Source organism: Antechinus flavipes, chromosome 1, assembly GCF_016432865.1.
Source record: "Antechinus flavipes isolate AdamAnt ecotype Samford, QLD, Australia chromosome 1, AdamAnt_v2, whole genome shotgun sequence".
NCBI classification, from domain to species: domain Eukaryota; kingdom Metazoa; phylum Chordata; class Mammalia; order Dasyuromorphia; family Dasyuridae; genus Antechinus; species Antechinus flavipes.
The window spans coordinates 621,291,479-621,363,567 of record NC_067398.1 but is presented as its reverse complement, the minus strand read 5'-3'; the positions used below and the strand labels follow the sequence as shown (position 1 = coordinate 621,363,567).

The window sequence follows — 72,089 nt, the reverse complement described above, 5'->3', positions numbered from 1 at the left end:
CATTTGACCTCTGTCTCAAATTTCTTCATATTTAAACAAGATCATAATTCATACCATAACCTATTCTTAAAATTTTTTGTCAAAGCATATTCATATATGATCAATCAATAATTTTTTTATTAAGTACTTAGAATGTTTTCAGGCATTGTATCATGCTCTGAATGTACTAAGGAAAGCAAAAACAGCTCTTGTCAAGTAGCTCCCATTCTAATGGGGAAAAAGGAATGGAAAGAAGCATTTATTAAAGACCCATTATATGCCAGGCACTTTACAAATATTATCTCATTTAATCTTCACAACAAACTTGAAAGGTAGATGATATTATTCCCCACTTTATTTTTGAAGAAACTGAGGAAGAAAAAGGTTATATAATTTCCTCAGGATCCCATAACCAGTTAGTCAAGTATCTGAGGCTGAATTTGAGCTTGGTTTTTGACTGCAGGCTCAGGGCTTTATGTACTCCATCTCTCAGCCATCTTTAATGAAGGAAAATATATAAGTAACTTTTGGTTGACTATATACAGTAGAAAGAAGGTGAGCTCGGAAGGAAAATCAATCACTAGTAACTGGGAGATGGTAGAGATGCTTTATTTTGTTCTTACAGCAATCTTAATAGGCAGGTAGGGCAAATGGGCAATTCATTTCTATTTCTGGGCCTCAGTTTTCCCTTCTGTAAATGGAAAGTCTTAGACTAGATGATCTTCTCTTCTGTCTCTAAATCTATAGTCCTTTGCTTCTTAATTTTATTATCATTTTGTTATTTTCCTCACAAGGTTATTAAGGACAAAAAGGAGATCATAAATAGGTAAGAAGGTACCTTGAAGAAATGAAAATTTGATGAAATTCAGCACATCATTATTCATCTACTGTATGCAAGATCCTGTGCTATATACCAGGGATGGGGACTAGAACTATTATTTCCCTGGTGTAGGGAACTCCCAAGTGATGAAACTTTCCTCACTGATGAGGATTGGCACCTTTTCTGAAAATTACAGACTTATAATAGAGAGTTGTGTAGAGCACTGAGAGATCTACAGTCAAGTTGTCAGTGTCTCACAGGAAGGACTTTCTGGTCCCCAAATCAACTCTCTATCTAGTATACCACACTGCCTTATACATGTGTTGGGGATATGAAAAAAAACCAGTGCTCTTCAGATTCATGGAATTATTACATTATTTAGATCAAAGATTATTAACTTTTGGGGTAGAGGAGAGAGAGAGGGGAGGATCAGTAAATTTGAATGAGAAAAAAATTGCATTTTTATTTTCACTAGCTTTGAGATGAAATTTAGCATTTCATTCAATTATTTAAAAACAGTATCCTAAGAAGAGGTTCATAAGTTTGTCCAGACTGCTGAAGGGGGCCAAGTCACAAATAAGGCTAAGAATCTTTCCTCTAGAAAGTATGTGACAGATGTTGGAACTGAGACCCTTTGGAGCTTTAGGAATGGTCTGGAACAAAAGTGATAGAGATGCTTGGGGGATTTATGAATTGGAGTTATGCTATAGAGCTGCCTAAATACCCTGGTCTTTATTTGGAATATTGTTTTCATATTGGGGGGAGACAAAACTTAGGGTGGATAAGAAGGACTGTGTCTCGGATGAGCAATTTGATTTACTCCATTTGGTGTCAGAGATCAGAATGGTATGTTGTTGTGGAGGTACAGAGTGTTCCAAAAGTCTTAATGAAGATATGGGAACTATTGAAGTGGGAAGTTTTAAAAGTTTCTAGCTGCTCTATGATTTTTGGTACACCTCGTATGTTGTTTTTAAAAAGTTAAACCTTTGGATTTTATTCAAGTTAGAGTACTCCTGTGGATCTGTGGCTCTGTGATCTCAATATGGATATTCCGTCTAGTAATGAAGATCATAACCCATCCATGATTGACCACCCTATGCAATTGTCATTCAATTTTCTCTTAAATTCACCATGAAGGACATCTACCCATCCTGTTGGAGGCCTTTCTTGTATTCTCCTGATATAGCACAGGTGCCAGAGGGACACACAGACTCTCCATCTCTTGTTCCCATTATCTTACTCATCTCTTTTTTCATGTTCTACCTTTCTCCCACGACATCCTTTACACTACTCCTCTTACATAACTCCTTACTTGTAATATGTTGCAGCCTGTTCACACCCACCATATACCTCGCCCTTGCCCTTTGGGTGATCCTCAGCTTTAATTCTTTGGAATTTGGTATTTCATGGTTCACAGCCATATAAGATCACAGGAATAATACTGGTATTAATAAATCAGTCAGTTAAAAGCATTTATTAAATGCCTATTATGTCCTAGATCTTTGCTAAGTGCCAGGGAATACAAAGAAAGGCAACAATAGCACACTCAACAAAAATACAATTTCCTCCCCATCCCCCAACAACAATAGTACTCCAGACAGAAGAAATGGTTAGTAAACAACTGTGTACAAAAAAGATATAGACAGTCTCAATTGGGGGGTGTTCTCATCTTTTCCCTTATCCTCCTACATCTTAATCTATATACTCTAAATGTACCTTTCCCAGCTAGAAGTATTCACAGAATAATTTTACAAATATATCTATGTATATATATGTGTGTGTATGTATGTGTATGTGCACGTGTGTATATGTGCATATGTGTGTGTGTATGGCAGCTGTTTCTACAGTGGGATAAAATGAGGGGGAAGAAAAAGAGGGGAAAAAAGAAGAAATAAATTACAGAATAACTTTATTATATATTTAAAAGGAATAGCAAGTTGTATACAATAAACTTGTAGTTTCATAAGCAATCATCATTTTTATTATACAATGTTATTATACAATTATACAAGGTACTTGTTTTAATCCATAAATTAAAAATAAATTAAAAAATAAAAAATTGGGGGCGGTGGTCTCAGAAGGAAGCCACTAAGATTGAGTAATATGGAAAAAGGCTTCTTGAAGAAGGCATAACTTTTTTTAATGTTAAACATGGTAGAGATATATGCTAAATCCAATATGTGCATACATATCTATACAATTATTGTGCTGCATAAGAAAAATCAAATCAAACCAGCAAAAAATAGAGAAGCAAAACAAAATGCAAGCAAACAACAACAGAAAGAGTGAGAATGCTATGTTATGGTCCATACTCATTTCCCATAGTTTTCCCTCTGGTTGTATAGTTGGCTCTCTTCATCACTGAACAATTGGAACTGATTTGAATCATCTCGCTGTTGAAGAGGGCCATGTCCATCAAAATTGATCATCTTATAATCCTGTTGTTGCTATGTATAATGATCTCCTAGTCCTGCTCACTTCACTTAGCATAAGTTTATATAAGTCTCTCCAGGCCTTTCTGAAATCATCCTGCTGGTCATTTCTTACAGAACAATAATATTCCATAACATTCGTGTACCATAGTTTAGTCAGCCATTCTCCAGTTGATGGGCATCCACTCAGTTTCCAGTTTCTTGACACTACAAACAGGGCTGCCACAAACATTTTTGCACATGTGGGTTCCCTTTCCTCCTTTAAGATCTCTTTGGGGTACAAGCCCAGTAGAAACACTGCTGGGTCAAAGGGTATGCACAGTTTGATAACTTTTTGAGTATAGTTCCAAATTGCTCTCCAGAATGGTTGGATTCTTCACAACTCCACCAACAATGTATCAGTGTCCCTGTTCCCCCCCCCCCCCCCCCCCAGCATTCTGCATTATCTTTCCTTGTCATTCTAGCCAATCTGACAGGTGTGTAATGGTATCTCAGAGTTGCCTTAATTTATATTTCTCTGATCAATAGTGATTTAGAGCAGGAGGTGCAACTTTTGATGAGACTTGAGGGAAACCTGGGAAGCTGGAAGTGAGGAGGAAGAAAGTCCAAGGGATGAAGGTCAGTCAATGAAAATGAATAGTCAAGAAATGAAATGTATGTAAAGAACAGCAAAGAGGCTGGATTATGTCATAGAGAAGCTCAAAGTGTAGAAATGTAAGTTGTCCTTTTGTTTGCTAATTAACATGTGGACAATGGGCATTCTTTATCCACTTAATTCGAGCTTAATAAATATTTATTTCTTTGAATTAGTAACTGTGTAGAAACTGGAGTGAAGTACATTTAGGTTTGCTATAAGGATAATCTTTCTAAAAATTAGAGATTTTCAAAAGTGGAATGGATTGGCTTGGGAAAGAGTAAGTATCCCATAACAAAGTGGGTATCCTCAAGTCAAGTCTGGATGACCATTTCTTGGTTATGTTGAGGAAGGGATTTGTGTTGAAGTATAGGTGAATTACTTGGCTTCTGATGTTCCTCTCAGATCAGAGATTTTATGAAGTAGTTATCAACATCCAATGGTACCTGAAGACTCATTTCCTACGAGGAAATATACCGACTGTGAAATAGAGAATAGAGAGTGGCAGTTTGTTTTGAGGGTAGGGAGAATTTGCCTAAGGTTCACAAAACTTATGCTGGAACTGAGACTAGAATGCAGGCCTCCAATGCTTCCATTCTGGAAATCCCATAGTAGATTTCACAAATTATTAGAGGGTAGATGAGCCTTCGAATACAATGTAATGTCACCTGACACTCCTCATTTAACAGGAGGGAACCTTGAGATGAAGAAATTTGTCCCATACCACCCAGCTAATGTGTAAGGGAGCTGGAATTCAAACTTAGCTCTTCAGCTGATCCACAGAAGTCCACTGATTTCTTTATTAAAAGGCTCTCAGAAAAGATAATTTTACCCCAATCTCTTCACCAACTGATTCTGATACTTAACATTTATTCTTGTCATGAACATTTCTAGATAATGGAGTTGTAGAATTTTAAAGCTGAAAGGGAATTTCAAGGGCATTTAGACTAAATTTTTCCTTTACGGAGGGGGAAACAGAAGGACCACCTATATAATTACTGTCAAGTTTAGAGCTTTAGTTTCCTAATCAGAAGTCTGAGTCCAACTATGAACCTATGTTCTTTTTTCTCTAATGATGGCTAGAGAATCCAATCCAAATGTTCTTAGGGCCTATTTGTGTACAACCTATGGCAGAGCATTTTGAGCTCATATTGATCTCAACAGCTGTACTAACTTGACTCATTTTGGTTCTCTTTCAGAATGAAGGACAACAACCAACCGAAGATGGACTAAATATATAAGATGATTCATAAATTTCTGGATGTAGCAATGTGAGAATATGTTTAACTATGCATATTTGTTATAAGGATTTACTTTTTCTTTTTAGTAATGGGGGAGAGAAAATAAATGCTTATCAACTGAAAAATAAAATTTAATCAAAATAGTAGAGGAAAAATGCTTTGGTACTCACCTCACAGTTGAAGTTTAAATGGGACATCTGTGCTAAGTTATTTTCAGTCACTCTAATCTCTTTGTGATCTTATTTGGGATTTTCTTGGTAAAGATACTAGACTGGTTTGCCATTTCCTTCTCCAGCTCATTTGACACATGAGGAAACTGAGGCAAACAGGGATAAGTGACTTGCTCAGAGCCACACAACTAGTAAGTGTTTGAGGCCAATTTTGAACTCAGAAAGATGAGTCTTCCTGCCTCTATGGCTGACATTCTATCTATTGTACCATCTAGGGCTATGTAAAAATTCTCTTTTTCTCTCCCTTCCTCCCTTTCTTCCTCCTTCCCTCCTTCCTTTAATCCCTCCCTCCTTCCTTCCCTTCCTCTGTTTATCTGTCTTCTTTCTCTGTCTCTCTCCACTCTTTCTCTCCACTTTCTTTCTCCTTATTCTACTAAACTATAACAGTAGCAAGTTTTTTTTAATAGATGTATTCAATAAGAATTGACATTTAAATATGACTTTATAATTTGTAAAATGCTTTATATACATGATCTAACTTGAATCTTATAACATTACCAGGAAGTAAACACTATAGTTAGTATTATTCCCATTTTACAGATGAGGAAACATAGAATCAGAGAAACTCAGTAACTTGTCTGTGTTTACAGTTAATGAATGTTGCAGACAAGCCCTGAATCTAGATCTTCCTGACTCTAAGCCCAGCAGTACACTTCTCCAAAGTTGGAGAGGCTACCTCTCCAAATATGAATGATCAGTAAGACTTTTTTCTTTCTTAGATTCCTGTCTTTGCTTTGAATTTTTCAGTCATTTTGGTAGACATTTAGGGCATGTGGAAAAGTCATTTTTATTAGACAACAAAAAAGTCCTTTTTTGGTTGGTCCTTTTCATATCAGATTACTGAGAAAACCTGCTTAAAACAAAAGACCAGTCGGTATCCTAAATGAATTCCTGAATTCATATATATTCGGAAATGGTTAAACACACACACACACACACACACACACAAATTAGCATGCATTCTATACTTTTTACTGCTTCAAGAGCAAGTGGGAGCTTAGTAAAGACAAAATGCAAGGGGGTTCTGACAAAGCTGAATAAGAAAATCCCAACATATTAGGAACTATGTTGTTTCAAAAGTTGGCTGTGTCTTAGCCTTCTAGTTCCTTCTCTTTTCAAGTAGTGCTTACTCTTTTCTCCCCTCTATCTTTTCTTCATTTCATGTGGAGAAGAAAGCCTTCCAGATGAGACCATCACTGGCTAAGTTCAAGGAAGGAGTGAGCTTCATGATGGGTGGAACCTTCCTTAGCCTTTGAATGGAAAGGAGGTCAGGACTGAGGCAAAGTTTCCAAGTCTTAGGGGTTGGAAGAGAAGACTCATGATCTAGAGAACAAAGGAAACAGTCAGACTGACAAGCCTAGGCAGAAAGAAAGGAAGAAGAAGGGAGAATCGGAAGGAATGAGGGCAGAGGTTTTCTTTGGAGGACACCCATCCAATATGCTTTCATTTCCATTTGCATCTTTAGACCAAGCAAACTCACCTGTCACTACAAGGCAATAGCAACCCACTCCATGTTTATGTTCAGATATTAGCTTTGTCAGCCTTTACATTCACTTCCTTCTTTCTTGTCTGAGATATCAAAACCCTGGGGCCATTTTTCCTAGGTAATCATCACCTGGCTTCCCACATAGTCCTGGAATGAAATCCATCTACCCTGGATATAACTCTTCATTCTAATGCTTTATCTCTGTTAGTTATTTACTATTTCTCCTGAATATACCTTGCTTTGTATATATTTATTGTTTCTCTTAGAGATTGTGATCTCCTTGAAGGTAAGGATTGTTTTTTGTCCCTTTTTGTCTCCCCAGAAGTGCCTGGCACATAGTTGGTACTTAAAAAAAAATTGATTGATACTGATTGATTCATTGTTTTTAGACTATCTCCTAAGAAATTATGGACATAGTAAGAATTTGTAATAGAGAAGATGAAGAAATTTAGGTAATTTTAGATAAATTTAGGTAATTTACTAAATTTTAGTAAATTTAGAAATTTAGGTAAAATTTAGGTAATCTCCTAGATTTGGGGAAAATAGATTTCAAAAGATTCAGAGAAGAATACTTCAGGTTAATTTAGTCCAGGAGAGGTGAGAGATGCTAAAAAATGAAACTATGAAGACAAAAAAGAAAACAAATCCAGGGAGGAGGAAAAATAGGATTTGTCTAAGGAGATTGCTGTTGATGTATAGATAACTTATCAACCAATTAAAATTTTAAAAAGAAATGTGTAGAAGATGGTATCTGGGTCTCACAACAGAGGATAGAAATGGGAGGATCATACATTTCTGTTAAAATCATTTCAGAAATGGTGAAACTTAGAATGAATTGAGACTAATGAGGAAAAGTCAAGATTTTTTTTGACTTGCCCAGAGTCACACAGCTAGGAAGTGTTAACTATCTGAGGCCATATTTGAACTCAGGTACTCCTGACTTCAGGGCTGGTGCTCTTCCTACTGAGGCACCTAGATTCCCCCAGTGTCAACACTTTAAAAAAAATTAAAGTATGTTAGGGTTAGAAAGGTTCAAAGAAAGGATAGCACCCTTTAAGATAGGGCAATGAGAGAGAAAGAAGTTAGAGCTTCATTTTTATTTTATATCTGTTTTCTTGGCAAAAGAGAATGACTTCTACACAGGAAATGATAGGATATCCAAAATAAAAAAGGAGATAATACAAGAACTCTAGTAATCTACACACCATACTATGCATAATTCTATTTATCAGTTCTTTCTCTAGAAGTGAATAGTATCTTCCTTCATAGGTCTTGTGGAGTTGATTTGAATATTTAGTTTAGTTGTTCTTAGCTATGCTTTGAACAATATTGTGGTTCTACTCATTTTATTCCTCATTGTTTTATGCAAATCTTTCCATGTTTTTCTCAAATCAAACTGCTCTTTGTTTCTTATACTACAGTAGTTTCCATCACAATCATATACCACAATTTGTTTTGCTATTCCCCAGCTGATGGGTAACCCTTCAATTTCCATTATTTTCAAAAAAGACAAATGAATGGAATCTGTAATCTCTAGCCTAATGAGCTTGACTTTAGTTCCTGGGAAAATTTCAGAATGCAACATTAAAGAGATGGTTGGGGAATGTCCAGAAAGAGAAGCAGTTCATACAAAGATCTAGTATGACTTTATCTAGCATAGTGCATATCAGGCTAGCCCCATTTCCTTTATTTTTGGACAGGATTATTAAACTAGTAGATGAAGAGAATGCTGTGGATACAATTTGCATAGATAAAACATCTCATGATATTATCACTGGAAAGGGAAAAGAAATATTGATGAGATAATGATACAATCAGATGACTTTAAGAGGGAGTTGGATCACTGGACTCAAAGGGTTAGTGGCTTAATATTAGCATGGTGGGAAATCTCCAGTGGAGTTACCCAGGGATTTGTGTTTGGCTTTATGCTGTTTAACATTTATTAATGACTTGGATAAAAGCATAGATGGGATGCTGATCTCATTTGTAGGTGAGGCAGAGCTGGAAGGGACAGTTAACAGTGCATGATAGACCCAGAATCTAAAAGAATCTTGACAACTTTGAACTGAATCTAATGAGATAATTCAATAAATATAAATTTAAAAAATCTTGTATATGTGTATAGAAAATCAATTTCATAATTATGAGATGGGAATGCATAGATAGCACTTGTTTTGAAAAAAAAAGCTCTGATGGTTTTAGAGGTTTACAATTTCACTGAGTGATGTGGGACAAATTTGGGTTACATCAGAAGAAACATAACTTTCAGGGAATGGAGGGGATGATTTCACTATATTCTGCTCTTGTCAGATTTCATGTAGAGTTATCATGTTCAGTTCTCAGCACCAAGAATCTTGATAAACTAAAGAACGTCCTGAAGAGGCAACCAGATTGTTGAAGTATCTTGTGTCCATAACATATGAGTATCCATTAAAGAAACTGGATACACATGGTGAAGAGAAGACCAGGAAATCTAAGGATCTTCAAATATATGAAACTTTCTTGAAGAGACATCTAACCTTTTCTGTTTCACACCAAAGGATAGCAGTGGCTGCAATAGGTAGGAATTGCAAAGAGATCAAATTAATGTCTGTCTCTTTCTCCCTCCCCCCAAACAAAACAAAACAAAACAAACCCTTTAGCACTAATGGAGCTGTCCTAGAGTGGAATGAGCAGCTTAGAGAATTAGTGGAGAGGAACTAGAGACTGGACCACTGTTTGGTAGTTATGGGGACTTATGGGGAGGATTTTTTATGTAGATTGTATGAAAAACTGAGGTTCCTTCCATTTTCAAATTTTGTTATTCTATTATCAGTTCTAACACTCTCTCCAAAGTGTCTAGCAACCACTCACCCTCACACACAGAGACACACACACACACAAAGAGAGAGACAGAGACAGAGACAGACAGAGAGAGAGAGAGAGAGAGAGAGAGAGAGAGAGAGAGAGAGAGAGAGAGCGCTCTGAAAGATGACCTTAGTTCATTGTAAGAAGGGAGGAGATCTGAAATGACATTAAGCGTCTCCTACTATGGGCATCCTCTTCTTCCATTCTGGGCTGCTGACCTAAAGAAATTGTGAAATGCAAACTATGCCGGGTGTTCTTTTATATCTTCCCTCCCGCAACCTGAATCCTTTTCGTCCCATTTCAAACAGGGTTTTCCTTTCTCTTTCCAAGCTCATGCGGCTTTTAAAAATATCACTTCTCGAAGGTTGTTCCAGAAAGGCACGCGCTTTGAATAGTAAAGGCAAGGTGGCCTTAGGGAGAACCGCAGTTTGCGAGGCAGCTCCCGCGGGATCGCATTTGCGGGGGCGCGGGCATCCCTGGACCCGTCTAGGGTGCTTCCTCAATGCTGCCCCTCCCATCCCCCCATGCCCTAACTTCTCCTCCACCTTTTTTCCCTGGGAACAGAACCCGCGGATGGGAGGGGTGGAAGGGAGAAAAAGAGAGAAAGGAAAGGAGAGTTCATTTTTATTCATGTTGCATTATTGGCTGCTGCGATAAAACACAGACTAGGGGGAAAAAGCCCCTCAAGCTTCCCTTCCCCCCCAACCTTGCAGTTCCCCCCTCCCCAACAAATCCCACCCAAGCTGGAAAGTTCGCTTTGGCTCAGGAATCATTTGCATCTCAAACGTTTGCTTTTTATGGGCGCCCCTGTAAAGGGAGTGGGGGTACCGAGCCCCGGCTCTGTGCCCGAGACGCTGCAACCCTCGGCGGGCTTGTATATAAAGAACCACCCCCCCCCCCCACACAAAGCCATAATACACATAAAACCCTAATGTTCCTTCAAAATTACCTCATCTTTTATTTAGAGGTTATTCCGCCCTTGTCTTTCTTTATCGCTCTTTTATATGCCTGAAGTGGGGAAGCAAGGACCAAATGAGACAATCTCGACTGCTGAGCCAGGCTGGGGTTTCTGGCCCGAGTTAGGGTGCTCTCTTTGCCTCCCTCCATCAAGCTCTCCCCGCCTCTCCTTTTAGTCAACTCTATTTTGATGTTCTTTCTTCTCAGCCAGGTCTTTTTCCAAAGGGGAGACAAAAATAAAGCAGGCGTGTGTTCAGAAGAGCTCCCGAGGCACTACTGTGAATAGGATACAAATGCAGCTTGCTGGGCCTCCACTTCGGGCCTTTTTACACTAGCAGGACGAAGGTGTGGGCTCCACATTTCCAGCAAAGGCCCTTGTTCTCTGGGCTCGGGATGGCTGACATTTAAAGGCCAAGAAGAGGAGTGATTTATTTTTAAACTCAAATTGGAGATTGGAGGGAGGGAAGAAGGGAAGGAAGACAGAATAGATGGGTTGCTTTTAGTAGGAGAGAGAAATCATTGCTTTAAAATCAGGTGAGAGAGAGAGAGAGAGAGAGAGAGAGAGAGAGAGAGAGAGAACGAGAGAGAGAGAATGTGTGTGTGAGAGAGAGTATGTGTGTGTGAGAGAGAGAGAGAGAGAGAGAGAGAGAGAGAGGAGAGAGAGAGAGAGAGAGAGAGAGAGAGAGAGAGAAAGAGAGAGACAGAGACAGAGACAGAGACAGAAAGAAGAGAAAAGGGAGGGAGGGAGACAGAGAAGAAGGAGAAGGAGAAGAAGAAGAAGAAGATGAGGGTGATGAAGAAGAAAGAAAAAAGAGAGAGAAGAAGAGGGAGGAAAACAGAGAGGAAGAGAGAGCTAATAGGGAGAGAGAAAGAGAGGAAGGAGACAGAGACCAGATAGAGACAGAGATACAGAGAGAGAGAGAGAAGAGAGGCAGAAAGAGGAGAAGAGGGGAGGGAGGGAGAGAGAGACACAGATAAGAGAGGAGAGAGAGAGAGAGAGAGAGAGAAAGAGAGAGAGAGAAAGAGAGAGAGAGAGAAGAAGAGAGAGAGAGAGAGAAGAGAGAGAGAGAGAGAAAGAGAGAGAGAGAGAAGAGAGGAGAGAGAGAGAGAAGAGAGAGAGAGAGGAGAGACAAAGAGAGAGAAGAGAGACAGAGAGAGAGAGAGAGAGAGAGAGAGAGAGAGAGAGAGAGAGAGAGGAGAGACAAAGAGAGAGAGAGAGAGAGAGAGAGAGAGGAGAGAGAGAGAGAGAGAGAGAGAGAGAGAGAGAGAGAGAGAGAGAGAGAGAGAGAGGAGAGACAGACAGAAACAGAGAAAGAGAGAGAGAGAGAGAGAGAGAGAGAGAGAGAGAGAGAGAGAGAGAGAGAGAGAAAGAGAGATTGGATATGAAATTTACTCTTAAGAGAAAGAAGTTGGGTTGAAATTATAGCAAGTAGGATTATGGTTCCACAGCAGAAATGTGAAACCCTGGAGCACAGTGCCAAGGAAGATGATAGAATCTCATTCTCTAGGGATTTTTAAAGAAGATGATATATTTCTATTTTTAGAGATAGCTATTTTTGGTGTAGCCCGGACTGAAAGTAGAGGAATAGACTCCTTGACCTTTTAAAAGTAGAAAGTTTTAATTAAATGTCTTAAAGATCACCTAAATCAGCCTCTTCATTTTATAGATAGGGAAACTGAGGCTCTGAGTAGGGAAGAGAAGTACCTAAAGTCACATAAGCAAATGAGTAACACATCTGTGACTAGAATTCAATTCTCTTATAATCCACTGCTATTTTTGATACATCATCCTGGTCCTTTTAGATTGAAATTGATTGCAACTCAACCCATTCCTCAAAACATTAGAGAATAATTTTTCTTTCTTTCTTTCTTTTTTTTTTTTGATGTCCCAAAGTGCCCTATCTCTAAAGATGTTGCCATTTTCTAAATTTTGAGCAGATTAAGTAGACAAATTCGGATGTAGATAGATTGCTTTCTGGCAATCAAGCAGTAAGAGATGAGAGTTTATAGAATTCCTTCCCATCACCCTACCGGCACTCTTGTCTCTAAGAAGACCAGGGATTTTGTCTGCTGCATAAAAGGATGCTGAAACAAAGCCCCATATCCCTACTCTTACTCTTCTTCCCCTCACCACACACGCAAAAAATCTCTTTTGAGACCTTGCCAGATTTGAGCCCTGGAGGCCCCCTTTTCCTGTTCCTTCCCTTGTTCAAAAATTCGAAGCTGAAATAATTCTTCCCAGCTGAGTTGTAGTGACATCTGTGGAGGCTTGAAACTCAAGTTACAGGCCCCCATTTTTTGCTTCTTTGTCATCTTCTTTTTTCTGTCAAAATGGGTCACACCCCTCACCACCCATGTTGGACTTTCTTGGGCTGGATGTTATTAAAATCAGTAAAGTTTACAAGGCATCCTCTAGTTTTGGGACATTAGTCCCTGATTTCATTCCTTTTTTTTTTTTTTTTTTTTTTTTGGCTGTAGTGGTGCCCCTGGAATGGTCTTAGTTTGAAGAATGCAGCCTGGGAAATTTCATGTTGTGAATTCCATTGGTCAAACCTAGAAAGAGGGTGGAGTAACTCAGTAATAATAATAGTAATAGCAGTCAGTTAAACAATACTTTGAGGTAAACAAAGACATTTAAATATATATTGTCTTATTTGACTTAGCCTATGAAGTAGGTAAGTGGTATTGTTCCCATATTACAAATGAGGAAACTGGGACCTCTACAACTTCACAAAACAATACTGTTGAAATTATCAGGAACATCTAGTTCAGTCACTTCATTTACAGAGCAGGAAACTGAGGACCATAGAGTTGAGGTGATTGGCCTAGTCAGTGGCAAAACTGGGTTTGCAATACAGATTTTCTCTTGCTGAGTTCAGTGTTGCCTTCTAGTCTAAGACTCAGTTTGAAAGCCTTCCTTGATCTTATCGACTGGAAGTGATCTTCATGTCTATGATCTCCATGTCTTATGACCTTCACTAGTTTGGAAACAAGCCTCCTATTTATTTCTACCTTATATACTTAGGTTCTACCTTTTTTTTTTCTTTGTATAGTAACAGCTAACATGTATATAGTGTTTTAAAGTTTGCAAAGCACTTTACATATGTTTTCTCATTTAATCCTCATAATCCTATGAATGGAGCATACTATTATTATTCTCATTTTACAGTTGAAGAAATTGAGGCTGAGGGCAAATAATGTGCCCAAAGTTATTCAGCTGGTAAGTGTTATGTCTTCTTGACTTCAAAGTCTAGTGCTTTATCCATTAAGCCATTTATTCATCCTCTCTCTTTTAACTGGAGAGGATAGCAGCCTTCTTGAAAGCAGGGATAAAATTTAATTTATCCTTGTTATCTTCTCAACTCCTTGCATTGTGCTTAGTTTGTTCACAATACCCACTTACTGAATTGAATGGAATTCTGTTATTCCTTGCTCTGGGAAGGGATGGGAGAAAGTCACAAAACTCCTCACATGTTGTGACTCTGAAAGCATATTTGCAAATCATCATTAAGCAAAGTCATGACTACTATTTTTATGGGAGAGTCTAGTATGTCTAAAGTGACTAAGAGGGGGAAAGACATCAAGTTCATCTCACAAAAGGATGAAACGAGACACTTTTAATTGAAGAACATACATCTGGCTGGGAAGAAAGAAAAGGGATATGATGGTGTTATTCAAGGATGGGAAGGACTATCACTTTGAAAAGGAATGATGCTTTTGCTGTTTGGCTCCTGATAGTTAAACTAAGAATAATCCCTAGAAACTGCACAGAGACAAATTTAGGTTTGATAAGAGGAAATGCATCTTCCTGATTAGAGCTACTGCAAAGTAGTAACAAGAAGGAGGACTGCTCTGAATTTTCTTTTATTAGAGGTCTTCAAACAAATTCTGGATGACCACATGATCAAGTATGTTGCAGAGAGGATTCTTATTCAGGTGTAGATCAAATAGATGGCCTCTGAGAACCATTTCAACTCAAAGTTTTTTGTGTCTTGGGTCTTTATATGTTTTCTTTATACATGTTTATATATGTTTTCATCTACAACATATCTTAGGTTCCTTCTAGCTCTAGCATCTTATGATTCTGTAAATCTTCCATCAGACAGCAGAGATCTGAAAGAATTGCAGTTTCTTTGAGAAGAAGGCACATGAAACTCTATAACCACTACTTTAGTATCATTGATGTTCCTTGAATTCTGATAATGCTCATCTAAACATAATTTTGTCCACTCCCTCCTTCAAGAGTATAACTAGTGAAATGAAGGCTATATTTTCCTTGGGTGGAGCCCTGAAGAAGAGATACAGGTCTGGGCTAGAGAAATCTCATGAATATTTTCTCTTCCACATTTTCATGACACTGTTTTCTCCTAGTTTTCTTCCCATCTATTTCACTGATCCTTTCATCTAGGTCAAATCCCATGGTATGTCCCCATGGTTCTATGTGAGATTCTCTTCCTTCTTTTCTATACTATTTGCTGATCTCATCTACTCTGATGGATTCAATTATCTTTAATCATATAATTCTTATATAATATTTGTATGTATGCATGTATATTTATATCTATGCCTCTCCAGCCCCAATCTCTTTCCTGAATTCCATTCTCACATCATCATCCGCCTTCTGGGCACCTCAAAATGGATGCTCCATAAACTTCTCAAACTCAGTCTATCCACAATTGAACTCATTATTCTCCCACCCCCCCAATACTATTCCCATTTTCCAATTTATCTATTACAGGTGAGAGTAGCACCATCTCCCAATCACCTAGATTGACTCCTTACTCTTATTCTCCCCACATATATAATCTATTGTTTCATTGTGTTGTTTCTAGCTTCACATCATCTCTGAATTCTCTATTCACAAATCTACCCTTTTTATTCTTATTTCAACTAAGTGTCTCCCTATTCTGTCTACTCTCAACTCAGTTATCAAATTGTTTTTTCTTACCACAGGTCTGTCCTTTTCCTTGCTGTTCTATAATGAATTTTATGTTTTATGATTATTTGATGGGATAGCAGCCACATACTTGGGAAGACCCATACCCCAAGTCAGTTGGGCCAAGTGAGAATAAGTTCTGACTTATCCTTGTCACAGGTGGTACCACTTAATCAAAATCTGTTGAGCACCTGCTGTGTAACCAGTGAAGTGATAGGTGCTTACTTGCTTAATTTTATTTTATCACTTTGCATTCTTGGAGTAAGGGTCTTTTGAATTCAACATGAAAATGTATGAAAAGTATATGCAAATGAAGCAGTCTGTATAATGACTTAAAAAATCTTTTTAGGAAGAAGTATCAAATGGTAAGTTAATTATTGCCAAGATCCTGACAGTCAGCACTCACATATGTGCCAATAAGTAAAACTCATTGAAGTTTAAGTTTATTGAAAAAAAATTAAAGTGTCCTACCTTATGCATAATTCACAGAATCAGAACTTCAAATTTGGAACTCTGGTGCTAGAAAGTGGAAAGGTGGCTCAGGTTTGAAAACTATTAGATGAAGTGAAATAATACTAGACAGAAAGTATGTTCTAATTGGTTGAGAGATTTCATCATGATTTGTGTGGGAGGTGAGATGGGAAGAGTATCCTATATAAAAACAACAGATTGATTAAAATCAGAGTTCCAGTGAAGGTCAAAACAGGAGAAAATGTTTGAACAAACTTTTGAGAAGGAACTGTTTGGAGGGGAGGGTGACTGAGCATTGGTTTGGGTCTGTCCCTTTCTCTTTCTCCTCCTATCCATCCTTGGATAGAAGAGAATCTATTGAATTTTAAGGGGTCTGAAGTTTTTGGATTTCTTGCCTTCTCATAAGTATTTTAGCTTCCTCATCCCTGGGATAGCAGCATCTGTTGACAGTATCTGTTAAGGGCAAATTTGATGTCGATTCCCAATTCTACGAAGGCTCAGAAGTTAATCTATTTCAAAGAAGAATTTCTTGAGTACCCCAAGAAAAGGAGATACACAAGCTCTAAGTTATCCATTTGCCATGTGTGGTCTTCTATAGAATGTATTGGGATGGGAAAGACAGTTTCTTAATTTTGTTCAGACCGAAAATACAATGACTATTCATGGGTTGATTCTATTATTAATTGGTGATGGAAACTTTGACCTCCTCTATTTTTGACTTGAGTCAAGTTGCTTCTCTTTAGGTAGCCTAGTTGGCCTTCCTGTCTATGGGGTCATCATACTGGTACCAGATCTTGTGTAGACACTCAAGTGACGTTAGCTGCAGTGTAGCTCAGAATTATTGAGTTCATGTTTCACATCTCACACTGAACCCACTTTCCTCTGTGCTCGCTCTCTCTATATATGAGAAATGATGAGAGAGTGTCATAGACTTTTGGGAGATATTTTGTACCAATAATAGCATCTTAGTAAATTTTTTTCTAAATACCTATTTTAGTCTGGTCGTCAAAATGCTGTTCAACTGAAAGATAACTTTATAAAGCATTCTGGTAGGAATTATGATTTGTAGCACTAAAAAAGATATTCTCAATCTCTCAGTCCCAAAGGCATAATGTCTGGCTCTGGGAACCCAGCTTGCCAGTACAAGTAGATGTCGGAATAAGAACACCTTCAAAGTGTATATTGTAAATACTCAACAGGGAGTTATCCAGTTTTTCAGCCCACTTTACTTCTGAACAACTCTCTGGGCAGTCAGGTGGCACAATGGATAGAGAGCTAGAACTGAAGTCTGGAAGAGACTTATTAGATGTGTGATCCTGGGCAGGTCACTTAATTCTGTTGGTCTTAATTTTCTTACCTATAAAATGAGCTGAAGAAGGAAATGAAAAAATATTCTGTCATTCCAGACAGAACCACAAATAAGGTCACAAATAGTTGGACCCGAGTGAAAACTGAAATTTTATATCAAATCAAACTTCTCTCTGCAATTTCTACTGATTGTTCCTAGTTCTGCCCTTTGGGGACAAGAAGAACATAGCTTGTCTCTTTAGGTATTTGAACATAGTTGTCCTGATCCTCCTTAAATCTTTTCTTTAGATTAAATATACTCAATTCTTCTGATTGGCCTTATAGGGCACCACCTTCCCTCTTCTATGGGCATATTCTCATTTATTAATTTTTTTCTGAAACATGATGTCCTGAATTGAATACAGAACTTGAGATGTGTTCTGAGTGAGCAGAATTGCCTCCCTCATCCTGAATTCTATGCTTCTTTTAAAATTGCATTACTTACTTCTGAAGTTTAAGCTTTCTGGATTTCTTTATCCCATTGTTCACTCATATTGAACATGCAGTAAACAAAAATGCTGTCTAACCATGTACTCCTATCTTAGACAGATGAAATTGATTTTGTGAATCCAAGAGTAAGACTTTTCATTTATACCAACAAAATTTTCTTGTTAGACTTCACCCAGTATTCTCGTCTGCCAACAACCTTTTTGATGGAGAATAGGAACAAAAATATTTAAAACCATCAGATAATTCCAAAACATTTATATATGCATCTTTAGAATCAATAATTATTTTCTCCAAATGATCTGCCATATATAAATAGTGTAATTCAAACTATCTGCTAGTTGAAGACTTTATTATATGACTGTTGGTCCCAGAAGTCTTACTTTTCTAGTTTTATTTTGTTTTGTTTTTTATTTAGGCACCTAATAAATATAATCTCTGTTTCCTTAGGATATGCCAGCTGGCAACAATAGGTGCTCAGATAGAAGGAGACAGATAGAAGGCAGAGATTTGGAATGAATTTTTCCCATAGATAATCCACAAAAATGTATTATTATGATACAAATTATTGATTCACAGGCTCAAAGGACTAGAAAGGATTTTGATTTTCTAGATCTAGGGAACCAATCAACAGAGGACATTTGGTCTTTGAATCAAGAAGGCTCAAGTTTGGAGACAACTTGAACAAATCCCTTTACTTTTCTAAACCTCAGTTTCCTCACTTGTGAAATAGGGATTAAAATAAATGTAACATTTATCTCACAGGAGTTTTGTGATAATTCAATGAGAATGTATATGTAGAATTCTTTGAAATCCTTAAAGCATCACACCAATGTTGTATAAATTAGTATGGTGGCTGGAACATAGTAAATCCTAAGTAAATTTTTTTTTCTATATATTTGTCTACTTATCTATCTTCTATCTACTTATTCATTCAGCTATTATCTGTCTATCCATCTACCATCTATATAATAATTATCCATCATTTATCTACATAGTCATTCATCTGTTTTATCTTTCTATTTCTCTACCTATCTATCCAATATTGATCTACCACCTAAGTCAGTTGTTATTATAATTCCTCCCTTTATGATAAGGAAACAGTAGTCCAGGGAATTGAGATGACATCTCAGGTTGGCATGATAGTGAGTTAGTATCAATATTGTGACTGAAATCTAAATTTCCTGACTTCTAGTCTAGTGTCCTTTTTACTTCCTCATACCACCTTAGGGGTCAGTTGTGAAGTATTCATGCTATATTTTCTGACCAGACATCAAATACTATCAAAGTTTAGTTGATGCTTTGGATGACATAGATGGGGAACATGGTTAATTCAGCCTCCAAGAATCTACTCAAACCCCACCAAAATGATTTTCTGTGTAATATAAGGATTATTTTTGGAGTAGGGAAAGGACATTGCTCAGATGCTCTTCCTCCCTCCTCTTCCTTCTCCTCTTCTTTCTCCTCCAATTCAAGAGTCTTTCAAAGAATTGAATTGTATTCAAAGAATTTCAGGAGGAATAGAGTCTAATCCCTATCTGAACAAGAATCCTCCTATAACATACTTGAGGGGAAGCCTTTCCCAATCTCCCTTAGTTCTAGTGCCTTCCCTCTGTTGATTAACTCCAATTTATGCTGTCTATAGTTTCTTTGTACATAATTGTTTGTATAGTATCTCTCTCATTAAATTTTGAGCTCCTTGAAAGCAGGGACACTTCCCCCCTGTGCATTGTTGCTCAGCACAATGCCTAGCATACAGTAGCTACTCACCTAGTCTTTGCTTGAAGGGGGAGCCTGTCATATCCCAATGAGGCTAACTCCTCCTTGGGATTGTTTTAAATTAAATTAAATGTATTTGGATTGTTTAATTAATTAATTAATTATAATTAATTTAATTGTTATGTGCACATCAGGACAAGATTTCTCTCTGTACAATTTTGACACATCATTTCCTAGTTCTACCTTCTGGAGTCAGGCATAACAAGTTGAATCTTCCTTTCATATATTATCATTGTTTGCTTGTTTCAGCTATGTCTGACTTTTCCTGACCAAATTTGGGGTTTTGTGGCAAAGATGATGGAATGGTTTGACATTTCTTTTTTCAGCTCATTTTACAAATGAAGAAACTGAGGCTATTAGATTTGGTAACTTGCCCAGGGTCACACAGCTAATAAGTGACTGAAGTCAGATTTGAATTCATTTCTTCTTGACTCCAGGCTTGGGGTTCTCTCCACTGGGCCATCTATCAGCCACTCTTTCACGCAACAATTCTTCAAGTATTTGAAGATGTGGCCTCTTGAAGTTTTTCCTTCTTTGGACTAAAATATCTTCATTTCCTCCAACTGATGCTAGAATGGCCTTCACTCAAAGACCCTCAGTCTCTTGGCCAAACCTGGATACTCTCTACCTTATCAAGGTCATTCTGAAAATATAGTGCTTCAGACTGAGCTCAGAACTTCAGATCTGACTTCAGCAGGGCAGAGTGCCCTGGGAATATTGCCCCTTGCCAGGGCCTCTCTTCATACATCCTAAGATCACATTAGCTTTCTTGGCTGCCACAGCACACTGTTGAGTCATATTTAGATAATACCTGACATACATGATTAAATTCCCTACAACTCCCAGTGAAGTAGGTCGGGCGAGTGTCACCCTTCACTTTATAAAGGACTTTGAACTTCAAATGTTTAAAGGGCTTGTCCAAGGAGACTCTGCTATGAAGTAGCATGGCTGGGATTTGAATTTGAGCTTTCTGACTTCAAATCCAAGTGTTCTCTCTATTTCACTTTCTCTGTGCTCTCTCAGTCATTGATTTTCTGGGAACCGGTTTCAAGAATGACTTGTGCCAAAGCATTGTGCAAATCTTGTTTGTATGTACACTCATCATGACTGGTAGTTTAATTGGGGCAGATAGTGAGAGATTCTTGGACTCTACTTTCTCCTGGTAAAGTTTTGTTGCTGAACAAGTGAAATTATTTGAGTGAATGGAGCATTTAGATAAAAAATGTGGAGAGAAGGTTAACCAACTTTAGCCACAGTGGTATTGGCAACTGAGGCAAAATCATTTGCAATGAAATGATCAATGCGCCTCCATTTTCCAAGGGTTGATCCAGGACAAGTCTTTTAATGATAAGGCAATTTTATATGTCTGGAATGTGCTCCTCCCTCCATCGTCACCTGTTGAAATGCTACCTACCTTATAAGGGCCTACAAGGCCCAGCTCAAATATCACCTCTTCCAGGAAGCCTTCCCTAATCCGATCATAAAGAGGGATCACAGACTTAAACTTGGAAGGAAACTCAGAAATTAATTTGTCTACCTGCTCTTCCTAACCCCTTTTAAATTAGGACATTGCAACTCAGAGGTAAAGAGTCTTGATTAAAGTCATTTAACTAGCAGGTCAGGATTTGAATCCAGACCCTCTGACTCTGCATTGGGCCTTCTTAACCTCATATTCCTTCATTATTGTCACTCTAATAAAGTCTTCTGTTTTATATTGTATACATGTATATATCTTACTTCTTTCACTAATTTGTAAATTATTGTATCTCTCCAGTAGCTAATTAGATGTCATAACATTCAGTAATTTTAAAAAAATCTAATGGATAAATGAATGAAATAGAAAAGCATATCCCTATTTGGCATAGGTCTGGGGAATTTTGATTCTGAAGGTCATGCTGGGTGGCATGTGACCTTAGATGAGGGGGGAAAATTGGATTTAGATTCCTAGGAATGAGGCTTACTCTTACCTCTGCTATTGCTTTTCTTTTGTTTTTGTTTTCAATCTTAACTGGTGTATCTATCTATCTATCTATCTATCACTTATCTATTTATCTGTTTGTCTGTCTTTTACTTCCTTCCTTCCCTTCTTCCCTCCCTCTTTCCTTCCCTCCCTCTTTCCTTCCCTCCCTCTTTTCCTCCCTCCCTCTTTCCCTCCCTCCCTCTTTCTCTTTCTTTCTTTCTTTCTTTCTTTCTTTCTTTCTTTCTTTCTTTTTTCTTTCTTTCTTTCTTTCTTTCTTTCTTTCTTTCTTTCTTTCTTTCTTTCTTTCTTTCTTTCTTTCTTTCTTTCTTTCTTTCTTTTTCTTTTTCATTTTTTTCTCAGGTCTTCCTGATTTCAGGCCCAATGCTTTATCCACTAAGCCTCTAGCTTCCTTCATCCATGGTAATAAAAAAAAAATTAAAAATTAAAAGCAAGTCAACATCAGTTGGAACTGATAGTCATCAATATTTCATGACTATAATTTCCCCAACCTCTATAGAGAAGTTAGGGAAATACACATCTCTTCTCCAGGGTCAAACTTGGACATTGTAATTATACAGCATTCAGTTGTTTTTTTCTTTCTCTTTAAATTTACATTATTCTAATTATACACATTATTTTTTGATTCTTGTTATTTTACTGCATCAGTTTAGATGAGTCCTCCCATGCTTCTCCGAATTCTTCGTAGATATTGTTTCCTAACAGAACACATATGTAGTTTCAATTTGTGTCTGTTACTTTTATTTTCCAGTTCTGCAAACTTGTATAACCCTCTTGACCTCACCGAGTCTTAGTATCCTAATCTATAAAATGAACACAGTGATACTTTGTTTCTATGTCTATTGTGAGGCTAAAATTAGATGATGTATATGAATATAAGATACTCTGTAAACTATAAAAGGCTACATCAATATAGAGTATTCTCGTAAAAAAAAAAAAAAAAAAGTAAATCAGTAAATCTGTGAAATTGAGTCCAACCAGAACTGGTGCAGAATTGAGGTTTACTGGTGAGAGAACATGGGAGGGCCCTAGCCTTCCTTCGACAGGGTTGGCCTCTGTGACAAGGTTCAGGCTTCTCTTGGCAAGCACCTCAAGAGTTGGCTGAGAGTTAGCTCTATGGATAAAAGACTCGAATGGGTGTGGGCTGGCTTTCTTTGGGTTTGTTTATTCCCCTTGGGCTCACCTTAGCTGCTGAGTAATTTGCAGGCTGTAATCTGTTCATGGAGGAAGTCTTGCAACATGCCCTGAAAGGCTCCCCAGATATGTACTGATCTCCATGCTTACGTATGTTGTCTAAGTAAATCTTCCAATTCACCTCCCGGCTACATCTCCGCCCCATCCCTCTCTCCACACTTTCTTAGAGTCCTGTATCATGCTATGGGAATCAGGTCATGGGCTCTAGAGAAATGATCCCATCAGGTGACATGGAACATGAATCAGACCCTTGAAGAACAAGGAGAGAAATCTGGGCGGGGAGGGAGCTGGAGGCATAATTGGATGATTTATCTGGTCAATAGAGAATCTATTAAACTCCCCCATGGAATTGTGAATCTCAATAATGTGTCATCTCTGCATGGAGCAAGTTCAGGTAATTATGTAGTGCCTTATGGTCAGGAATGACTCACTTTATTACTGTGTGTTTACATGGGGAAATTTATTTCTCACATGTGTGTGCCTTCATAGCAGCTACAAATGGTCGTTAGTCTGGCTGCTGGTTTATGAAGTCTGCATGTTTCTTTTACTGGCATATGATTTCAAGTGTTATTGGACTCTTCAAAGGATGCATAATGACCCGGTAAAGGGCCTTTCAGATTAGTGATTCGAAAGCCCCTTTCAGACAGTGAGCAGATCAAGGCAGAGTTCCTTGAACCAGGTGTAGTTCACAAAGGGACTTTCTACTGGCCTGTGGGTTGGTCCCTGGTATAGCAGGGGCTGGGAGGTGGGGCTGGGAAAGGAAGAACTAGATTTACAGATTTAAATCCAGAGGGTCTGGGTTTAAACCTGGACTTTTCATTTACTATCAGTGCAGCTTTACAAGTAAGAAAGAAAGTAAGCACCTACTAAGTGCCAGGCTTTACAAATATTCTCATTTGATCTTCACAGTCACCTTAGGTCCTAAGGTGGTCCTCAAACTTTTGTTCTCAATATCTTTATTCTATCAAAAATGATTGAGGATCTGTCCAAAGAGTTTTTGTTTATATGGTTTATAGTTATAGATATTGATCACATTAAAAATAAAAACTAATTATGAATTTGTAGACTCTCTGAAAGGATTTCAGAAATTCCCAGGATGCTCTGGACCAGACTTTAAGAACCACTGCCTTAGGAGGTAGGTACCACTATTATCTTCATTCTACAGTTGAGGAAACTGAGTCAGGCAAGGGTTGAGTGATTTGCCCAGTTGGTGTCTGAGATTCAGGTCCTTCTGATTTCAAGCCTAGTCATCTATCCACTGTGCCATTTAAATGCCTCTGTCTTACTAAGGATAAATTCCTTTTACTTTTCTGGACCTTACTTGTCTCCTCTATAAAATGAGGGGGTTGGGTTGGATTTTGTTTTGTTGTTTGGTCATTTCAGTCACATCCAGCTCTTCATGACTCCATTTGGGGTTTTCCTGGCAAAGACATTGGAGTGGTTTGCCATTTCCTTCTCCAGCTCAATGTAAAGAAACTGAGGTGAATAGGATTAAGGGACTTGCCCAAGATCACACAGCTGATAAATATCTGAGGCCGGATTTGCACTCAGGAAGATGGATCTTTTTGATCCCAGTCCTGGTGCTTTTTCCACTGTGCCACTTACTTACTTCTGGTTTGGGCATTGCCAACTGTGAAACCCCTAGTAAATCACAAAACTTTTTAAGCCTCGGTCTTTCCATCTCTGAACTATGGTCCTCTAATAATACTTAAAGGGTGTTGGTTGTGGTAATAATATGCACAATCACCTGTCTTCAGTGTTGTGGTTGGAGGCAAAAATGTGAAATAGTGTTAGAATACATGGGAGAGCTGTTGAAATACACGGGAGACACCTGACAGTGGCTGCTGGAGATCCAACCCAGAATGGATCTCCTCTTGTGAGGATGATACAAATTGAAGGAGAGGCAGTTGTTGTTCTCTGACCTTTCTCCTCTTCCTTCTGCCTCCAGTTTATCTCATTCCCAGTCTGCAACACTTGTGTCAGCAAAGGCTGCCCTGCAACTACTTCAGATGTTATAATTCACAGCTGTGGAGGCTCTTGAAGAACTGACCTGTCCCTTAACAAAATAGAAAGACTCTGACTCTAAGTTCAAATGCTATCCCCAACACTTGCAAATCATTGAATTTTCCTTGACCTCAATTTATTTATCTGTAAAATGAGTGTATGTGTATGTATGGGGGGGGGAACAAGTGAATTATAGGGGCTCCAATGGTTCTGTCAGCTTTTCATTTGTAGACCCATAAAACCTTTTGAAAACATGAAAGCATTTAGTAAGGGGTTAACCATTATTTCTTTCCTCTTTCAGTCTCCTCAACTGTAAAACAGGGATAATAATAGCATCTAACTTGTACGATTGTTGTGATGATCAAATAAGATAATATTTGTGAACTACTTAGCATAGTGCCTTATAGTAAGGGAGACCTTAAAAAAACCTGAATACCCTCCCCCCCCCAATAATATAGATTACAGTCCCAAGGAGAAAACTTCATTTACCAAGGTTGATCTGTGTACTGTTATTTGTGATCTTAGAGAGTTAGCAAGGTCCCTGGGAAGGCCTAAGGTTATGAAACCATTATGTGACAGAGGCAGGCCTTGGAGCATCTAGTTCATGATACTTCTACTTCTCATTGGGATGAGCCATTCCTATGGCTCAAACAAACAAACAAAAATTCATCATCTCTGTTTACCTCAGTTTCGTCATCTGTAAAATGGGGATAGTAATAGTACCTTCATCTCAGGTTGTTGTAAGGATCAAATTAGATAATATTTCTAAATTGTTTTGCAAACCTTTAAGTGCAAATAAATGCTAGCTATCATTAGCTAGCTGTGATTTTATCCATCCACCAGTGTGGATCACAACTCTTCTACAACTTAGAAAATGGCATCATGAATTGCAATGGCTAAGTAATCGATCATCTGGCAGACAGCTTCTGTTAATAATGAGTTCCTCTGCCCTGAGCTTAACTTGTTCTTCTTGGATGGCCCATCGGATGCCTGTCCTGGAACACTTTCCAGTTTGGCAAGAGTTGCCAGAGCTTGTGTTCCACAAGCATAGCCTTTGAGGATCCAAGGTCAACTCCAGTGCTATAATGGAACATCAGAAGAGAACTTTTGAGAAGGAGAAGTTTATTTAATAATAAAACACCCAATGTCATTAATAGACTATTAGAACTAGAAGAAATCTTTGAGTTCATCTAGTCTAATCTTATCATTTTGTTGTTCTTATTCAGTCATGTCAGTTGTATCCAGTTCTTTGAAACCCCATTTGGGGTTTTCTTGACAAAGATATTGGAGTGGTTTGCCATTTCCTTCTATGGATCATTTTTACAGATGAGGGAATGAAGGCACCAGGTTTAAGTGACTTTCCAGGATCACACTGCTAGTGTCTAAGGCCAGATTTAAATTCAGTCTGACTCTAGGCCTGGCACTCCATCCCCTGTATCACCTAGCTGCCCAAAATACTCATTTTTACAGATGGAAATTGAGTTCAAGAAGAAGTGAATTGGATAAGGCCATAGAGAAAGATGGAAACAAAATAGTGGTTATAACCACAGGCTCCTGATTCCTGGATTAGTGCTCTTCTATCTTCATCATATTACTTCTATTTATTCTAATCAACCAAAGTGGCACCAATCTTCTGGTTATTCATTTGTTTACTCCATTGGGATGGGTGGGCCATGAGTATCTTTGTCTTCATTTCCATTTTTAGTAATTTTTTTTAAGTTATATCTTTTATGGAAGAAAGCATCTTGTAGTGTATAGAGTGTCTGCATTGAAGCCATGAAGACCTTGATTTAAGTCTTGCCTTTGACATATACTATTTTTGTGACTGTGCAAGGTGCTTTAGTATTATCAATAACTCTATCAGTGTAAGTTGCAGAAAAGGTACTGAGCTGTTCTGATAGAGAGTTCCCTCATTCTGGAATCTCTGGGCCAGTCCTTATCTCTTTTGTTTTTATAACCCTACATTTCCCAATTTGTCCCAGAGCATACTAGAAAATGTTTAACAACCAGCTCTGCAAAAATGTATGACACACTTTTAATTTTAACCTGTATTTTTCTGCACTTTCTCCACTACTCTAGACACTAGATCTAGACACTAGATCTAGACAATCAAGGAAACAATAAATAAATCCCTAATTTGGTCTGAGGCATAAATGCTTCCAGTGAAAGTCTAGTATTAACTTTTTAGGAGCTGGTATGACTTGGTTTCAGCATGCTCCTGAATGTATTCTCCCTTTAAATAATATCCTTAAAGATGGTTGTCTAGCTTCCATCTGATAATCTTTAGTGATAAGGATCCCACTATCACAAGAGATTGTAATGATAAGATCAGAGATTAACTGTTATAAGTTATCTCAGACACGGTAGTAGAGATTCGACCAGGTACTCTAACTGCCCTCCATTTCCAATTCCATTTTCTAAGAGGTCTAATTTTTAGAAAATTCTATATTGAGCCAAAATCTACTTCCATGTGACTTCCAATCTCATCTCTACCAATTTTCATCTTTTCAGTTCCAATTTTTTCAGTCTGTCTTCCTGTGTAATCATATCTTCTCAATTGGATGGGATGCCTGCCTGCCTTTGTTCAAAATAATGCTTATGCATCTTTGGTTCTCTCTTCACTTTCAGCTTACTCGCCCATCTGTTCCACCTCCCCACCAACTGCCTTGTGCACCTAAAGATGGATCCTCTTGAGGCCTGCTGGCTGATTGGTGAATTCCCACCCAGGAGTGCCATATCTGGAACTATCCGTGGATAGCTACCCTATCCATGCTGCTTTCTCTACTTCCAGCTTACTCTTTCATTTGTTCCATCTCCCCACCTCCTGGCCTTTGCTTTACAAGAGTATTTTCTTCCCTCATGCCTCCCCCTTTTCTAACTCCCCTTTATATTTATCTTCTTCTGGTAGATTGTAAGTTTCTTGTGAGCAGGGACTGTTTTATTTTCTTATTTTTATATCCTTAGGATTTAATACAATGCCTGGCACATAGATATAACACGTAATAAAAACACTTAATAAATGCTCTATGTATCTGTCATCCATCTACCATCTAGCTATCTGTCTGTCTGTCTCTGCCTGCATATTGGTTCATTGTCTGTCTTTTTGTCTGTCTTTCTGTGTCTGATGCCTGCCTGCCTCCCTATCTGTCTGTCTGTCTGTCTGTCTATCTCTCTTCTTATCACCTATCTATCCATCTCTCTATCTTTCTTCTATATCTAACTTTCTCTTTCTCCTCTCTCATCTCTCTCTCTTCTATCTTTACCAATCTATATATCTTCTATCATCTCTCTCTCTCTCTCTACTTTTCTACTATTATCTATTTCTCTATCTATCCATCTCTCTATCTTATATCATCTATTTGTATTTCTCTTCTATTTTTTATCCATCCACCATCCACCTATCTCTCTTCTATATCTATCTTTCTATTTATCTATCTTCTATCATCTATCAATCATTCTATATATCTGTAATGGGCTGAGGCTTGAGTTGATGCACTGAGGTCCCAAGCACATGAGGCTAAATAGTAATTGGACCATACTCTATTAATATATAAACTTGCACAAAGAGTGGGCGGGGGCCATTCTTTCTCCAAGCTTATATATTAATAGAGTATGGTCCAATTACTATTTAGCCTCATGTGCTTGGGACCTCAGTGCATCAACTCAAGCCTCAGCCCATTACAAATATCTTCTATTATCTATCTACCTATGTATCTGTCTATCCATTTCTCTATCTCTCAATCTGTTTTCTATCATCTATCTGCCTTTCTATCTTTCTTCTATCTATCTATCTCTCTATCTTTTTTCTATCATGAATCTATTTCTCTTGTATCATCTATCTTTCTCCCTCTTCTATCTGTATCTATCTCTCTTTTATCATATTTTTCTATCTGCCTATCCACCATCCATTTCTTTATCTCTCTTCTAAATCAATCTTTCTATCTCTTTTCTATCATCTATCTCTCTATCCAATTCTTTATCTTCTATCATCTATTTATCTTTTTATCTCTCTATCCATCTTTCTATCTAATTCTCTATTTCTCTTCTATCATCTATCTATCATCTATGCACCTCTCTATCTCTCTTCTATATCCATTTATCTTTTGTTCTATATCTCTTCTATAATCTGTCTTTCTATCTCTTTTCTATCATTCATCTATCTACCTCTCTCTCGTCTATCATGTCTCTCTCTCTCATATCATCTATATCTACCTATCTATCCACTTCTTTATCTTTCTATATCTCTATTTATCTATCTCTCTTCTTTATCTTTCTCTCTTCTATCTATTCATTTGTCCACCTATATCTCTTCTATATTCATTTCTCTTTCTTTCTATATTTCTTCTATTTTTCTAGTTTTCCTGTCTTTTCTTTCTCTTTTCTGTCTATCTATCCATCCATTTCTCTCTCTCCTATCATCTATCTCTCTTTCTCTTCCATCTATCTATTCATCCATCCATCTCTCTGCTATCATCTTTCTCTCTCTCTTCTATCTATCCATTTCTGTATCTCTCCTATCATCTATCACTCTTTTTATCACCTCTCTTCTATCCATCCACCCATCCACCCATCCACCCATCCATCCATCTATCCATCTTTCTTTCTTTCTTTCAATCTTTGGGGGTGAGTGGGGGTGGAGGAAGGTAATTCATAAATGTATGTGCAAAAACGACAATCAGAGAGCTAATGGCACCTGGAGTGACCACTGCTTCCTCTTTCCAGTGCCCTGTATCCCAGTGTTCAGTGGAGCTTTGGGTAGCTCTTTGAGGCACAGATTGGCTCCACCAATCTGCTTCTCTTAATGAAATGCAGGGCAATTAGGAATGTTGAATCTAATCTTCTGAGCGACATGGCTTATTATGTAGCTATCAGGCTGGTTTGTTGGTGTTATCTGCTAGAGGTTGTAGTTTCTGTGATTAAATAGTATAAGAGAAATGTAGTTCATGCTGATAAAAGTTGGTGTAATCAGGAATCATCATTGATGCCTGATGGTGCTGTTTAGGGTGTATTTTTCCCTTGAAATTTCTTCTTAAAAGAGACTGACAGAGATATAATTTCAAAGGAAGCCTAAGGAGCAGCTATGCCAAGCTAAGCAGTAACAGAAAAATGAGGCTGACATTTCTCCTCCCCCACTAAGTCAGCCCATCTCATTGCTAACTGTTTTCCCCCAACTTGTTGTGGGATGGAATTGTCCTTTACAAAGATCAAGGATTTATAGGGAGATCAGGTGGGGAGGCAACCTGAGTTACTGTTCTAGCTTTGGAGGTGGGAAAACAGGTTCAAATCTTGCCTGTTACACTAGCTGTGTGACTTTGGGTACATCACTTTACCTCTGAATTTCAATTTGCTTAGCTGTAAAATGGTCATAATAAAAACTGTAATGACTTTCTGAGAGGCATCTTGAATATAGTGTGGGGTAGTGGATATAGAATTTGACCCTGGAGGCAGGGATACCTGGGTTCAAGTCCCTTCTCTGACACATCTGGCTGTGTGAGATGATGCTCCAGTGCTCCAGGCAACTGTTTAATAGAATTAAATTGCAAAACAGTTAGCAATCTATATTGATAGAAGGAAGTCTTTGCAGAGGAAATCAAAAGTCTAAAGCAAAATTCAGTAATTAAGGTTTTATGCAAAGTTCAAAGGCTCTATGAATATATTATAGTCCTACTACTATTCATCTTTCTTTCTTTTCCCTTTGCTCTTGTCATATAATCCACTCTTCCAATCTAGCTCTTTCTTTCTTTCTTTCTTTCTTTCTTTCTTTCTTTCTTTCTTTCTTTCTTTCTTTCTTTCTTTCTTTCTTTTCTTCTTTCTTTCTTTCTTTCTTTCTTTCTCTCTCTCTCTCTTTCTTTCTCTTCTTCTTCTTCTTCTTCTTCTTCTTCTTCTTCTTCTTCTTCTTCTCCTCCTCCTCCTCCTCCTCCTCCTCTTCCTCCTCCTTCTCCTCCTTCTCCTTCTCCTCTTCTTCCTCCTCCTCCTCCTCCTCTTTTTTCTTTCTCCTCCTCCTCCTCCTTTTTCTTCTCCTCCTCCTCCTCATCTTCCTCTTCCTCCTCTTCCTCTTTCTCTTCTTTCTTCCTTTCCTCCTCTTTCTTTTCTTCTTTTTTACAAATAATCATTAGAATGGAAATATACTGTAGCTCATTTCCATCCACTGAACTTCTCCACTAATCCCTTGGGTCATCTGAAATTTTGATCCTTCAGAGATTATGTTGCTCTATGAGTCACAACGTTTAAACAAGGATAAAAAAAAAAAACCTCTTTCCTTTTTTGTTAGACTAGATGATCTGTAAAATTTTTACAAGTGCTAACATTTTATGACTTTATGATTTCAAAACATCCTAGTTAAAGGAAGTGGAAATTCTTATCTCCATTTCAATGAGGAAATGGAGACTCAGAGAAATTAAATGGTATATTTGCCTGAGATCACAAACATTAATGACTGGATTCAGAAAATTAAATAGTTTAATTCACATAACTTTTGTGTTTATATAAATCTGAATGACACATTCTAATTGACACATCTATTATAAAGTGGTTTGGATATAGAATCACAGCAGGTTAGAGAAAGATCAGGTCTTATAGATCATTCAAATTCTACTTTTTTATTTAAAAAGTTTAATTGAAGCTTTTTGTTTTTACATTTTGGTAATTTCTGGATATATACTCTTCCTACCAGCTGAATTGAAGGGTATATTCAACTATGCACAATGTCCTCTGCCTAGTTCCAAGACATTTGAAGATTTGGTGAGATTGCTTCTGGAAATAATACATAGTGGACAATCCCCAGTTCAGTATTTTTTGTCTATTTCTTGTCTTTTTTACCTGCTGGGATAGAACTGAGTGTGCATACAAAAGAAACAATCAGAATAAAATTCTCTCTTGCCCTGGTAGCTTTCAAGTGACCAGGAAAAAATGCTGTGGACCTCTGGGTGAGGAGAGAGGTAAAACCAGCATCAGTAGCAGAATCTAGCTGCTTCTGTCCAACTTCCATGTGGCCATGAATACATGGAGTCTATATTTCTTTTGTCCCTTTTGGGAGCGTTCCTTACTAATTTTAGATCCATAAATATAGGTCATAGAATGGTTCAAATTACAAGCTTGTGATCTTTGAAGGATCACAAAAGTAACTAGAGGTCAAGCAGCCAGAGTTCATGGCTAGGGTCAAATGAGCAACCAGCTCTGGGAAACAACCTGCTTGGCCCAGTACAGCCATTAGTTGATTTGACAGAGAAGACAAAAAATATCTGAAAATGTATCACTCATCAGTTACCCAGCTACTAGAAATTAGTGGGTAAAATTCACTGTAGCAATCCATTCTCCTAGAGATTGAGTAAGTATATAAAGAAGAGAAAATGCTTTAGTCTGGGAGAAGGTTTTTAGGATTCAATTAAAAAAAATCTTTTCAGTCAATAATCCTTTTAAAAATCTAATTGATGGTGTTTGATTAATTGGTTTATAATAGAAATCATTTGGCCAATTGGTTACATGATACTGGGGACACAATAGTTGGTCAGTTGATATTGAGAGGAATACAGTGGATGGGGGCTCATAAAAAATAGTGTGGGAAGGACATCCCACAACCTTTCAGCCTTAGTCTAAAGGCCTTGGGTGAAAGAAGCAGCAATGAGGCTGGAGACCCAGCCTGCTAGTACAAGTGGGGAATAGGGTTATGACCTTCAGAACCTATATATATATATATATATATATTACATTTATAACAATGATGATAATAGCAAGATAAGGAAAAATTACCAATATCATGACCTTGTATGACAGTATATGCCATATTCTGACTCATTAATCCCTCATCTCTCTACTGAAAAGATTGCTAAACTTTTCATGAAAAAACTGAGGCCCCCAGAAATGAAGTGACTTGCTTTAAGTCATTTAGCAATTAATGGCAGAGTTGAGACTAGATTCTGGGCTTTCTATCTTTTGGTTAAGTGCCCGTTATGCCTTTTAAAATTTTTTTCAAATGACTTTTTCATCAATATCTTAGTATCTGGTCACTTTCTGTACTGGGCCTTTATTTTTCTCTGCTTCAACTTTCTCCTATCAGTTTACTGTTCTTAGTCCATTTTCATTCTAAGATATTTTGGATTCTGTTATAGGGGTATATTGTTCTCCTTTGTTTATCATATTCAGGCTTTGGGAGCTAGCACTACTTATTACTCTAGACAAGAGATCAGTTAGATATGGCTCTTCTAAAAGCAGAAGTAGGAAGCTGAGTGAGTAAATGAATTTGTTTCAACCACTGGATTGAAAACACAAAGAATCCTGAAAAAGGCAAAATATGCTACATAATTTTAATCAAAATTCAAGCCATATGGGAATTAGAACAACTAAGCTGTTTTGAATTGTTTAATGAATGAATGTTTTATATAATAAGAGCTTTCCCACAATGGAATGGCTTGTCATGGAAGACAGTGAGCTCCCTGTTGCTGGAAATATTCAAGTGTAAGATGGATGACCATCTGTTAGAAAAGCAGTATGCTCTAAGAAAAGGAGTACTAAGACTGAAGTCAGGGGAGACATTGGTTAATTTGTGGCTGATGACACTTAATGATTTATGTCAGTTGGACAAATCCTATCCCCACTAGTTTTACTGACCATTTACCCATTTGTAGAATGAGATAATAATATCTGTACTATCTATTTCATAGGAGTGTTTTGAAGGAAGTTTTCTGTAAACCTTAAACAATGTAGAATTATGAATTATTATTGCAGTAGGCAAGAGTCTGGAATAAGGTCCACTAAGGTATATTTCAGGTCTAAGATCCCATGGTTCAATACTCGAGTCTCTTTAAGGGAGTCAACAAGTTTCTTTCTTAGAGAAAATAAACCAGATATTAAAAAAGCATTTATTACATATTTACTTTGTGACAGGCACTATGTTAAGTGCTGAGGATACAAGTTCAAAGCAAGCAAGACAATTCCTTCCTTCAAGGGGCTTACGTTCTAATATTAGAAGACAATAATAACAAGGAGCTGGAAAGGGAATAGGTTGACATGGTGTGGAGATGGTCAGGAAATAGCATAGAGGCTTGGTAGCAAGATAAGGTAAAATCTCATTTATTAGTTTTCTAGGGACAGAGTCTAAGATTCTAGTAGGAGGGAGAAGTAATTGATGGTTGGCGTGTAGTAAGTTAGTAATTGAAGAACTAAAGATTCAAGGCAGGCTATCACTGGTCACCCAGAGCCAGTATGACTTAATCAAGAACCAGTTATATCAAGCCAACTTTTCTTTTCCTTTTTTGGTAGTGTAGGTCAGGAAATTCTGTAGCGACAACTTACCAAGTTTTTTTTTTTTTTTTTTTTTTTTTTTTTTAACAAAGTATGTTATAAAGTATCTCATGCTATTTTTGTAAAAAAGATAAAGTAACATGGACCAGAAAGTAGTACAACTATATGGATTTGGAAGTTGTGGAATGGCCAGATTCAAAGAATAATCTTCAATTCTTTGGTAAGGGCTTAGTGGAATATCCTTAGTGAAGTACCCTTGGGATCTGTGCTGGCACCTGTAGTTTTATCTATAACTTGGGTGAAATTATGTGTTTAATTAAATTTGGTTGACAAACAGGTGGGAGGAATAGCTGAGATTCTGACTGATGAAGTTAGGTTCCAAAATTATACTTACAAGCTAGAATATTGGGCTAAATCTAATGAGATGATATTTAATAGAGTTAAATATAAAATCAAAAGTGAGTTCAAAAAATCTATTTCACAAGGATAACATTGTAGAAACATGTCAAGATAGCATTTCACCTGAACAAGATATGGGGGTTGCAAACTTAATTTGAATCAGCTGTTTAAAATAGACAAAAAAGTTCATTTGATTATATTACATTTGAAAAAGACAAAAACCAGGGCAGCTATGTGGTGCAGTGCATAGAGCACCAGCCTTGAAGTCAGGAGAACCTGAGTTCAAATGTGACCTCAGATACTTAACACTTCCTAGCTGTGTGATCTTGGGCAAGTCACTTAACCCCAATTGCCTCAGTGTGTGTGTGCGCGTGCACACACACACACACACACACACACACACACACACAAAGACAAAAGCCTCAGAGCCCTCTGGACTAGATGTATGCTGAGGTAAATTTGTACTGGCTTGAGAAAGGCTATTGTTAAATTTTCTGCATGAATGTTCAGTAGCTCAGAAATTGGTAAACACTATGAATTGGGGCTTGATTTATTGTTTTGTTGATTTTCTAGGTTTAATAAAGTGATGAAGAAATATGTTAATAATGCAAATTAAAGTTAAGATTATGTCATGCAGACTTTTTTTTTGGGGGGGGGGATCTGGTTATTAAATGTATACCAGCACACTCATGCTCTGGTCAGACTATATCTGGAACTGAATGTCACCATCTAGGAAAGACTATTAAGCTGGAGGGTGTACAGAGAAGGGCAGACCTTGAGTCTGAGCTATGTTGTTGAAGGATGTGGAGGGTTATTTGCCTGTAGAAGACAAAATTTGATGGAGACATAATGGTTGTATCAGAAAAAGCTCCCTAATAATTATAGTTATCCACAAATGTAAAGAGGATGTCTCAAGAAGTAGTGGGTTCTCTCTCACTGGAGATCTTCTAACAAAGAGGCTGGGGACCATTTATTGGGTATACAATAATAGGGATTCTTTTGGGGATATGGGTCAGATGAGATGGTTAACAAGATCCCTTGCAATTCTAAAATGTTCTCAGATTAGAACCTAAGTGCAGTCTTCCAGGTTATTATTGTTTTAAAACTATCCATCCAAATGAGCAAGGCTGTAGTGGACTGGTGGGTGTGAGGAAGGGACTGAGTCAAATATCCCACAATCTGGTTCCCAGCTTTTCTGTTCTTTACCCTGTGAATTTGGGCAGGCTCCCCTATGGGTTACCATGGCACTAATGTTGTGTCAACACTTGTAGCAGTCAGATTGACTAAGGGGAGAGAAAGAAAGTTCAGCAGCGGATTGGTGTTCCCATTAAATGGTTCTACACCCTCATTGCATAGCTTGACAGCTGATCGACAGACAGCTGAATGGGTGACATCAGTACCCCTGCTGTTTCACAGTTCAACCAGAAGTATTATTATTGTCTGGCACCTGATGCCCCATCAACATTGCTGACATAGCAATTTATCAGGAAACCCATAGGCTAGCCATGGAGGATTTTTATGCCTTAGTCTTCATGGGCCCTAATATCAAGGTAATATTACCTTTCTTCACAAAGGTGCTGTGAGGCTCAATTAATTAAGGTTTATAGGGAAGCAGATGAAAGCAGTTACATAAGGGTAAAGGATTATTAAGATCTTAGATAATGATATAGGGACCTCAATATTCTCCCACACAGTTCCTGGAGGGGCCTAAACCCCCTCCTGGTGAAAATGCCTTAATCAGAGTGACTAATGTTGGGAATTTTAGCTTTTATGACAAGCCTTTGGGGAGCTACTATAGGCAAGAGGACCTATTACTCCCAAAAGATTCCTTTGTGTATAGATAACCCTTTAGCTTCTAAGATCTCTTCCAGATCTAAATCTAAAAGATCATGCAGTTCTTTTTTAGAAAAGCAGAGTTTAATCCTGGTGGGCTTTCATAGAGTCAGAAATGGGACAACAGTGAGGCATTACAGAGTCAGAAAGATCAGGGTTCAAATCCAGTGCTGTCACCTAAGCAAATCATTTCACTTTTCTGAGTCTCAATTTCCTCACCCATAAAATGAGAATAATCGTAGCTGTGGTGCTTACTACATAGGGTGCTTGTGAAGCTTAAAAGAAATGATGTATGTAAAACATCTTGTAGATTTAAAAATGCTATGTCAATTTTAATTATTATTTTTAAGGATAAAGAAAGTGTTGATTAGATTTTACCCTCCTTCTTTGTCTTACTCTCCTTCTACAGTATATGACCTAAAACAGGTCAGATAAATTCCCAGGATTCCCAGTCACTCAGAAGAGTTTCTAGGGGCAGCAGAAAAATTGGTCAGTCCTATGGGTTCCCTTAAAGGTCATTGGACAAATGCCATATCCCCTCTGGGGTCTATGACCTTTCTTCTTCTTATTTTTAATCAGTAACCTGTTTTAAAAAAGTAACACAGGGCAATGGGACAGAGGGAGAGAAGAGACTATTTCAGCAACCATTCAGCTAGGATACAGGGGAGCAAAGAAGTCTATTTCCCAGAATGAAGAAGATGGCAGTCTTATTGTCATCTGCCCTAATCATTCCATGTCTAGAGTACTGTGTCTGATTCTGGACATCACTTTTGGGAAGGACAATTGTAAATTGGAGTTTAAACTATCTTACAGAGAAAAAGGAAGGAAGGAAGGAGGAAATAAGAGAAAGAAGTAAAGAAGGAAGAAAGAAAAAAGGAAAAGAGGAAAGGAAGGAAAGAAAGAAGGGAAAAGGGAAAAAGTAAGGAAGAAGAAAGAAGAGAAGAAGAAAGGAAGGAAAGAAGTAAGCAAGGAAATGAGTAAGGAAACAAGTCTTTATTAAGTACTTCTAATGTGCCAGGTGCTGTGCTGAGATGAAGAACAGTGAGAAGATCCCAAACTTTCTTGTGGGGATCAGTTGGAAGTGTAGGGTGAGGTTTAGCCAGAAGAAGAGAAGTTGTAAGGTGAGAGAGAATATGATGGCTACCTGTTTTCAAGCATTTGAAAGGTTGGTGCATGCAAGAAGGTTTAAAAATGTCTGATTTGACTTTGGAGGGAAAAACCAGAAATAATGAGTTGAAGTTGCAGAATGTAAGATTTAGATCCCAGGGAGTATTCTTGGCTAGTACAAAGCTTTTTCAGGATAAGTTATATTTCCCAAGTTTTGCTATGCTGGAATGAGAGCCAGTTGAGGGAGAATCACTTTCTCTTTTCATCCAAACCTGAACATATCATTCTATGCTTGTAATGAATCAGGGTGACTCTGGATTGGGGGTGATAGGAAATGCTTAGTGCAATAGCTGGCATATAGCAAATGCTTAATAAATATTTATTGAATTGAATAGGAAACTGTACATATTAATTCTGTTTCTCTTGAAGGAAGGGAAGAGGAGATGTGATATCAAGGAGGCTGTTGCAAGAGTGTCTTGGGATCCAGTTCAAACTGGCTCTCAAGAACAGATTGTTAAATTTTCAGTGTGAAAATTTACACCCAGGAAATTGGCTAACACTACAAACTGGGCTACATTTATTGTTTTGTTGATTATCTAGATTTAAAAAAAGTAATGGAGGAAATGTTAACAATGCAGATTAAACTTTAAAATGTGTCATGGGTACACTTTTTTTGGAGAGAACTGGTTGTTAAACATTTGCCAGCTCACTCTGCTCTCTAGACACATGAAAGTTGTTTGTGGAGTATCTAGAGACAACTAGAAAGTGGGAGGCTTCTTTATTGGATGAGGCTTAGTGAAGACTTAAAAAAAATTAACCAATAGAACGTGGAACCAATCTAGTGTGGTAAGGATGCTCTACTTTAGGGGGAGTCTGTATGAAGGAAGGTTATGCTGCTGGTGGCTGCCCCTACCAAACTGACTCCTGAAACTGAGGGGGGCAATGATTGTCAGGGCAGAGATTCAGGGAGGAGCCACATATTGGCTGGGCCAATATTCTTAAAGTGAAGATTTGATTGGATTACTCCTCTGGTCCATAAACTCCTTCAGGATAAAAACAGGAGAGCTTTTGTTTTACATTTAAAACCTTTCACAATCTACTTCCAACCTTCTTTTCTAGACTTATCACTCCTTTTAGTACACCTGACTTTTTTTTTTTTCAGCTTCTCACTTTCAATTAAGCAAAACCATTCAGCTACGTCTGACAATATATACAGCACTCTGCCCTAATAGTCCCTTGCTTCTCTGTTCTGAAGGACGATCATTTCATTATCTTTTCTCTGAGACTTGGTCTTTTAAATATTCTGAATTTACTTTTCTTTTAGTGACCTTGTTGTACATTTGTCATTGTGCATGATTCTATTTATTCCACTCTACATCAATTCATACAAATCTCATGTTTTGTTGCCTCACATTCATTGTTTCTTACTGTACAATGAGAGGCAGCATGATATAGGGTGTGGAGAACTCACTTTGAAAGCAGGAAGACCAGGATTTGAGTCCAGCCTCTGCCACATCCTAGCAAAGTTATTCTGAGTAAGTACTTAGTCTTTCTCAGATTCAGTTTCTTCATCTGTGTAGTAATAATAGTTAGCATTTACATATCACTTTAAGGTTCACAAAATACTTTCCAAATATCATCTTATTTTATCTTCACATTAATCCTGTAAGGTAGATGCTAATATTATTCTAATTTTACAGACAAGGAAACTGAGGTAGACAGAGATTAAGTGACTTGATCAGGGGTCACACAATTACAAATTGATTGAATCTGTAGTTGAATTTAAGGCTTCTTGATTCTAGGCTTCTGCTCTATCCACTGTGTCACTTAGTACCTTTGAAATATGGACAATCATAGAACCAGGAGCATTAGCTATAGGCTTTTTTTTTTTTTTTATTTTTTCAGATGAGAAAACATTTAGCATATTATCTGTTGTGTAGTAGGCACTTAATAGATGCTTATTCCCCTTTCTGCCCCATTTGGTTAAATCTGGCTAGGCCTTGTTGCTTTTACCTCCTTCACTTCTCTTGTGTCCATCCCTTTTTTTTTTTTTTTTTTCATTCACTCAACCCTTACACTAGTTCTCACCCATATTAACTTATATTTTATTTATTTGTTTAAATTTTTATTTTTACATAGGGAAAAATCCAACACATATTTAATTCAATTTGGATACAAGTTCCTTAGCCTTTGCCTTTTTCCAGCTTGGCAAAACAAATCACTGTTTTTGGACCCAGAACATTGCCATTCCAGTGGCAACAGATCTTACCATATCTATCATTATAATTGGTTTTGATTACTTTTACCAGTTTAGTCAGGGCTTCTTATTTTCAGGGTTAACCTGTGTGAAGGCATAAGTCTCTCTGTGAACTAAGTAACACAGTCTGGCTTGATCTTTAATAATACCGTAATGAACCTCCATTCTTACCATATCTATCATTATAATTGGTTTTGATTACTTTTACCAGTTTAGTCAGGGCTTCTTATTTTCAGGGTTAACCTGTGTGAAGGCATAAGTCTCTCTGTGAACTAAGTAACAAAGTCTGGCTTGATCTTTAATAATACCGTAATGAACCTCCATTTTTCTACCTTGGGAGGTGGAAGACCATTAACTTAATGGGGTCCACCTCATATGGACAATCATTACCAACTGTGTTTTCTTGTTTTCTGCCGGAGTAGTAACAGTATTAACGCTTGCTCTGAGGATAGCTGGTCTCTTAGTGGGGACATCTCCTTTGCTTTCAGCTTTTTGTTCAATTCAACTCAGCAGCCTTTGCTTCTTCTCTTGCTTTGTCTCAAGTCTATATTTGTGGGACAATATAAGTAGTTGAGTAGCTGTCTGACAATCCAAAGCCTGGCCAAATTGGGTTAATTGCTGGTGACACTTTCAAATACTTATAAAGGATAGACCTTTGATGCTGGAGTCTGATGAATTGAGGCCATTTGACAAATTGAGTGAGGTCTCTTCTTGGGTTGGGTGTTCTGACCAACGCCAAAGTTCTTGAAGGGCTTATTCTCAAAGAACTGACCGCTTTCTTGGCCTCCTTCTTTAAAACAGCAGGGGCCATAGCCACCTTCTTCCCTTTTGGCAAATTGGTGGGCAGAACCAGAAAACCCTGATTGACTTTTTGCCTGGATTTTTGCAGTAGTTTACTAATTAATTTCCTTGACTTGTCTTTCTCCACTCTCCCCAATACAAATGCTAAATTAATATTCTTAAAATGAATTCTCTGTTCATTCTCTGTTCAACAAGCTTCCTCAGCTTAAATATAACGATTTCGGTTTGACTTTTAAAGCCCTTGAGAATCTGGCTTGTCTATCTTTCCCAATCTGATTTCACATTTCTCCCCCTTACAGCCTGTTCCAATTCCTTTCTAAAGTCTGCTCACCATTTCAGAAATGCTCTTCCAACCCCAGGATCACCGCTGAAACCTTTCATTCCAATGGTCATGTACTATCATATATCTTTATCTCTATCTATCATCTATCTATATATCTAATCTATCTATCCTTCCGTCATTCCTTTATTTGTTAGGGCTCCCTGAAACTAAATCATTATAAATTTAGTGTGAGGAGGGACTAGAGATCTCTAGTCAGATCCCCTCATTTTACAATTCAGGAAATAGGCTTAGAAAATTTCAGTAATTTGCCTCAAGCTATAGGATTTGAATCCATCCTCAGACTCCAGAGCCTGGCCTCTTTCCAACTTCGTATTCTCTTATTTATGCATGAACTATTTCCTTTTATTAGACTATAAGCTCCCTGAGAGAAGGAACTATTTTTAGGATTTCTTTCTATCTTTCTTTCTTTCTTTCTTTCTTTCTTTCTTTCTTTCTTTCTTTCTTTCTTTCTTTCTTTCTTTCTTTCTCTCTGTTTCTCTCTCTTTCTCTTTCTTGCTCTCTCTCTTTCTTTCTTTCTCTTTCTCGCGCTCTCTCTCTTTCTTTCTTTTTCTCTCTTTCTTTCTCTCTCTCTTTTTCCCTTCCCCCCACCTCTCTCTCTCTCTCTCTCTCTCTCTCTCTCTCTCTCTCTCTCTTTATTTTTTTGTTTTTATTGGGTGTGGTAGCGATCCAGACTTGTGCATGGAATTCCAGGTGAAGAAATATCCTTTTTCTAAGGCTGGATGACAATGAAATGTTCTGTGGTTTTGGAGGGTTGTCTGGGGCAGAGAGACTAAGTAATTTGCCAAAGGACATGCCTTTGTTTTGACCAGAGGTGGTATTTGAACCCAAGTCCTTCTGACTCTCTGAACCCACCTCTTTATCCACTATACCACATGGCCTCTTGATTATCTCATTTTTGTCTTTGTATTTTCTCATGTATGGCACATGCATGTATATGTATACATAGTGCACACAATGATAAGTATACAGACATGTATATGCACACCTACCTATATATATGCACACAGAAAAGATATATATGTATCTACATTCACACACATATTATATATATATATATATACATATATATATATATATAATATGTGTGTTTGTTTGTATATCTCTTTATATGCTATAGTATATTTTTATTTACTTTTTTCAATCTTGTCCTATTCTTTATGATTCCATTTGGTATTTTCTTGGCAAAGATAACTTGAATGGTTTGCCATTTCCTTTTCCAACTCATTTTACAGCAGAGGAAACTGAGATAAACAGGTTTATGGGACTTATCCAGGGTCACACAGCTAGTCAGTGTCCAAGTATGTGTGTGTGTGTGTGTGTGTACACACACACACACACACACACACACACACACACATTTGTGTCTTTCTCTTTTCCTCCCTCTCCTTCCTTCTCCTTCCCTCTCCTTCCCTCTCCTTTTCTCTCTCCGTCTTTCCCTCCCTTCCTCCTTCTCTCTCTCTCTCTCTCTCTCTCTCTCTCTCTCTCTCTCTCTCTCTCTCTGTATCTGTCTCTATCTCTGACTTTCTGTTTATGTCTCTGTCTCTGTCTCTTTCCCCTCCTTCCTTCTCTCCTGAATTAATTGTACTCTGGACTGATTTCAATCAGAGTAAGGTGCTCCTGGTGAAGAAATATCCTGTACTAACAACAGTTAAGCTCCAGACTTGCTGGAGAGGGATATGTGAAGTTTAGTAATTTGTTTAGAGTCATAATCTGGTAGATATCAGAGACAGTATGTGAACTCAGGTCTTCTAGTCTCCAAGGTAACTTCTCTCAGTACTATTCAGTGATGTCTTATAATACACACATAAGGTGAATTGAACTAAGCTGGAAATCTTGGCAGGGAGCTTTCAGGATCCACCTGTTGTTCTATGTCAGCTCACACAGATCTCCAGCCAGAAGGCCTTTCCCTGCACCAGTTTTTCATGCATACCATACAATCCTATATTAGGACTCCAATGAGCTTTAATCTAACCTCTATTCATTTCTCTTCCAGTTGCTTTCCTCTGAAATTCTCCTATTTACCTTCTCTTTTTTTCTCCCCTCATCTCCCCCTTCCCCAACCTTTTTAACTTCCTTTTGTTGTCTTCTTCCATCAGAATGTAAGTTCCTTGAGGCAGTTCCTTGCCTTTTTCTGTAACTCCACACTTAGTACAGTACCTGGCACATGGTAGGCACTTAATAAATATTTACTGATTGATAAGCCTTCATCTTACAGCTAAGGAAATGGAGACCCAAAGAGACGGGGAATGTTTGTTTGTCTAAGGTCACATATGAAATTTGTCACAGGGTTAGGACTTGTGCCAAAGTCCTAACTGCTACTCCAGTGTGCTTTATGTCATTTTAGCAATTTTTGTTGTTGTTCAGTTGCCTCGTACTCTTCATGACTGTGGGGGTCATACCTTTCACGGATGTTTCGCCATTTTCTTCTCCAGTGAATTGAAGCAAATAGAGGTTATATTACTTGCCCAGGGTCATACAGCTAATAAATATCTGAGGCCAGTGCTCTATTCATTGAGCCACCTAGTTCCCTCCTTTTACCTTCAAACATCTGTTGAATATGCCCCCTTCTTTCCTCTAATATTGCCATCACCCTAGTGGAGACCCTCACCATCTCATGCTTAGATTATTGCAATATCCTGCTGCTTAATCTCTGCTATGATTCTCTTCTTACATCAGTCCACTCTCTACTTAGCTGTCAAAGTGATCTTCCTAAGGCTCAGGGATGACCATGTCACTCCCCTATTCAATAAGCCTTATAATCTGTTATTCTTTCATAGTCTACCCCTTCCAGTCTCCTTATACCTATATTTCTAACTCACTACCACCTCTTGCCTCCTTCCCAAAGCTCTGATACAGTGATACTGACTTCCTTGTTATTCTTTTAACAAGAGACTCATTTTCAGGCTCTGAGCATTTTTTCTTTTTTCTTTTTTTGCTGAGGCAATTGGGGTTAAATGACTTGCCCAGGGTCACACAGCTAGACTTTGAGCATTTTTACTTGTTGTGCCCCTGCCTAAAATATTTTCCCTCTTCATCTTCACCTCCTAGATTCCCTGGCTTTTTTCATGTTCCAGCTAAAATCCCATCTTCTACAGGTAGCATTTCCAATCTCCTATCATTTTTGTGCCTTCATTCTCTGGTGATTATTTCCAATTTGTCCTTTCTATATCTTGTTTGTCCACAGTTGTTTGCAAGTTGTCTTTCCCCTTAGACTGAGAGTTACTTGAGAGAAGGATCAATCTTTTGCCCTTTTTTGTACCTTCAGAGTTTAACATAGTACCTAACCTACAGTAGGCACTTAAGAAATGCTTATTGACTAACTGAGGCAGTGCCACACAGTAGACAGAGCACCTATGTGACTTGGGAAGATAATTCAATCTTTTTGGGTCTTTGTTTTTTCCTCTTTAAAATGAAATAGTTAGAATAGATGGTCCTTTCAGTTCTAAATCTATAATGATAACTGCATTATGAAATTGAGATTAAAAAAAGACTTTTCTTTTGACTACATTTTGCAGTTGAGTTTAAAAAAAGACTTTTGACTGCATTTTGGAAATCAGACGAAAAAGATTTTTCTTTGAAATAATTCTTCTGCACAATTTCCTGCAAGTCAACATTCTTCTCTGGTCCTCAGTTTATTCATCTGTAAAATGGATGGGGTTGGACTAGAGAGTCTCTGAGGTATGAGGCAGTTCTCAGTTCATGCCTTTGTTTCACTCTAGCCTCTTTGATTTTTCCAATCACATTCTTTGTGCCTTGCTCACTCGGAATCCTCCTGCTGCTTCTGTCTGTCACATTAACAGTATCAGTAGCTTCCCTGCCACTTCTTCCAGAGAAACATTTGGTTAGTTTAAAACAGATTCACGTCTTGTCATACCAGTTACTGTGACTGCTAAATCCATGTTATTTCCCCTCTTAGGATTTGCATAAGAGCATGTGTGTTTTAAAAAGGATGGCTTCGGGACACAGTGATGTTGCTTGCTCAGTGAGTGACTCATTAGGCTTTTCTTCCTTGTCTTGGTTGACCAGAGTGTCTAGGCTGAAAGGAATTTTATGGTCATTTGAGATTATTCCTTATCACCTCAGTTGTTAGTGTTTTCTCCTGTAGGAATTGTTTTTCAGTTGCTTTGTGAACTCATTTAGTGTTTTCTTAGCAAAGACACTGGAAGGGTTTGGTATTTTCTACTCCAGCTCATTTTACAGATGAGGAAATTGAGGAAAACAGGGTTCAGTGACTTGCTCAAAATCACTAACTAGGAAGCATCTGTGCCCTGACTCCAGACCCCGTTTTTCTAGCCTTGGCACTGTGCTGCCTTGTAAAGAAATTGCCTTCTATTTAGTAGTTCATGTATATGTCACATCCCTCAATAGACTATAAACTCCTTGATGGAAGGCATTATTTGATTTCTTTCTATCACTGGTACCTAAGCACAGAGCTTTGAAGGGAGCATCATAAATTGAAAGCTAGAAGTGATCTCAGAAGCCATTTATACCAGTTCCCTTATTCTGTACATGAAGAAACTGAGATCCTAGGCAGGGGTCCTCAAAATTACGGCCCGCGGGCCAGATGCGGCAGCTGAGGACGATTATCCCCCTCCCCCAGGGCTATGAGATTTCTTTATTTAAAGGCCCACAAAACAAAGTTTTTGTTTTTACTATAGTCTGGCCTCCAACAGCTTGAGGAACAGTGAACTGGCCCCCTATTTAAAAAGTTTGAGGACCCCTGTCTCAGGGACTTGTTAAGTGACCTATCCAACCTCATGTAATGAGTGTTAGAGTCCAGTTTCTTTGATTCCAAAGTTGATGGTCTTTTTGTCATACCATTATTCTTGGTGATTGTCTACTACCCCAGTTCTACAGATGAGACAACTGACGTCCTATTAGGCAAAGTAATTTGTGTATTCTGATTATCAGGTGACCTCTGGTTCTAATGCTTTGGACTGGACTATAGGACTGTAACATATTTTAGAAAAACCACTGATAAAGAGGGAAGCAAAGAGATTGGTGAGAAGCCCTGATTACATTTTAGGATTTTTTAGGATTTTTAGGATTGATTGAATGAACAAGGCATAATTAAATTGGTGAAGTCTTAGGAGTGACAGGATGGTTATCTTCAAGTGTTTGAAAGGTTGTGATATGGAAGAGGGATTTGATTCTTTCTGTTTGGCCCCAGAAGGTAGGATGGGACCAAATGGATAGAAGTTAGCTAGTCAGTTAATAATCAATCAATCAAAAAAAATTATTAAATACCCACTATGTACCAGGCACTGTGCTAAGCACTGGAGTTGGGGGCGGGGACAAAGAAGGGAAAAAGACAGTCCCCACTTTCAAGGAATTTATAGTCTAATAACAGAGATTCCCTTCCACAGTACCAGTTTCCCTTTAGTGGTTTTGATAAATCATTGATAGGCATAAGAAATTACGTGGGAATTTTTTTGGAATTTTGCAGAAACTGTAGACAGAGTTAAGACCAGCAGATGACACAGAAAAAGTTTAGAAACTCAGAAATGCATAAAATCTAAGTATGATATTGTGTAATAGTATTGTTGTTTAGCTTTCAATACCATAGTAGTTCACACTTCTTCTCTAATATGATGGAAGGGCAAAACATTTTACATGGATTTTTCCAGATCATGGGGGATGCCATATCCCTAACCCTCGTGATGTGGAAGGGATAAGTATACATATAAAAAAGATATATACAAGATAAAGTGGGTAAAGGCAGGCTTTAGGCTTGATGTAAGGAAATGCTTCTTCACAATCAGCATAGGTTCCTTTTGGAGGTAGTGGATTGGGTGACCACATCTGGTGGGTAGTCAGCCTCTGAGCTTGCGTCTGACTGTGACATTCTGTGTCTGTGTGCCAGCAAAGCTTTCTCTCTTCAGCGATTCTTTCGACTTTCTTTTTGTGCTAATGGAGTTCTGGAATACCTCTGCTCAGGAGGACCCTGTGGGTGATCAGGGCATCCTGAGAGCGTAGCTGATCTCTGCCTGGCACACTTGGAGAGTAAGGCTTTTTATTTGTATTTTTTTGTCTTCCTCTTCTTAATCCCATTGGCTCTTGTTTCTCCCTTCAGCTGATAATTTTTCACGTAAATTTGGAGTCTTCAAATGAATCGTCTTTTAATGAGCACGCAGACTACTTTATTCATTTCCTTCCAACTTTTCAGGCCCATTTTTTTTTTTTTTTTTGGATGAAACCCTTAGGGTGAGTCCAGTTCCATCAATTCCACTTTGTGAAGGGGCCTAGAGGGTACATCTGAGAACAATTAGCATTTCCTTTGTGAGGAGCTAAAATAAATACGGCTGTGGTAAATTAAAAAAAAAAAGTAAGCAGCCAAGATAGACGTTCATGTTGGAGACTGACAGAAATCCTGCCTGGAATAATTACCTTAGAGCCTGGCTTTCCTTGTCAAATGAGGGTAGATCCTAATTATAATTCAGACACTGGAGACAAGAATAACAACACCCTCAACCTAGGTCTTCTGTGTAACAGGGAGGTAGAATCTCAGAATGTGGACTGCTTGAACTGGGAAGGGACCTTGGAGATTATCTAACTTCAGTTTCTCATTTCATAGATTAGGAAATTTAGGCCCAAAGAGAGGAAGGGAATATAAACAATCAGAGAAAGTAACAGAATTTTAGAGTCGTTGGAGATTTTAGAGATTACCTACTAGGATTATAGATCTAGAAGTGGAAGGGCATTTAAAGGAAAGATGTCTAAATCTCTTGTATAAATAAAAATAAAAGTTAAGTCTGGGTCACACAGTCACTAAATATGAGACTGAATTTGAATTGCCTGGCTTCTAGTCCAGGGCTCTTCCTTTGTATCATCAACTGCCAACAATGGATTCAAATTGCTTCCTCATGAAGCTCATAACCAAAAAAAAATCATGGAAATATAAAGTTGAAAGGACATTTGAGGCTATTTAGCCCTGAACATAACTAAACAAAATTTTCTTTACCATCCTAGGTGAATAATCATTCAACCTTTGCTGGAAGGTCTCTAGTGGGAACTGACAGCTGCTGAGGCAACCCGTTTTTCTTTTTGGGTAACAGTAATTACTCTGAATTAAAAAAAATAATAATCATTGGCTTCTCTATGGCTCCCACCTATTGTTTCTACGTTTGCTCTCTGGGGACAATTATTATTTTTAAAAAATCAGTTTAACTGTAAACAGTGGGAAAAACAAAGTGGATGAAAAAAATTGAAAATGACTCACATTGTGATATGCTTTGAGAGGGGTAGTAAATTGAATTAATCTTGTCCAAGAGTTTGAGCAAGATAATCATATCAAATTGCTTGCTTTTTTAAAGGGAGTGGGTGAGGAAGAGATAGAATTTGGAACTCAAAATTAAAAAAAAAATAATTATTACTTTTTTACATATAATTGGGAAATATTTAGTGAATAAATTAAAAAAAAACATTAAGTAGGAACCACTAAGAGTTAAACTGAAGGAAGAAATCTGGTGGGAGCATATTTGAGAAATGATACTATGCTCTCTGAGCCTAAGCCTAAGTATCTTCTATTTACCAAGCACTGTGCTAAGTGCTGGGGTTACAAAAGGAGACAAAATAGCAGTCCCTGCCCTCAAAGGAACTTCAGTTCCGGCTCTCAAGGAGCTCACAATCTAATGGGAGGGATAGCATACAAAGAAATAGATATAAATGCCTCAGCAATATTGGTGTCTTTGAGATCTAAAAGGAACCAGAGGAATCAGATTTTCAGAAGATTTTGTAAGGAGAATTTATGAAGGGATGTGAGGGAAAATCCCATAGGATGAGAAGACATGAGAGATTTTAGGTCTATATTAATGAAAGAATTCCTACCCCAGTGAGATCACATATCCAAATATCTAATGGAAGTTTTTTTCACAGCTGGCCAGAACCATTTCCTTTCCACATAGCCAAATGTCTACTTAAGTTATTGCCTAGCATTCTGATTGCAGTAGGCTGGGGTCGCCCCAGGGGTATGAATCCCTAATACCTGAGTGACTGTTTACTGCATAGTATAGCCAAGTTCATTCCATAAAAAGGAATAATATCTCGAGATCGAACCAAACATTTTATATTGACACTAAGCTTCATGGGACTAGAAATGACTACCACTAAAGCAGTAAGCACTTTGAGACACTCTGTCACTCCAGACCTGAGATTCCATCTTGTTGGGGAAACTTCCAGTGAAAATTCTTTCATTGACACAGATTGATCACTTATCCTTGAATTTTAGTTTTAGTTTATTCCTTGAGACCGTAAGCAGCAAGTATGGGTCAGTGTAGGAATTGATCTCTTCCTGATCTCAAGTCCTTTTTCGACTAGAATAGATACAAAACACACACGCAGGTACACATGTGTGTATACATAAACACATATGCATATATTTGTAAATATAATATTTATTCTGACCTTTTAAATTCATGCATATACGTATATGTATACATATGTACACACACTTACATAAAAATGCCTTAGATTATAGTGCACTTATTCTCAGGGTCTTGCCTTTGATTCGTGTTTATTTTTATAGAGGAACAGCTCACTTTGTTGAATGAGGCAAAGTTTTGTTCAGCCTCTTTTTCTACTTGAGCCACTTTACACAGTGTAAATTTGGTGAGTGTCCAAGTTGCACAATAATTTGTAAATCCCCCCACCCTTGGCCATATTACATAATAAACTCCTGAGCTAGAGAGGTAGTTCCCAGAGAAAACTATTTTCAGTGAATTCCATTCACTGCCCAGAATGGATAGCTTCATGCCTGGGGTATCCCTGGGGCCATTTTGGGTTACACCCTGATTGGGACTGTGAATTCAGTTGCTATTCAGGGGCTTTGAGTCTAATCACCTTCTGCCCCATGCCCTAAGCAAATGAGTCCAGTTTTTATAAGATCCCTTCCATAGAACAGAAAGCTTTTAAAAGGATTGTAGTATGGGAAGCATCTTGGTCTTTGAAGTCAGAAAAGTTGGCTTCTAATCCCAGCTTTGACCATTAATAGCTGTGTGACCCAGGGCATGTCATTTCAATTTTAGTTTTCTCAGTGGTAAAATAGAGATAATAAAACTTTCTATCTTGCAGGCTTGTTGGGAGCGAAGTATTTGGCCAAACTTAAAATATTATTATATAAATGGGAACCTTTTTAAAGATTTAGATAAAGTGATCTAAAGTGGCTATTAAAGTGAATAAATGACAAGTTTGAGACCACTGGACTAGAGAATGTTGTAGGTCCTTTCTATCTTAAATCTTCTAAGAGGGCTGTTTGTACCTTCTACTTCTTGAGGGCATCATGGTATAATGGGTGGGACTCTGGACCTGGAGACAGGAAGCCTTGGTTTTAAATCCTGCCTCAGACAATTATTAGCTAGGCATGTTTAACCTGTCTGATCCTCAGTTTTCCCTCTGTAAAATGGGAGTAACAATAGCACTCATCTCTCATTGTTGTTATGAGGATGAAATGGAGATAATAAATGGAAAGCACTATATAAACGTCTGCTACTATTATTACCAACCAACAGGTATTTATTACCATATGCTATATGCCAGGTTCAGTGCTAGGAATATGAAAACAAAAGAAATGCGTTCCTGCCCTTGATGAGTTATGGTCTAGTTGGGGAACATAGTGTGTCCACATCCAGCTGGAGGCAAAGTGGTTACAGGTGATTTGGGATGGGGGCAATACCAACAGCCAGAAAGATCAAGAAATGCTTCATGATAATGGAGCTTGAGCTGAGCCTTTAAGGAAATGGAATTCTGCAAGACGGACATTTCAGCATATTCATGAAAATTCATGAAGCATTCCATATTTTTGGTTCAGTGTCAGAAAATGATTAGATCAGTGGAAATGACATTAATGGACAGGTGTCTTCTTTAATTAAGGGGCAGCTAGGGGGCAAGATGGAGTGCTGTGTTTGAGGGATTCAGGACCACCAGTGTAAGCTGGACTACCATCAAAGGGAGGGGCGCAATGTGCTACAAGGCTGAAGAGTGGGACCAAGTTGGAACAACTTTAAATACAAGACAGAGGAATTTATATTCCTGTGGAAGCTTTCACAGCCTGGTGTAGACATTAGACACAATCAATTCTTGTTGAAGGAATTAATTACTGGTGAGAATGGGACATAAAACATGAATTGACATGATAGATGACTGGTCAATGCCATGCTCAATCTGCCCCTGCTGCCACGATACAGTTTTGTTTGACATGTCCAGGCATGGAAGAAGTGGGTCCCCTTTTGGCTTAGGGCAAAGCAAACTCATTTTAAAAAATCAGAATAGTTAAATTCTCATGTTTTATGATGTGAATAATGCTTGGGATAGACCATATGTGTGCAGAAAATGTCTTGCTTAAGATGAGTCCTGATAGTAATCAACTAATAATGGCAGTTCCCAGAAACACAGAATTTCAGAGCTAAAAAGAGACCTCACAGAGTATCTAACTGCATCCTAACTTGAAAAGAAATCTCCTATTGTACCTTTAATATCTGATTTTTCAGCATCTTCTTGGAAGACTTTTGATAAAGGAGAACCTATTACCTCCTAAGGCAGTTCATTCCACTGACAGTAATGAGCAGATGGGCATTAAGTCAATTGAAGAGACAGCAGGATTGGAATGTGCAGAAAAAGCTCGGCTTCTTAGAAAGATTTCCCTTATGTTGAGCTAAAATCTGGGACCAAGTTGATCATGTTGAATTTCTTTTCTATTGGACATACATGATGTGACTCCATCCCCTACCTTTGCCTTATTCTTATAAAGTCTTATTTTCTTTTGGAGTTACAAAGAATTTTGATGGAAGCAAAAAACTTCCTAATAATCACAGCTGTCTGAATGTGGGTGTTAAATTCTCTATTGTTATGAACAAGACTTCAAGCAAAAGTTAGATAAATGCTTGTCTGCGGTTTGTGGAGGGATACTTGTTCAGATAGGGGTTGAATAATGTAGTCTCTCAGTTCCTTTCCGGGTATTCTGTGATTTATTAGGCTAAACACTCTCTCTTTCTTTCATTGAGCTCCACATATCGTGTTCCCCAGTTACAACTCGGCAATGTTAGAGCAACAAGAGAATTTAGAGATTCTCTAGCCCATTGAAATCCCATTCATTTCACAGATAAAAGTAATTGAGTCCTTGGGAGAGATTAAGTATGTAAAGTCATATGCCTAAGAAGTCTAGTTACCAGAGGTATAACTTGGTGGGGGATACTAGGGCTTTGCCTCAGAATGCTGTGTTTAGAAGTTGCTGACAGCACAAGAAGACCTTTCACATTGTAGAAACAGTAAAGTTTCACACTTGGTTAGTAAGAATGAATAAATAAATAAATAAATAAATAAATAAATATAATATAATATATATATATATATACACACATACACATATGTATATATGTATATAGGTATATATATACACATATGTATATAGTATATAGGTGTATATATATATATATATTTATAGATAGTATATAGGTAACTACTAAATGATAAGTTGGAATAAAGATCTCTCTTCTTCATTTTCCTTTCCTTTCTTTTTTCCCCCTTCTTTTTATCTCCCTTTTCTAACTCAATGTTTTCCTTGCTTTAGGATCACTTTGTGATACTTGTCCTGGGTGCCAAAATTCTTTGTTATGGATCTGCCAGTTTTGTAGGCATTTGGTAGGAAACTAGTGTGGAGTGGTGGAAGGCATACTGGGAAGGGAGTTGGAAGAGATCTGGATTCAAACCCTATTTCCAGTGGTTACTAGTTGATGACCAGGAAAAAGTTATTTAACATTACTGAGCCTCAGTTTCTAAAGTACCTTATGAAATATTATTATTGTTTGTAGACTCAACTATGAGAGAACAAAGAGAACTTTCCCAACTGTGTTTCTTTACTAAGGGATTAGAGAAACCTGTTATGGTAAATGTCTGTTTGGATGCAAAAGCAGCTATGTCAATGATTATAATTGTATTAGGTCAGGCATTATTTATTTATTTTTCTTTTTTATTTGCTTTCCCCCATTAATTATTTATTTTCACTATCCATTACTTTATGAATCATTTGGAAGAGAAAAATCAGAACAAAAGGGAAAAACCATGGGAGGGAAAAAAAACTGGAAAAAAGAAGTGAACATAGCATGTATTGATTTTTCAGTCAGTATTTATTAAACACCTACTCTGTGCTACGCATTTTGACACTTATCATGCATCCAGCTCTGAAATGGCAATGGGGAATATAGAAGACATAGTCCTTCATGTCTGTCATGAAAGATAGGGTAGTAGAAAATGTACTGGTTTAAAAGCAAGAATATGCTAAAAAAAATGTGCATAAGATGCAATTTTCAATTTAATTTGTATTATTAATATTTTCTCCATCACTGTAAGTCTAGACAACTAGTAAAATAGTAAATGAAGCTTCGATTTATAGTATTTGCCAGTTTCTGAGATGTTAAAGCTCACACTGAAAATTAGCAGTAGAACCTCCCTTCCAGCTTGTATGAACAGGCTGCAGCATACTTAGTTACTGTCTAAAGACTTGAGTTTGAGTGCTGATTGGTTGGTTCTGCTTTTGGGCTTGGAGTTAGGAGTACTTGACTTCAAATGTGGCTTTCAAGATTTAGCAATTGTGTAATCCTGGCTAAGTCACTTACTAAATCTTAGTTTCCTCATTTGTAAAAAGAAGGGATTGGATTTTAAAACCTCCAAAATCAATTCTTTCTAGCACTAAATCTATGCTTCTCTTGTTATATCACATGCAAACTATAAATCCCAATCATTGTGGCCTGAGGATTCCTCTGTGTCCCTTTAGCAAGGGATGAGAATAAATGCTTAATCCCACCAGAGGTGCCCTTCAGATTAAGGGGTACTCTGTAAACTCAACACATGGATCAGAAAACCTTATCTTGGTAATTTAGGGGATCAACCACTATTACAAATAAATGGAGAAGGTGGACATGAGATGATCATTGAAGGAGTTCCAGTCCACCCTAGTTATTTCACAGAAGAGACAGACTGGATAATAATGCTAAAGTAATCACATTTTATCATGGGAACATCCTAATTCACAAGGAAAGGAAAATAGAATTGTAGATTTAGAGGTTTAAGGAGCCTCAGAAATCTCATTTTACAGAATAAGAAATGATCTGTCCAAGGCCTTGTAACTCATAAATGGCAGAGCTGAGATTTGAACTTAGATTCTCCGATTCCAAAAGCTAGTGTTCTTTCCACTATGCCATTTTGCCCAAGGCCTTCCTTGAGCCACCCAAGGAGGGACATGAGAAAGGCAGGGAGAAGGAAGGAAGAGGGATTCAGAGCAAGGCATAATATGCCAGGATCTCAGTCTCCAGAGACACAAAGATACAACTGTCTGTCAGTCAGTAGGAGAAGAGTTGCCAGACCTCAAGTGATGTTCTTGGAGCCATATCATGAGAAGAAAGGCCCTGATGAGTCTTCAAAAGGCCTGCCCCTAGGCTTGGCATTTAAGTTCTGCCAAATTCTCATCACTTCCTAGTGAACTCTTGAGTCCAGTTCCTCACACAACATGGCAGTTTATGATCCTTCCCCCACAATGAGGTTAGGAGCCAGCAATATTCAGATTGTCAGCTTCTTTACAGAACTGAGCACAGAACTTGGCACCCAGTAGGTGCTTAATAAATATTGATTGATTGATTGGTAAGGTAGCCCAAGGAAACTAAACAACTTGGGCAGCAATAGGAAGGGGAAGGGGCTTTTATAAATGAGATAGGGTCTCAGTTAGGGTTGTACTGGTAAAGATTTAACCACTGGCTGGTGTGGGGGTGGAGGAATGTACCCATGACACTTTTTTTTAGTTTACTCTGCATTATTAACATTTTTTCCCAGCATTTACTTAAGTCTAGACAGTCAACAAAACAATAAATCAAGCCCTGATTTGTGGAGTTTACTGATTTCCAAGGTGTAAATGCTCACACTGAAAATTCAGCAATCATCCCCTGGGAGCCTGGCTTCAGAACACTTCTGCCATAGGTGCCCATGGTTGTTTTCTCATCTCTGATTTCATAGGCAGGAAATTACCCATTAATGAGGTTGCCCAGGGTATAGAAAGTTCTAGCATAGAAAGTTCCAGGACTCAAAGTTTCCAGAAAAGGGAGGGGTACCATTCGGAAAGAGGGGTATGTGTCCAGAACAGGTTTAACCTGTTGCACACCAGGATTTATGGAGTTATATATCTTCTCCTCTAGTCCACAAAAAACTCCCCCAAATAAAAACCAGAGCCCTTTTTTTCTATCAGAGAAAGATAGATCAGATTTGGGTAAGTACAAAAATAAAAAGGCAAGGAAAGAAAGGTATTCCTGGTGTGGTCATCATCCCTGCTACCTGAAGTGATGATTCCCAGTCACTAGAGGTATTCAAACAGTCCACTTTATTGACCCATTTGTCTCCAATCTGTCTTCCACTCAGCTGCCAGAGAGATTTTCCTAAAGCTCAGGTCTGACCATATCATTCTGCTATCAATAAACTCAAGTTGCTTCCTACAGTTTCAGGGTCAAATAAACTCCTTGGTCAGGCATTCAAAATCTTCACATACCGGCTCCAATGTACCTTTCCATTTTTATTATTCCCCTCCATAATCTCTGTTGTCCAACCAAATGGGTTTTTGTACTGTTTCTTCCATTTCTGTGTCTTTCTGGTGATCTTACCCTTTGTCTAGAATGTATTCCCTTCTCATCTCTTAGAATTCCTAGTTTCCATTAAGGCTCAGGTGAGCTTTAACATGGAGAAGAATGGACAATGGGCACAAATTGATTGGTAAAGATTGTAAAAGATTGGTCATCTTTTACATAAGACTTTTCCTGATTACCTTCTTCCTCACTCTCTCCCCAATTATTGTATTTATTTTGTATACCTTATGTATAAATTGTGTAAGAGAAAGAAATCTTGGTAGAGTGCTACACATGTACTTAATTAAATATGCAACATCCCCAGAATGTAACTTCTTTGAAGACAGGTCCTTTTTCTTTCCTTTTCAGTATTTCTACAATTCTTAGCCTATTTGCTTGACACATAGTAGGTGATAAAGTCTTGTTGATGGATTGTTTGACCGGTGTTGTTGTAGAGGATATCCATGCTTTGGATAGAGTTTGAACTTCATAACCTCCAAAGTTCTTTCTGCTTCTAGGATGCTATGTTTCCACTGGTTCTATAAGGCACCAAGGGCTTAACTTGCCTCAATTATGTTCCAACGTCTGGGTTTTGAAAATAACATCTTGTTTTCCTTTTTGAATGAACATTAATTCTATAGTTTTGAGGGGCTTTAGGGGGCAACCCTCTCATATCTGAGTTTTCCTAAGCCTTCTATTTGGAATTGAAATCTCCAATCAGGCTCCCAGTCTTGTACTTACTTGGGACCTCTTTTTCTCTGTCCCCGTTTCAGTTCAATTTTTGTGTGCCAGTTACACAGGACATCCATCCTTCTCCAGGATCTATCTCACTTTACCTTACACTTTAGAAAGGCTCTGAACCCCAAGAGATAGGAGCTGCATTGACTGGAGAAATCTCGGAACAAAGTCCACCCTCCCAGGGGCTCCTTGTTCCCCAAGGCATCAGGGGGTTGCCAGCCCCTTGTTAATTGGCTGTATTTGAAGGAAGGCAATGTTCAAAGGAGCAGAGACAATTAAATCTGAAAATGATCACCTGGGATTAAAGGGGATTTAAAGGGTAATTGCTTTATAACAAGCCACAGAGCTGCAAATGACAGTCACAGGGTGGGAGGGAGAGCTGGTGGGGATTGGGCAGAATTGTATCGAACACTTGTTTATTTTTATGGGGCCTTTTTAATCATTAGGACTTGGCAAAGTTCTGCTCTTTTCCAAATACTCTGGGTTTGGGCAACTGCCGGGGACTTATCTGCCAACAGCAATTACTCGTCTACTTGGAAACTATGGCGACGCAAAAAACAGAGGCACCATTTATCAGCACCCTGCATGAATTCTTTTATGGCCCGGGTCATGATAATACCTCCCATTTGTATGGTACTTTTAAAGTTTTTGACGTGCTTTCAGGTCTATTTTCTTCTCCTTGGCCCCAGAATAGCCCTGGCAGGTGGGTGAGGCTGGAGGTCATAGACTCACAGGTTTAGATCTAGAAGGGAACTTAGTTTAACCCTACAGAAAGGGAAAATGAGGCAGTCACAAATAAAATAGTAACGAAATAAAAGGCACCACGGTGTATTGAAGAATGTTCAGTTTGGAATTAGAAAACAAACTCAGTTCAAATTCCTGCTCTTAAAATCACAAAATTCCTGCAGATGTGTGGTAATGCAAAAGTCCCTGGGAAAGATAATGTTAGGATCAGAGATCTTAAGTTCAGAGCTGGAAGGAACCTTACAACAAAAGCTTGGCTTTGTCTCCACATCCAGCACTTTCCACTATACTATTATTTCTAATTTTGTTCCTGTTTTATAGTAAAGGAAACAGTCACAGAGAGGAAGAGACTCAGGGAGTATGGATCAAGAAGACACATGACAGTGGGAAGAACACTAGACTTGGGGTCAAGAGGCTTGTGTTCAAACTGATTCTAACTTTGACAAACCATGACCCTGGGTAAGTCATTAGTTCTCAGACCCTCAGTTTCCTCATCTGTCAAATGGGGATAATAATATTTGCATCATCTATCTCATTTGGATCATGAAGGAAGCATGTTGCCAGCCTTTAAATGCATAATAAATATGAGCTATTATTATTAATTATTATTATTGAGTGACTAATAAATGAGAGTTTCAGGATTGGAATCTAGAGCTCTTAATTCCCAGTTTGTGTATGCACCCTCTATAAGACCTTGTGACCACTAGCGTAAGGGATAGTGTCAGAGTTGCTATTGGAAAGACTTGAGTTCAAATCTTGTCCCAATATTACTTACTAGCTCTTACTGAATTTTATTTATTATGTAAAAATTAGTATCATTAATGCCAATGTAAGATAAAAAAAGGTGTGTAACAGCTGATGGACAAACAATAACTGGCATCTGTTAACTTATTAGAGGTTTAAATTATGAGCCAAAAATACACAGCGGTTAGAAGTGTTACATATAATAAGTCACTAGCTTTTGCCTTTTCCAATAAGTATTTCTAAAATACTGATAATTTCTTATATTCTAGGCAACCCTGATCAAATAATAAAACCTGATATTCACTTAGTTTTCTGATTTATACTTGATATGATATTGGCTCTGTTTATCTGCATAATAATCTGGAGAAACAGGGAAGGCATATGATGCTGTTCCCATTCTGCAGGTACGCAGACTAAGACTTGGAGAAATGAACTGACTTGTCCTGCGACATACAGTTAATGTAGACAGAACTGGAACTGGTCTTCTGAATGTGGCCTACCCCTGGACCTTGTCCATTGCCCAAGAAAGCAAGTGAAATTTAATTCTTTATTAGACCTAACCTTCACCAATATTGTAAAGTTTGTACTCAGTGTCTACTTGAATAGCCCTCTTTCTCATTTGGTGAATCCCTTCCTAAGTATTCAGTGCTTTCAGACTGTCTCGAGGCTCTCTGGGTCTTATGAATTTTCTGGTAATGTCAGTGCCTGGGCTGCCTCCAAGAAAGGATGAGATGGTATTAACATTTAGAGAAGGGCATCCAGGAGGGTGAGAAACTATGAGATGGTACTGTGGGATGACTCTTAGAAGCAATTAGAGATGTTTAGCACAAAAAACACAATTTGAAAAGCTTTCATGTTAAGAAGGAGTTACTTAGCTTTGTTCTGCTTAGTGCCAGAAGGCAGAATTGGCAACAATGAGTGGAAATGACAAATAGATAAATTTAGGCTTAATCTGAGGTTAGAAGGACCTGGGCTGTGTGATCCTGGGCAAGTCACTTAATTCTGTCTCAGTTTCCTCATTTGTGAAATGAACTGGAGAAGGAAATGGTAGACTACTCCAGTAGTTGCCAAGAAAACCCTAAATGCAGACATGAAGAGTTGAACATGATTGAATGACTGAACAACAAGGAAAAATTGCCTAACATCTAGAAGTATCAAAAGGGGAATGGTCTATCCTCAAAGTTGGCAGGTTCTGACTCTTTGGATGTCTTCAAGCAAAGGTTGGACAAACAGCATGTTTTATAGTTAGGAATTATTTTTCCAGTTATGGGTTGGACTGAATATGCCCTAAATTCTCCCGACTGTGGAATTCAGTGATACCCTGACTCCATAATTTGAATCTAGACTTTGATACTTACTGGCTTTGTGAAGTAGCCAAATCCCTTTATTTCCCTGAGATTCAGTTTCCTCATTTATAAAATGGGTACAATAATGTGTGAATTATCTGTCTCAGAGATCTGGGTTGCAGGGGGAATAGATAGGAGGGTTAGATATGAGAAAGATTGTGTAGGTGAAATCAATAAGACTTTACATATTGAGGGGAAGATGAGAAAGAAGGGGTTTTGAATCTGGATAAAAGGAAGATAAAAGGAAACAGGGAGCCAGAAATGAGGGATGGAGGCTGCGGAAGGGTTTAGTGAGAAGATGATGAGTTGAGTTTTCAGCAAGTTTAAATTGCCAGCAGGACATCTAGAAATTTAGTCGAAGATAACCAGTAGGAAGTTGGAATGTAGAGAAGTAGAGTTTGGAGCCATAGGAATAGAAATATTTGTCAAGAAGGAAATTGTAGCAGGAAAAATAATAGGTGCTTAGAACAAAACCCACTTCCTCTTTGTCCATCCAAATTCTACCAATCCTTTAGGACTTAGATCAAGTACTGCTCCTTCCTAGAGGCCTTGTAACTCCAATTACATTGATTTTTCAGTTCTTTAAACAAAGAAGTTGAACTTCTGCCCATTGCTATCTGATTTGCAGATATGGCCCCTGTATAGGCTCTACTTTATTTGTTTCTCTAGACCCTCAATAGCCACTTCCTAGCCTCCTCAAATCTAGTTTGTACAACCTGTTCATCTACAGGGAGCTAATAAGAAGTAATCATCCTCTAACTAGCTTCTTTTTTCCATATTGCCTCTAGCTTCCTTTGGTCAGAGAAGGGTTTTAGTGTAAAATTTTATTGTTAACCTTCACCAGCCTCTATTCTATTTCCCCCTTGTCTTAATAAGGCTCTGTGAATTTACCAATGCTGACTGTTTTTGGCTGGGTGCCAAAGCTGGTCTCAGGTCCCCCTCTATTTAGCAATTTCTTGGAACTTCCACCCCTACCCTCTCCCCACTCCACTTCCATCCCATTGTACAGCAATTATATTTTTCTTATTTGGTAATTCTGTATATTTTTTCTTTTTTAAAATTAGTATTTTATATTTGCCTTTTGTTTTTATATCATAGCTATTCCTAGTATGCTACCTCTACTCAGACCATAAACCTTCACTTAAAACAAAGAAAATTAAGCAAAACCAGTAAATACATTAACCACAGCTGGTAGTGTTTTCACCATTCTGCACTTATATTCCCCACCCTCTCTAAAAAAAAGAGGAAGGGACATTTCTTCAACTCTTCTGTGGGCCAACATTGGCTTTTTAAATTTGTAATTAATTTTTTTTAAAGAGCTCTCATGATAGTGAGGCAGCAGAGATTCAGATAAAAACAATGAAGTTTTCCCTCAGCTTTAATTTTTTGTATTCTATCCCCAAATTACTTTGTGTTAACTTAGAATGCATTTATTATTTACTTATCTGTGTACATAGTTTCTCCCCACTAATATATACATTTTTTAAGAGCAGATGTGGTTTCATGTTTATTTTTGTATCACTAATGCCTAACACAAAATTGGAATTTAATAGCTTCGTATTGAACTATATATATATAGATTAAAGCTGTTTATTTTCAAAGCATATACATAGATAATTTTCAACATTCACCTTTGCAAAATCTTGTGTTCCAATTTTTTTTCTTCTCTTACGCCTACTCCCTCTCCTAGATGGCAAGTAATTCAATATATATTAAATATGTACAATTCTTCAATACATATTTCTACAATTATGCTACACAAGAAAAATCAAGTCCAAAAAGGAAACAAAATGAGAAAGAAAACAAAATGCAAGCAAACAACAGCAATAAAAAAGGTAAAAATACCGTCTTGTGGTCCACACTCAGTTCCCACAGTCCTCTCTCTGGGTGTAGATGATTCTTTTTATCAAAAGACCATTGGAAACTGGCCTGAATCACCTCACTGTTGAAAAGAGCAACATTCATCAGAACTGATCATCATATAATCTTGCTGTTGCTATGTACAATGTTATCTTGGTTCTACTCACTTCACTTAGCATCAGAGTAAGTCTTTCCAGGCCTCTCTAAAATCTTCCTGCTGGTCATTTTTTATAGAACAATAATATTCCATAACATTCATATACTATAACTTATTCAGCCATTCTCCTACTGATGGATAGCCATTCAGTTTCTTCTGAAGCAAAATAGTGGTAAATATTTGATATATTTGGGGGGAGAGTGGTTGTGATTCTTATTGATAGTTCTTTGTTTTTGAAGAGGACCAAAGACATCATGTATGAATTGGATGTAAGTGAGATAGAGATGCAGAAAGTCAGCCTTGCTGTCTCTTCCAGGATTATCATCAAAGTCCAGTGCCAAGACAAAAGTCAAGACAACGGTGATAGCCTGGGATGTAATAATTGACCTTGAGAGCCTTGATTTCTGACCATACTCTATGAATTAGTGTTTTCTTTAGCCATCTTCTGGAACACATTGTTCTCATCTTCCCTTTCCACCGAGGAAGCCTTTTTTACATGCTTAAGACAGAAATCTCCCTAACTCATTGATAGATTTGATGTCTGTCAGTTACCCTCAATCTATTTTAGCCTGTCTGCTGAGACTATTTTAACAAGGGCATATGAAGTGTAAGATGTAGAGATATAAAGGGATCATATCATAGAGGAATATAAAAGCCAGCATTAAGAGTTTGAATTTTATCTGAAAAGCAATAGGGAGCCAATCAAGGTTTTTGAGTCAAAAAGGGATTATAGAACTGAAAAGACTTCTGAAACTAGAAACAAACCTGAAACTAATTTGGAGTCAGAGGAGCTGAAGTTAACCTCCAGGTTTTTCATTTACTACCTATATGAGTTTGGTCAGATCACTTAACTTCCCTGGTCCCCATTTTCCTAATCTGTAATATAAAGGAGTCGGTCTAGACAGTGGCAAAAGTTCCTCCTGGATCTAAACTTTTGATTCAGCTATGCATTAAGATTTCTCTGGCAGTTGCATATACGATAGATTGGAATGGGGATCAACTAGAAGAAGAGACATCATTTAAGAGCTCATTGCTTTAGTTTAGATATAAGATAATGAGGTGGTTAGATGGTGGCAATGGGAACAGAAATGAGGGGACATATATGAGAGCTATTTCTTAGGTAGAATACTGATTAGATATAGTGGGTAAGGAAAGAGCAAACAACAAAAAAGGCAAAAATACTATGCTGTGATCCACATTCAATTTTCAAAGTCTTCTCTCTGATTGCAGAGGGCTCTTTCCATCACAAGTCTATTGGAATTGCCTTGAATTACCTCATTGTTGAAAAGAGCCAAGTTCATTTATACAACATTCTCTTGGTTCTAGTTACTTCACTTAGCATCAGTTCATATAAGTCTTTCCAGATTTTTCTAAAATCAAAAGCTAAAGTCTCAACAAATTTCAGTTTGATAGAGACAATCATCTATTCAGTGATTAAAGCTAGGTAAGAAATGAGGTAAAGAATGGTCTTTTTTTTTTTCAAACTTAGTCATTCATAAACAAATAAACAAACAAATAAATAAGGGAACCTATCTGGAAGGGGAATACCCTCAAGGTTTGATGCACAATCAATCATTAGACCAGTGATCACAGATCTAGGGCTGAAAGGGATCTTAGAAGCTGTCTAGTCCATCCCCTTCTACATATGAGAAAACTGAGGACCAGAAAAGTTTAAACTTGTTTGGTATCATATGAGTAGTAATTGGCTCAGTTGGATTTGAAACCAGTTTCTCTGAATCCAAATCCAAGAGAAGATTCCTGCCTATGGTTTCTGGCTGGGGTATTGATATTTGATTGTCTTATCCTGGGTCAGATTGTGATAGAGAGAATCCTGGTGTATCAGAACTAAGCAAAGCAGGGAAGAATTGCTCCAGGCTTCCACAGCAATGCCCTGGATGCTTTACTCTATAGGTGGGTAGAGGCATTTCTAGTTGATCCAGGGCAGAGCAGGCTCAGCTACTATATGGTTTTGGAACAAGAAGCTTTCTAATTCTAGTTCACAGAATTGGTGATGCCAGAGTTATAATTAGGGCTGGGTAATGGGAGCTAATGCACCTAATTGAGAAGGTTCCTTCCCCATCTGTTCTGTCTTGTCTCTTACATATAATGTAATACATACACACAGAGAATGTTTTGGACTTGTGATTTCATTGGTAGAGGGACATTAGGAAGAGAAAATTCTCTTCTACCAATTCCTTTAGTGCAGTGCCATCTCAGAAATTTACAGTGTTAGAGAATTGCTTGGGGGCATTGAAAAGTTAAGTGATTTGCACCCCCATCCTTATCCTAAGGTCAGGCACTCTATATATGTCAGAGACAGGACCTGACCCTAGGCATTACAGACATAGATCTTGGATCTTTAGCTACTATGCCTTTATCTGCATCTATATCATCCACTTTTTTCTTCTTCTGCCTCTTTCACCTCATCATATTCTCTGTCTCTGTCTCTGTCTCTGCCTGTCTCTGTCTCTCTCTACATCTTCACATCCATCATCTCTATCTTTCTCTCTCTATTTTTATCTCCATTTCCTTTATCTATTATCTTTCTCCATCTCTTTCTCTTATAATTCCATACTCAGTTCTTTCATCTATTTTCTCTCTCTCTTCAAACCTATCACTATCTCTAGCTTCATGTCTTTATCTCTATCACCACCTGTCTCTCTCTCTCTCTCTCTCTCTCTCTCTCTCTCTCTCTCTCTCTGTCTCTGTCTCTGTCTCTGTCTCTGTCTCTCTGTCTCTGTCTCTCTCTCTGTTCCTATCTTTATCTGTCTCTCTCTCTTCTTATCTCCGTCTCTACTTGTGTCATCTCTACTATCTCTTATCTCTGTGATTTGCAGGCAGATTCATCTTAGTCTCTGACCAGCTTTAGAAAACGTTCCTTTTCTATAGGGCAAGCTATTCTAAACAGATCATACTCCATCTCTTCCTCCCCCTACAAGAGTAAGTCAGACCCTTCTCAACGCTGCTGCTGCTCGTGCTGCAGATGCTAATTTAGGGCCCCTGTTTTCACCCCTGACTTAAATCTCCTCGATCTGATTTGTAGCGTTGCACAGTCTTTCTTTCCAGCACAAAGCTAAGAGGGAGTGTTAACTGGGATTTCACACGTCTCCTGCCCCCTCTCTACGTTTCCCATATTTCCTGTTTTATTTTCAGCTTGTCGGGCAGACTGCGGGTGTTTTTGCGATTTGGATGGGTAAACACTCATTTTACCCGAGATGAAGTGCTGGATGCCCTTTTAAGAGTCGTACTATTATGCTGATGCCTCTGGAGGGGAAGTCGGGGAAGCTCAAACCTTCCCAGGGAGCAGACTGAGCTTTGTTCCCGGCGGATAAGCTGTTACGGGAAACAAACATCCCAGTCGGCTCATTAACATAATCTTAAGAATTAATGGCTTGATTGATGTTTTAAGTTTCTTTGTCAATTTTTTTTTTTATAACTGATAAGGTATTAAATGGAGGAGATAGAGAAAAGAAATCATGACATAACATATATTTTTAAGTGGTTTTTCACGGTGTCTATACACACATACACACTTGTTCACACATGCCCACACCCACACCCACATTCACACTCACACAGCCTATTCATCAACATTCATCTTTTGAATGGTATTCCAAGCCCAAAGCTCTCCAAGATATGGAATTAATTTCATAGCAGGTGATTCTATATATTTCATGTAAGCCATCTGTCCTCTCTTAGATTACCTCTCTGCAGTTACAATAATTAATCATTCCTGGGGCTGGCTTAACTGGGAATTTCTCTCCTGTCGGAAAGATATGCAGATGGAATGCTGTTAACTGTGTGAACTGGAATATTTGCTTTAAGGCAATGTCTTTGTGAGACAGGTGCATCCAAGACATAAGGATGTGAAAAATGCCTGTTAAGTGTCTATTATGTGGCAGGCACTGTGCTAGGCACCAGGGAGACAAAGGCAAGATGGAAACTAGTCCCTGCTCTCAAGGAGCTTATATTCCACTGGGGGATGTAATATGTAAGCAGGTTAGAATATACATGATAATTTAAAAAAATAACTAAGATAAAGTCTTTCTACATTCAATCCAGTGCTCCAGCCTGTCAAGATCTTTGATGTATTAGCTAAATCACACATCTTGTATCAAATAAGGAAGTGGTGAATTCCTAAAAGTCAGAAATCTTCTATCCTAGAGTATAGAAAACTCTCATTTCCTCCATTTTACTGTATGTTTTCCCATCAACAATGATGATGCTTAAAAGACGATAATTATTATGGCTACGATAATATCACTGGCATCAAGCAGCATGGAATAGTAAAGAGATTGCTGAATTTGGAGCCAGGAAGACCTGGATTAAAATTCCTTCTCTGGCAAATGTGTTACCATGGATAATTCACTCAAATTGTTGGGGTCTCAGTTTCTTCATCAATAAAATGTGGATTAATAATATATATAATACCCACCTCACAGGATTGTTGTGAAGGTCAGAGGAGCCTAAAGTACATAAAATACTTTGCATATTTTATAAAAATGTAAATAACAATAGTATTTATATAGTACTTTAAGATATGCAAATTGCTTTTCAACTTTTATATCATTTGATTCTCATAAAAAGTCTAGGAGGTGGGTGCCACTATTTATTTTTTTTGCAGCCAAGGAAATTGGAGAAGGTAGAGTTTAAGTGACTTGTCCAGGTTGACAGGGCTAATAAGTGTCCGAAGATGTGTTTGCATTCAGATTTTCCTGAAATTAGGGCCAGGACTTTATTCATTTTGTCATCTCAGATTACAGTTCATGGGATTTAGAGGGTAAACAGCTTCATCTAGTCTTGTCTCTTTATTTTCCAGAGAAGGAAAAAAAATTCTGAGAGGAAAAATGACTTAGGAACATATATAAATTTAAGGCATTTCTTTTGACTCTAAATCAGTACATTTTGTGATAAATTAAGGTATCATAAAATAATATAAATACATGAGAGATGCATATAAAATACAATGTTATATTGTTTAGAGGGATAATCACTGGCTGGGAGGCACAAGGAAAGCATCCTGGAAAAGATAACATTTGAAGTGGGATTTAAACTAGGGGTAAAAATTCAACAGGAAGGAGAAGGAAAAATACTCCATGTATAAGAAACATGGTAAGAAAAGCCATGTAGAGGTTCATGGTGTGAATGGTGTTGATTTTGGGTAGACTTTGATCTGAAACCTTTGGTCACTCCCCATTGGGCATGGGGCATGAATGAACCATTTTGAAGGCAGGTAAGAAATAATTATAGTTCAGGTAGGGGATTCACATATGATTTCCTTGTTTCTCACAAAAAACCTGTTCCCTTTCTTAACTTTAGGTATTTTCACTGGCTGTACCTCAATTCTGGAACTCTCTCTCTCCTTACCTCTTCCTCTTGGCTTCTCTGGTTTCCTTTAAGTTTCACCTTCTGCAAGAAATAATTTCTGATTTCTCTGAAATCTCTGGGTTTCTCTCTTTTAATTATTTACAATTGATCCTGTTTATAGCTGGTACCAGGTTGTTGGGAAGTTATCTCCCACAGTAGGCTATAAGCTTTTTGAAGCAAGGATTGCTTTTTTTGGGGGGTCTTTCTTTCTATGTACTTCTAAACTCTTAGTACAGTACCTGAACATATTAGGTGCTTAAAAATAATTGTTGACTTGCTTGGATTCAGTAGCTTCTGAGGTCCCTTCCAAGTCTGAGAGGATATATAATTCCATGGATTTGATGGATATGCATGGTGATGCTCTATATAACTTTAAATTTAGACTTGTCTCTTTTAAGACGTTTTCCTGAGTTCATTCTGGGCAGATCAATCCTTTACTCAGTATTCTTTTTAAGTAGTTATGTGATGGAAATGAGAGTGAAATGCAAGAAAACTGATTTTTATGCAAATATATCACAAATAGAATCTTAAAGAATTTGAGAATTAAAAGGATCTCAGTAGCTGTTTTGTCCAGCTATAAATGAAAGGAATGATTACCTGTGTTAAGAATTAATTAATAACAATTCATATTTAGTGGTTTAAGGTTTACAATCTATTTTTCTCACAATAATCTTATGAAATAGGTAGCATAAATACATCTAATCCCTATTTTACAGATGAGTAAATCCAGAAATTCACAAAGTCAAGTAAATTCAACAACAAATCCTTATTAAGTGCATATTATAAAACAGGTATTGTGCTAAGCATCACAGATACAAAAAGAAGGCAACAACAACAACAAAAGCCAACAAACTAACCAAACAAAAAGCTAGGCTTTGCTCTGAAGGTTCCATTGGGGAAGACAACATACAAACAACCATGTGCAAATGAGACATGTGTAGGATACATTAGAGAGAGAGAGAGAGAGAGAGAGAGAGAGAGAGAGAGAGAGAGAGAGAGAGAGAGACAAAGTGGCTTGCCCCACTACACAACTACTAAGAGTCAGAGATAATGTTTAAATCCAAATATCCTGATTAAAAGCCTGCTTTTCTTCCTGACTCACCAAAGTGCTTCCTTAGAACTTACACATTCAAGTAAAGGTTGTTCTATTCAAAACTAAGTCATATTGGTATTTCCTGGTAACCCAAGACTATGTCTCTGTTAGGAGTTTTGGTCTGACTTAGGGTCAGAAAGTCCATGTAACTTGCTGATTAATTTTCAACAGATGAACTGCCTCCAATATGCACTTGTTTAGTTGTTATCTTTTTAACAAACTACTAAATTTTGGCCTCCCAAATTTCTCAAATCCTAAATTCTTTTGTCTCCTTATGCAAGTGAGTAGAATGGAAAAAAAGTCATAGGTACAAGACTAAAAGCCTTGGGAATTAAGGTAATTGCTTTCTCCTGACTAATTGCATTCTGATATTTATTTGTTGAGTGACCAAGGACAAATCACTTCACTCCTCCGATCCTACTTTCATATTTGCAAAATAGGAATAACAATTTTTATTATTATTAATATGATTTTTCATGAGATTTTTAGGAGCTTAAAGTGAGGTAATATAGAGGAAACACTTTGCAAACTATGTCACTTCATAAATGTTAGTTTATTTTTATGTAGTGGAGCCAAGATTCAAACTGAGGCCCTCTTTTTTCAAATTCATAGTTTTCCATGATAACATATTATTTCTTCATTTTTACCTCTAAAATTCTTAACAACAATTATTGAACTTGACTTCTGGTCCTTTTTGTAGATAAATCCTTTTTTCTTTGCTAGTTTGTGCATTGTAGTAGAAAGACCATTGGTCTTAAATCCAGGAGACCTGGTTCAGATCCTAACTTGGCTATTCTGGTAACTTGGACAAGACCCTTTCTCTGGACCTCAGTTTCCTCTTGTGTAAAGTGAAGAGTTATGTGGTGATGGGTCTGGTGCTGGATTAGATGGCTTTCCCAGATGCTTCCAGCTTTAAGTTCCATGAGTTTATGGTCTTTTTCTGGGTATTAGTTTCTGCAAAATGAAGGAGTTGGCTTAGAAGGCCTCTCAGCTCTAAATCAATGATCCTGTAATCTCCCTTACCCAGCAAAATATTTCCCACAGCATCCCTCAGGCATGACAAAGTCTGGTCACATGTCAGCCATCCATAAGTGTTTGTGACTGCTCAGTGTCTCAGAGCAAGTAGAGTCCCTAGAAGGGGTTGGAAGAGCTTTGTTTTTTCTAGATGAAGATTGTAATTGGTTATTGATGGCCTATTTGTATGCTAATGCTGCTCAATAAAAAAAAAAAAAGCTAAGGCATAATTAACAGTCTAGCTTCCACTACCAAAAAAAAAAAAGCACTGAAAGGTCAATGGATTTCATACAATAAATTATTAAATAATGGGAGACACAGGAAGTTAAGTTCCTGAGGTGTAATCTTTTCAAGTTTTATTAACTATCATTTATTACAAATGCTGACAATATTTACATTTTGTTCTTGACATTTTCCTGCTGGCTCCTAGAAATGCTCTGAGCCCTGGCTGGTTTTTAGAATTCACTGGTGTTTATCAGATTCTCCTTAGGAGGAGGAATGAAAGTAACGCCATGTTTATTATTTGACCTCTCATCACCATGTGTCAATATTGGTCAATAGGCACCCACAGGTACACAAGGGAAAGATTAACGAGCTAGAACTCTAATTATGGGCATAATGAAGAGTTCCAAATTTGAGATCAAAGGACCTGGATTTGAATTTCACCTCTACCATCTACTACCTACATGACCTTGAATAGATCAATAGGTCTCTTTAGACCTCAGTTTCCTCTTCTGCAAAAAAAAAAAAAAAAAAAAAAAGTGAAGGAATTGTACTAGATGATCTCTCAAGTCTAGATTAGAGCACCCCAAAGAGCTTTTGTTTATGTGGATTATATCTAGTGGTATTTACCATATTATAAATGAATTTATCTTAGTATTAATATGAAAATAGTCTTAACTTTATGTATGCCCTGAAAGGGAATGTAGGACCAAACTTTTAGAACAGCTGGGTTAGAGTATATATTTAAAGTTGGAAGAGATGTTGGAAACCATTGAGTCCAACTCCTGACATTTTACAGGTGAGGAAACAAGACCAGAGATTAACTGAGGTCGCATAGTGAGTGTCCGAGGTAGGGATCTGAATCCCAGTTTTCCCAACTCTAGGTTCAGTATTCTTTTCACTATCCACTATACAATACAATCTTTCTTGACATTCTGAGTCACATCATTTGCACAATGATGAAAGTGACCAGGAGTACCTGGAGTGTCTAGTACAGATCTTGATGTGACCAGCAAGTTGCTTACAAAATAATGATAGTGAGGATAGGTATGAAGTACCCATGAGGAAACAGAATTGGACAACACTTGATTATCAGATAGGTCAGCCCAAGGATTGCTGGACAAAAGTAGTCTATTTTCCAGAACATTTCACTTGTTTGGGGTAATGTGTCTAAGTTGTCATTGATATCTGAAGTAAGATTTAAAACTGTGAAGTGAAGTCAAGTGAAGATTTAAAACTGAAAAGTAAATAAATTCAAAGAATGCCGATTATATCATATAGCAAGATATAATACATTTATTAAGTGCCTATTGTGTGCAAAGTATTATACTCAGTAACAGTTTGAATTATATCATCTTGAAGAGAGGACTCCAGTGGAATTCAAAGAGACCTTTCATTAAGCCTGTTTTACTTTGAAATTTTAGCCAAAACAAAGATGAAATTCAAAATCTGTCTTTATGTATCTTTTACACACAAATATTAGTTTTACCTCCTGGTAACAAATAGAATTATGATCAACAATAGATAGCAGGTATGCTTATCAAACTTGCCAATTTTACAAAGTTGTGTGACATAGAAGAACAGGACTTGATTCTTGCCTCTGACAAATACTAGCTGCACAACCAAGTCACTTATTCTTTTAGTACCCAACACAACTATCTAAGATTATGTTACAAATTGCTGATCTATGTCAATGAGGGATTTTTGAACTAAGAATTTCTTATTCCTATTGAAATAATGGGGTCAGACAAAAAACCTCAATAAACAAATGAACAAAACTGGCAAGGATGTCTAAATACACTGAATGGCAGAACTGAAAATTATGACATATTGGGATAGTAGCAACCATCAAACCGATGAATTTCAATAAGAACACACTGAAAATCTTTATTTAGATTAAAAATAACTTAGACTGTATAAGTATACAATAAAGAACTTTTGTCTAAAAAGGTGTTCATGTGAAAAAGACCTCTATAGAGTTTTGTGGAAGCAAATTAAATAGATTACATATTTTTGCTTGTACAGTTAGTTATATCTATCTTTTTATGATCCTGTTTGGGATTTTCATGGCAAAGATATCAGAACAGTTTGCCATTTTCTTTTCCAGTTTACTTTATAGATGAGGAAATTGAGACATAGAATTAGGTGACTTGCTCAGGGTCACATAGCTAGACCCAGCACTCTATCTACTGAACCACTTACCTGCCCAGATACCATATTAAGAAGTATTCATAGGAGAACAGATCTCAGCACAAGAGAGGGAATAGTTTCTTTGTGTTCTGTTTTGTACCTGGACTTTGGTTTAGTTCTGGCAATCATATTTTTAAAGAAAGATATTGATAAGCTAAAAAGCAGCTAAAGGAGGATGGCCAGGATGGGGAGAAGACAGGAAATCACATCATATGAAAACTTGTTGAAGGAATTAGGTAGATTTGTCCTGGAGCTAAAGTGATCTGGCAGTGGGGGATGATGGGATAGCTGTTTCTGAATATTTAAAGGATAGTCATATTGAAGAAGACTGGTCATTTCTCTTTTTGGCTCCAGAAGGTATAACTGGATTTGATGGGTAAATGATACAGGGAGGTAGATTTTGGATTTTAGCTTATTAGGCAACTGATATCTCAGGTTGGTTTAGAGAGCAGACAACAAGAGATGGTGGAAAGAGCTATTAATTTGGGGGGTCAGCCTAGCTCTGCCCTTACCCTCACCCTGACCTTGAGCAACTTTTATGTTTTTCTCTGGACTTTGAGTATCCCATAGGCAAAGTGAATATATTAGACTAAATGATCTATAATTGGAGTGAGGAAAACCTGGATTCACACCCCAACTCCATCATTTGCTCATTGTGGTGTTATGGGTAAGTTAATTTAACCCTCTGTAAGCCTTATCTTCATTCTCATCTGCATAATCTGGATTCTGAATATTGTAATATTTACTTTGCAGGGTAGTTGTGAGGTACAAATATCATAAGAATTTATTCAGCTTAGAACACTGTATATTTCAGCTATTATTATTATTATTTTGTTCTCAGTAAATCTGTGATAACTTCTGAGTTTGTAGATAGATTTATGCAAAAAAGCTAGGTATTTGTGCTTCCTTAACTACAATGTTAGTTGAGGAAAGCAGACAATTAGACTCCATGAAATCTGTCTTATAGCTTGGAGAACTGAGGCCAAAGCCAGTGTTGGGGCTGGCCCAAAGCCACAAAGCATCAGTGCATCTGAGACCTGAGCTCACTGCCACTCCCAGCCCCTTGTCTCCACAGAAGAAATAATTCTGCTTGCTAGCATCCAAGGTCATAATATCTAAGACGATCTGGCCAATGTTATAACTGAAGTATTTTTACTAGACCAGATTTCCTAAAGCAGTGGCAGTGTATTTAGCATAATTTTAATTCTCATTTGGAGCTGTGCTGAGCTGAGCTGAAAAAGGACCTGTGAGCTGA

At 37.7% G+C, this 72,089-nt stretch overlaps 1 pseudogene; it reads right to left on the bottom strand.

The window, feature by feature from the left end:
* Positions 1-39,519: 39,519 nt before the first annotated feature.
* LOC127547726 (60S ribosomal protein L7a-like) lies at positions 39,520-43,349 on the bottom strand (annotated as a pseudogene).
* Between the last annotated feature and the right edge of the window lie 28,740 nt (positions 43,350-72,089).